This window comes from Mytilus edulis, chromosome 9 (genome assembly GCF_963676685.1).
Source record: "Mytilus edulis chromosome 9, xbMytEdul2.2, whole genome shotgun sequence".
Classification (NCBI taxonomy): Eukaryota; Metazoa; Mollusca; class Bivalvia; order Mytilida; family Mytilidae; genus Mytilus; species Mytilus edulis.
The window spans coordinates 54030472-54102560 of NC_092352.1; the positions used below are offsets into that span (position 1 = coordinate 54030472).

A 72089-nucleotide genomic window follows, 5' to 3' on the forward strand; every position below is an offset into this window, starting at 1 on the left:
ATTTAGACGAATTATATATATCGTACATAGTGTAATTCTTGTCAATCTAGATAGAAATAAAAGTATTTTACAAGAGACTGTTGATGATGATCAACTTATGGAAATTAAAACCGCAAATCTACGGAGAACAGAAACCGATACTATAGTAGAGAATGGTGCACTCAATTTACATAAAAATAATGCACCGTTTTCAAACATACATTCCGAAATAGATGAATTGGAAGATAAAAACAATTTTACAATACAACCAGAAATGAGTGAGCATCGCTTATTTGAAACTATGAAAACAGATGATAACGATACCACAATATCAACTGCAAACGAAAATCCAGAGCAGTCAGAAGAATCTGAAAAAAAATGATGATGATGATGATGACGACGACGATAATGATGATAATGATGATGATGATGATGACGACGACGATAATGATGATAATGATGATGATGATGATGCTGTTGATGATAATGATAATGAAGACAATGCAGTTAAAATCGACAATATCATTTCAAAAGCGGTGATAAAGCAAAGAGAACTGTATCCTGATAAATTTATTGCGAAATTCAAAGGGACCGGGGACATTATAAAATACGATCGAGGATCTGATGAACTAGAACAAGTTATTATAATAGTCCAAATTATGTTGATTATCAAATATATATAAAAAAAAAAACGTAGAACATGACTTTGTGGATGTAAGAACTTATGGATTTTGTCCGAGTGATACTAACGATAAACTTTTGTTGATGGCTAAATTTGCCTTTGACAAAGAACTTTTCGTTTGTAAGAAATGACTAAATTATAATCCTGGTACCTTTGATAACTATTTATATCAGATGAATTTTAAATTCTGAATATTCCATGATTTTGAAAAACTTTTTTTCTGATATATTTCAACTAACAAGTCTTTTGAGTAAACAACTAACAATAATTTAATTTTCGATGTAACGCGTCTTCTGATTGGCTGACGTTATTTTGTTATGAGCCCATAGACATAATTTAGTCATGTGACCGTGACGTGTTCAATGTTTTTTTATTGTTTTCTACGGTTTAAAATGGAATTTAGAATTAAATTATAAAAAATAACTGTATTATTTTTTTTTGTCTATTCGAAATAACATAAAAAATGTGGTGCACACTGTTAAACAACCCGCTACGCGCGTTATTCAGTGTGCACCAACTTTTTAATGTTATTTCTTCATAGACAGAAAAAATATTACAGTCATTCCTTAAATGGCTAAAATGTCAAAATACAGTTGATTATATGACAGAATTGGAAACCCATCTGCATACACTCAATATTTGTTTTCATGTTATAATACTTGTTTTGACTAAGAGAAATGTTGTGAAATATAAATATGAGTGATTGTTTTTTTTTTTGTTGTTGTTGGTTTTTTTTTTAATTTTGAATGATGTTTTTTTTATAATTTTTTTTTTTAATTTAAAAATTAGAAAATAATTAAAAAAAAGAAACTAAGTGATAATGATGTAATGTGTTAGAGTATGCATGTCTTAAGTGTTGCATGGACTATCTACAAAATATTATATATATGATATGTATAACGATTGTATAGTATGCATAGATATGTAGTATGAATACTTATAATAAAAAAAAAAAAAAAAAAAAAGTAATTTTTGTTGTTGGTGAAATATAACCCTTACACGTTCGTTCTGTGTTTATCTTACTTGTTTTTCATCATTGTATCGATCTGACGAGTGAAGCACTTTCCAATTGATTTTGACAATTTGTTTATGTGTTGTTGGCCTAGTTTGGGAGAAGACAAGCTAAGGCGCTTTTAAACATTTTTAACCCCGCCACACTATATGTGTGGCTGTAATAAGCCAGGAACCTATAATTAAGTGGTTGTCGTTTGTTACTATATTTCATATATTTTTCTCTTTTTTTTCGTTTGATCGTAATTAATACGGAAATGTTCATGACTAATTTTTCTCAAGAGGGTTACATTTTTTAAAAAGGGTCTCTTATGAGCCATGGGTTAGAATAAAAGATCTTCCTCGTATTGACCGATCAAAATCTGGCATTTGGAAAAATATAAAATCTAAACTGTTGTTTATATCCGGTTTATATAAACACAAAAAAAATGTACATAAAAGGTTTAGTATATTACACAAAAATTGCTCATGTTTCTATAAACGTGTCTATTATATAAAAAAAATACAGCAAAGGATAACAGTGACATTCAAACTCAAAAATCAATAACAAACTGACAAACTTACTATTAGCTGTAAAGTCGACACAACCACATGACGTTAACATGTGTCTGGCAAAACAATCCTTTAAACAGTGTGTAGAGTAATAATCTGTCCCATCACTATTGCGTTTTTCTCTGCAGTAGTTGTTAGCCATTGCCTTGTATGGTTTGGACAAATATTCAAACTATAATTAATAAATGAACAAATGATCAAACTTCAGTAAATTAATTAATTGGGCCATGTGTATTAGGTCAAATCGAAGTAGTTTTTTGTAAAGTACATTATCGCTACACGTATTTGATGTATTTTTCCTTTGATATTTTTTGTGATATTTTTTTTCATTTTATAATACTCGTTTAATTGTTAATGAGATACAACCTCTCATTTGATAAACTATCGATAATCTGAAAATATCCCATACTATTACTCAACAGTTTTGCAATTGTTATGAAATCAAATATTTTATATAACATTAATGAATAATGCTGAAAATGCTGTGATAAATACACTCAACTGAAATATTTAGCCAAAGTGTGTGGAAACATGGTTAACATTAGCTATTTTAAAATGCTAGACTTAATCAGTGTCCAGCTACATATTCTTAGAATAAAATCATTAATGTATTACGACACAATGCTACATAAAGACATATCATAAAGATGTTGTATTGGTCAGATGCTGTTGCATGCACCATAAACGAGGCATTTAATTTAACGTCAACATTCCGACTGGTCATGTCTGCATATCCAAAACAGAGGCCCCAATTTACTAAGGTTTTACTGACGGATAAGCGAAGTCTAGGAAAGAACATATTTTTTTCACCCAGTCAAAATCCAAAGGTGAATGTTGTTATATTAACAACCAGTTGTTACATTTACCTTATTTTTGGTGATTGCAGCGAAAATCTCGCGCCCTGGTTCCACATAATAGTCGCTTATTCCATCGAAGTCAGGATACTCGTTTGGATCATGTATTTTAAACTGAAATTCAAAAATATCATGCCGAACAGAGTTCTATTAAACGTCCCATTGGTGTCACGGAAGCGTGATTTTTTAAATGTTCGAAGTATTGAAATTCTTCTACGTTAGAGCCTGGATTAATACCAGTCATGTTTGTCGTTTCGAGTTTAAGAAGTATTTTAAAGTATTACAATGCAGTGTTTGAGGTAACTTTTCAGTTCAATTCTTTTGAGTTACAAAAAATGTATATGCTTATTGTTTGAAACATGTTTTGAAGTGAATATCTATTTAATAGGAAATATTCCTGGTGTATTATAACCGTGCTCTATAAAACAAAATAAAAAATAAACATACAAAAAATAACCTTCAAATAAATGGAATTCGATAGCCATTTTATCAAACATTGTACAGTTAGTTAAACTGTTAAGGTAATAAAAGTTAGCGTTTCGGGGTAGGGTTGTTTTGGGGTTTGCATTTGAACTGTTTTTTTCTTGTATTTCTCATATCAAAACGATTTGTTCTATTTGTAAAACAGGTACAATTTAATTCCCATTTTATGACAATACTGTCAAATGCAATAAAAGTTAGAATGGAAATGGAAAATGAGTAAAAAAAACAAAACAACCCGAACAAAGGCCAGAAAACAAATAAAGGCTACCAATAGGTCTTCAACACAGATAAAAAATCCCACGACTGAATGCGGTCTTCAGCTCTGAACTAAAAGTATATTTCATTTGCGTCTGAAATGAAAAGGTATTCACGGAAACTTTGAGCGGAAAATATGAGTAGTCCTTGCGCACGCAAACATCATGATACGCATACCTTGTGTCTCAGCATGTTGTTTACTTTCAGCTGTACATTATATTTGTTTTGTTTTTTTAAGTTGAGTTACTGTTTAAAGAGGCCTACAGTTAGGGTATATTTTAATGTAAAGGTAAATAAATCTTTGCTTGTTCTTTCTTTTGTTTTACCTTTTATGACGTGTTAAACAATGTTTGTGTGTAAGATATAAGCCTCTAACAGTCCATTCTTTAAAATATTGAACAGGTCTTCGGCCTGAGGCCTACGACGGGTCCAATATTTTATAGCATGATTGGTGAGTACATTCCAGTAACATATGTAGGAAGCGTTTATTGTGGAAAAAAAATTATGATTAATAAATAGGCTGTCCATGCTTTAAATATATTCATCCGTCATCTGATAGTTTAATTATATCATGGTTGTCATAATACATAAATGTTCACTGTGACATTTTATCTTTGCTTATTTGCACGATGTGGATTTCTGTTTGACATTATAAAAACGTGACAAGAAGTACATAATTTAACATAACTTAACGTTTACCTTTATTCCTGTACCATACGATTCTCCAAAGTAATTGTTTTCTGCATCTATATTAATCCATGCATTCAAGTTGAACTTTGAACCTGTGATGTCTGTTGTTATTTGGCCATTTGGATCGAATGTAAGACATGGACCACTCCTTAGTATAAAAAATGACACGTACTCTTTTGCATCCAAATCACGTCCATGAAACTCCCATGCCTGAGAACGGATTTTGTGGTCTTTGAGGACTGTGGTTAATGTTCTATTTTCAAAGAAATTTTGTTCTTTGAAAAACGGATCAGACCAATTACTGGGTGTTGCATAAAACTCAAGTAAACTTAGTTTAAGGTAATGATTTTCCATCCTCGTATCGTTCAAAATTGAGTTACGTTTCAAAGAATTTAAGTTACAAATTGTGACTGCTGGGAATTGCATCTCTGAATGTGTTTCTGTGTACATATTTGTATTTACTGGATAATTGTAGTAGTCAATTATTTGTGTTGTTACGAAAATGGCTAAAAACGTTGTACAAGCTAACAAGACAATAGACCAAATTATCCTGAAATGATAAACGTACTAGATAAAGTAATATAAAAAAAATACTGAACTCCGAAAAATATCAAAACGGAAAGTCTCTAATCAAATGGCAAAATCAAAAGCTCAAACACATCAAACGAATGGACAACAGCTGACTTTGTACAGGCTAATGTAAAAATTTAAAGTGGATTAAACCTGGTATTAAAGCTAGCTAAACCATATCACATATATTGACAACGCCGTATGATTTTTTGGTAAATCAAAATTCTATACGTAATATCTTGTTTTAGTCTATTTCATCTGAACGATGTTTTTATTTATTCAAATTACATCATTGTCATTCTATACAACGATAATAGAACTATAAGATTATGATGATTATCAATATTCTAAATAGTGATTAGATCATGACTGTTTACCCAGAGTGTTCTAAGTTATATTAATATCAATGTACAAAAGAAAATCCTTAGTATTTCGAAAATTTATGCTTTTGATAACAGGTAATTTATAACAATGACCACATAATTGATATCCATGTCAACATCGAAGGTTGGTGATACCCTCGATTACTAAATGTCCACCGGCAGTGCCATCGACCCAGTTATGTAAATATTTACCATAGATACCAGGCTTATAACTTAATCATTGTGTTATTGTTTTTCAATTTTTTCAACGTTCAAACTGTATATTATCTTGCATTGATGCTGGTTTTGTTTTATTATTTTTCCCTTTAAAATATGCAAACGGCAAGTCACAACACAATCAGCAACTGTCACAACGTTATGCGAGTATTTTCTTTCTTTATACCATAACATATATTTTTTTTTTCATTTTTAAAGAAAAAAAAGTTTACTAAAAAGCAGATCTGAGATCACTTCAGTTTTTAGTGGGGTAAATTTTGCTCGTTCTTAAGTTTTTAATGTTGTCTTTTGTATACTGTTGTTTATGTTTTGATCCTTGCGTAGTTATAGCTTTGTCCGTTTAATTTCGACTAATTGGTGAGAATATCCCTTCGTTATCTTTTGCCTCTTTTTGTTCATCTGTGTTAAATGATTTCGGTCTGGTTGATTTAGAGCTTTGCAGATAGGATAATCAGTTGTTTACATCCTACAGAACAACAGTATGTGAAAATTTTGACTTTTGTATGTGTCGATTGCTTGAAGTCTTTTCTAACAAAAAAACACAAGCGAACATACCGATATCATTTGTTGTAAACCAGTTATGGTATAATAATGCCGTAACATATACATTTAAGCAAAATGCTAAACTGTTAAAAGATATTAAATTATTATACTTTTTTTTAAATCCTAGTACTTACAATCTAAGCTTATTTGTTGAATGTGACAATTTATTTATCCCATGAAAGCCTGTGCTCTGACTAAAATCCTTCCATAAAGACAAGACATTATCATTGTGTTCAACTGTTACTGACATAGTCAAATACAGTACTTGCGAAAAGCATCAGAAATGATAAAATGAAAGAAGTTAAACAAATTTTGATTATTTGAAATCACATTTATAGTATAATGTTTATTTATCCTATATTTTGCTCTATAACATGCGCAATATTTCAACTTTTCGTTTCAAACGGACAAAACAAACTAAACTGAGGAATTAATATATAATGAACTTTTATTCATTGTCAGGAAATACTATTTACGATTCCATTACCTTCTCAAATAGACTACATCAACCGGTTATAGTTTTGACGTACTCACATAAGAAAATCTATAGTTTTTAAAAAATAAACGGAAGCACTTGCTATTTCAATTGTTTCTCTATTGTCACATATTTGATGAATCATAATTTGAATAAATAGTATAGTTATTAAACAATTAAGATCTTTATACCTTATTCAGCTACATGTAACCACTTTTATTTTAGTATTATCGTATTACATGTGTGACCAGGTGGAATAAGGCTAAGATTAATTAAATGCAGAATGTTTATATACTTTATTAAATATAACATAGAATGCAACGACTACTCTTATACTGCTGGCTACGGCTCTTAGTGTTGTTTCTGTTGTCACTTATTCTGCATTGACAATCTAGTTCAAATATACAGTATATATAGTAAAACGGTGAACCGTTAAACTAGATAGAACCAGATAAAACAACTATTAAGATAAGTAGTTTGTCCAATAGCCAGTTGTGAGTAAATATGAAAGAACCCACATATAGTATTTGGATTCGTTGAATCATATCATAAAAAATATGTTCAATATATATAGTAAAATCATTATGTTATTGGGTGAAATAGATATAAACTAAGTATAAAGTTGGGAATAATATCAAATAGATAATATGTTTATAAATGAACTTGTCCACACATGTGTGTTTCATTAGAATCCGTTAACTAATAACAAGAACAAGTCACTGCAATATCATCATAGTTTAGTTAACATCTTTTACTCCACGTGATATTCGTGACAATGTTAAAATATTGTATAAAAGCTGTTTGACTTAACTCTTAATTGCGTTAAAATATAGTTTTAAAAATTGACCTGTTTTTGTTTATTTTTATCTATCATAGTTCTAAGAGTGGTGATCGTAGTGATCTTACGCACATTTTAAATAGCGATTTCGCATTGCATACACCATGTCCTTTGACCAACATTTTTACACCCTAATATTGTTAAAAGAATCGTTTAATTCCTTAACTGCACTTTCTGACATTACAGAATCATTCGAAACTGCGGAGGTAAAAACATGCCGGCGATACAATCTGAAATACAAAATTTATTAAGCAGATGTTCACCACTATAACAGATGAACGCACGAAGCATTACCTGTAGTCTTTTTAAATTTTTAATTTTACTCATTAGAAATAAAAATGTCATACAATACCCTTACAATATTATATGGCATGGCAATATGTTTGTAGTTTTCCGGCACTTTACAAAAAAATAACACCATATCCTCCCCTAGAGATTATTCGGTTATTTGTAACCTGTTGAACCTTTCATGGGTCAGAAAGAGGGCGCAGTAATTTTTTGAGTTAATTAATTTTTTTTTCATGTTTACTGTGCTGTACTTTAAAGAAGAAAGTATGATAGTATACTTTGGAAATTAAACTGATGTTTTAATATATGAAATACCTTGATTCAATGTAAAGCAGTATTATTTATGGTTCCATTAAACATGATAAAAGTGTCATTAAATAATTATCAAATAGTTCCGATAAGTCATTTTTTTTAAGCTAACGGCTTGTATATTCGGATGAATTTTGCTAGATTGTTTGTCTCATATAAAAGATATTTTTTGCATCAGCTAAGGCAAAATCATGCCGATTAAATTAAATATCCTTCAGTATGAATATACATTTTAATATCAGATACTGGCCACACAAATTAACCTGTACTCTTCTCAATTTGATTATTAAACGTATCGAGATATTAGAAAGTATAATTTCATGCAAAACTGTAGAAATATTTATCAGGGCATTGATGAACAGAAGTTATACATCTTCTAATTACATCCTTCAGCTTATCATCGGACATTCGTTTCTTGGAAATTAATGTTTATAAATTTGAATTTTGTATTGCATATTTACATTGCAGTTTTAACCATCTTACATTTAGTTAAAACAAAATATCCTAATTTCGAAATAGTGTTGTTGTATACGTGGAGATGTAATGGTATAGTAGCTTGGAAAGGGTGGGAAGAACTTTTTTCCTAAGTAAGTAAGAGAATCCTGTTGGTACCATCCATGTATTGGCGCTGCGAGCAACTAATGGTAATGGTCGTCATTATTTAGGATAAACCAGAAATAATATTTGTTCCGTTAGTACTTGAAATCACTTTTCCCTAATGACAGCAGTGCTGATTATCAATTATAAGAGTTTAATTTGCCGAATAAGTCGTCCAATGTTGCATTTTCAATTCAACCAATCGCTCATCATAGGAATTTAATTATGATGACTTGCTAAGTACTACAAATACCATGAATAAAAGCCAGCCAAACTTAGGTCTAATTCCAGTCGTGTTTGTTATGATATAAATCATCAAATATTGTTATAACGATAAGTTCGTAATTAGACCTATCCGAGTATCAACTACATATTAACCGTTCACACCAATTTTGAATATCGCATTCCGTAAAAACACCAATAAAATCACAAAAAAGCATTTGAGAAACCTCCCATCATTTAATTAAGAAAAACAAAATATTATCAAAGAAATTCATAAAAGTAGTATTTACAAACTATTTAATAACAATAAAATTAGTGCAGTTTAGCATTCATTTATCAGTCAAAACTTGTCATATATTGTACCTAAGGAATGACTAGGAAATTTCTATTCGTTCTTCTTTCGACTTGCCGTGAAACGTTTGTCAAGTTGGTGCCTGTTTTGCTGTGAGGGATGTATAAAAACGCAGTCATACCCGGTCTTAATAGGAACAATAAAACCGATGCCTCCATTTGAACGTTAATGAACCTTGCAAGATTTTCTAGTACCTTAATTTAATTCGAAATTTATCAACAGGATTTTTTAGAACTGTATTCTGCTCTAATCTAACGAACTTAGTTGATTACATTTGAAACAGATGAAGAAACTTGGTTCTACAAGCCAATGGTTTTCTTGTGATTATTTTTCACATTCTACAATATAGATTTCAGAGTGCAGCATAAAATTTGGAAATTTGAAGATATTCTGTTCACGTGGTTTGATTAATGTGTTCCAAAATGAATCAAATATTACAAATAACGGCCATTTCTTTGTATGACAACAAGCAATCAAGAGCTTGTTTTCATGTTGTTGTAGGGAGTAACTGTGATTTTTATAGCGGAGGACCGTCAGGGCCTCAGGTGTATTGCCATCGCCTAATTTTCCGCCTAATTTGCATATATTCAAATTAGTTTTGGAATGATAACCGAGCTATACAAATTATAGATCCGCGGACATTATAAAGTGGAAAATAAAATTCCTTATCGCTTCTTTTAAATTCGTGTTTTCAATGGATACTCAGAAAATTTATTTTATTAAATACAAATTAATAATATGGAAATGTTTTGTCGTTAGAAATATTAGTATATAACTCAAACAATCTTTAATATCAATGACGTACTGAAAAATTGTTGTTGCGGATGAATACCACGAACGCGCATTCATCAAGAGCGAGGTTGAAGAAACACGAGAGGTGATCAATACATGAATTTATACACAGAAAGGTAATTATATTTCAATTATTTGATTTTAAGTAACTTGTTTAGGGTAGCATAATACAAAGATTTTTCATCCCCAATCAGACATCTTTAAACTGATGTAATTCCACTCATCCTTCTTTAAATTTTATAAATGAGGTACCAAAAGAAAAAAGAATGATTTTAGAGGTCAAGCTGTGTTGTGCAAGAATCATAAAATATTTTGGGATGCTATGAAGAACAAAGACGCTAAATTCATTCAAGTGTGGACATCACAATATAGCAACTAATTAGATAACAATTGATTATGTAATAATTATGTCATAATGAAATTATCACAATTTGAAAGATAAATCTTTCGTCTATCTTTTTGTACCTCATTTATAAAATATAAAGAAGGATGAAATGAATTACATTAGTGTAAAATTATCTGATTGAGAGAGAAAAATCTTTGTATTGTGCTACCTTAAAACCGTTAGTAGCATATGTGTCTATTATATTATCGTAGCAAAACCAGGAATATTTAATCTGGCACAATATCAAAATAATTTCTCTGTTAGCGTCCCCTGTCGCCATTTTGAAAATACCAGCTGATTGAGTTGGAGAAACGAGAACATGATGCAAGGCCTTTAAAGATAAGTTTACTTTTTGTGTATTCTTTATTGCAACAATTTGGTTTTTTTAATTAGATCTCAGCAATTGTGGGAGTTAAATTTCTTTTCTTCGTAAATAACAAGTAGATCACTTTATAGACACACACGTGGAAGTATTTTCTTTTTTTTAAGATACTGTTTCGAATTTTCACTCCTTCTCCGAATAAGTTTGTTGCATTAGTATATGTAAATTATGTCCCTTGTAAAACATTTGTAAAAACTGGAATGAAAAACACGGATTTTGTAATAACTTTGAATATGTAAGTTATATGTAATGATTGGTTGATTTTACTGTTTATATTATGTCATATTCACACATACTTCGTTACTTTAGTCTTTACACTGAATTGTCAGAGTCTGGGTAAATTACATTTTATAATACTGAATGACCATAAGTGGCGTAGTCGGTACACAGGCACTTGTTTCTGTCAATGTTGGGTTTACTATCCACACCCGTGCGAACAATCAAGTGATTTTGTGATTTTTCGTACTGTTGTGGATAGTTAACCCCTCATTGACAGAAACAAGTGCATGTAAGTCCGTACCTAACTTACTAGCCTATAGATATATTGGGAGAATCCTTACAGTCTTGGATATATAAACATGATAAATATAGAGTTACTGTCCTGATTTTCTATAAGTCTTCCTAAAAGTATTTTTTAATTTTGACCATACATGACATGTATTGTCAAAATTATATGATAATTTGATGACATGTGCTAATTATACACTTCTCACCGGTGGATCTAGAAATTTTCATAAGTGGGGCCCATTGACTGCCTAAGAGGGGGCCCGCTCCAGTCACGCTTCAGTGATTCTCTATATAAGCAACCAATTTTTTCCCAAAAAAGGGGGAGGCGTTTTACAAGCTTCTTACTAAGGACCACCACATTCATATGGTAGTTGTGTTCTTTATGTATGGTGCATAATGTTCTCATTGCTAAAAACAGTGGTATCCAAGGTATTAAATCCAGAACAAAGTAACAAAAAACTAACAGTTGATAACCAGGCTTCCAAACGGTCATATATTCCGGTCAATTGTATAATGTCCGGTAAAAGTCCGGCTGGGTAAACCATGTGGTCGTCGATAATTTACAAAGTTATGTTGCCTAGTTGAAGTCAGTATCTCAGATATGAGGCGGGCATTACCTGTGAATGTTTCTGCGCAGATCCGGAAATTCAAAAACGAGACAAAAATGTTTTTTGAACGATTTTGAGTTCATTAGTACAATGAAAAATTCGGGAAATTTTCCCGATTTTATTTTTTACTGAATTTTCTTCTGTAATAGGGGACTTCGTCCTCATATCATTTGTACTATATTGTAAGGTGAACATATCTGTCTGGCATGTATTGTATAAACACCTGTCATCAATAATTCAACATAACGTGAGGTCCTCTGATGTTCAGTGCTTTAGTATATTGATTATATTAATGTTGTAGAAAAACTAATCAATCTGGTGATGAATGGCCGTTATCAAAAAAAAATATATCCATCATTGAACAGTGAACGAACAATATGTTTTTCTGTATTTGTTACATAAAAACAGTTTGTTTACACAATATGAAAATCTATAATACTAAAATTACGAGGTCCAATTTGTCAGCCGTCATCGGGTAAAAACGACAAATCAAAGAATTCAACTCTATATATAACTAATATAGGACAATGGTGTAGATTAAAAATTACACCACTCCAGACCCTTTTGTTTTCCAAATAATTAATATAACCAATAATTGATAAGTTCCAGGTCGACGGGTTCAAACAGAAAGATTTGAAAGCAGAGAAAACTTTGTATCTTATAATCGACATGACTTTATCAGATGACAATACTAATTACTAAAATAAGGCTTAGGCATAGTTATATACTTTAATTCAGTCACGGACCCGCGATATCACGGGTGTGTACTTGTAGATTAAAAACTTACAACTCATATCCAAAAGTAATACTACGAAATACGTTTTATGAAAAGTCACAAGGACGTTTGTTCATTCATATTTAACGCTCGAATTTTATAAAACCATGTTTTCAAAAATATTCGAAAAAAAAGATAATCTAAAAAAAAGTAGTATGAATCCATACAGCACCAAGCCCAAAGGAAAATGTAGAACATCAGTCAACAAAATAGAAAAATCAAGAAAAAATCAAAACGAATCCCAACAAAAGTCAATGGGGGACTTTAGTTTACTCTACTACCTATAACTATTAATATCAGGAGATAAGAAATAGAAATTCAGAAGTTCTACAACTTACTATCTACAGGTAATAAAACAGATAACAAGACTATCCTATCATTAAAGTACTAATGTTATTGAATACCAAAGCCCAATTTAGTTTTAATTGATAAATGTCTAATTAATGTGATGATTTTATGTCATGGTTTCATGTACGATGATCGAATGATTTTTGAATTCGCACTTACTGACTGTGAGAACGTTGGAATTCTATCTATTACTGTAAGTGTTTCATCGCAATAATAAACCAGAAACCAATAATTTTCTTTTTCGACGTACTGGAAGATTGATATACATGTTATTCTATACTTATATGGATTGATGTTTTACTATTGTCCGTTTTCATCAGATTGTGCTAGTTATCCGCCTTTCCGCAATGAATGTATTTGATTAACTGGAGACCATTTTTCTATCGACTATCTTTAAATCAACACAGATTTGTACAGATACACAAAAACAGTATATAAAAATACAATATATATACAATATATGTACATTGTCGGAAAACATAAAATTTATTTGTATTAGCTTTAGAAAGAGGACGAAAAGCGAGACTCCGTCGAGCTTTTTCTCTTATTTCGTAGCGAGTACAAATAAATTTTATATTTTCCGACAATGTACATATATTGTTTTTATCCTAAAATTTACACCCAACACTTAAAACTTTCGTTGTCAAATGTAAATCAGTGTCTTTAATTTTTCAATGAAATCGTCGACAATTTAACGCGGACCGCGGAGAGGACTCCAAAAATTAAATGGTTTGCAAAAAAGAAAAATCCATATTACCCCGTACGCAACATGGAAGCAGGATAACAGGAGCCTTAATTCGTACATGTACAAATAAAGTAAAAACTTATTTGTATACCTGTTATTTGTACAATAGATGGCTGATTGCAGGATAAAAGGTCAATATCAGAAAGATAATATGAGGCAGCCATTTCCAGTGAATGGGTACGAAATCTGTATGAATTATTTTTTTTGAAACTTAAATATTTGTTCAAAAAAAACAAACGGAAATACCGTAACGTTTCTTATTTTGGTTCTGTTGTTAGAGATTTTACTTGTGACGTTATTTAAGTTATGACGTCATGTTCAATGTTAACAAAGAAACGCAATGCATCAGGTAACGTTAATTCATATCAAAGACAAAGAATTATTAAAAATGAAATATTGGTATTGCATTCCTTGAGTTTATATATTTTACTAGACTACTCAAAGTTTCGCCACAACGAGACAGGAAGAAGGAAGTAAATTTCTGCGTTCTGTGCAAATGCAGGCATTAAAAAAAGGGACAAAAACATTTTGAACTTCGTCCCCATATAAACCTTTTTGTATGAGGCTGAGAAACTGGGAAAGAGCGAGGTTTTACCGAACCCTTCCCCAGTTTTGTGACGAATATACAACAGGTTTTTTTTTAATGACATTGACCTACTATTTTTTTTATACTGTAACTTAATCAAATCATTGATAGCTTTTTAAATCGTAACATAAATGTAATTTCATCCCTTATTGAACACCTGAATGTGGATAAAGTGTTCCATGATGAAATTGACATTGCACACCATAAAGCTGTGTTACTATATTTAGGAAATAAACATTTAACTAGTTGCAGTATAAACATGATGTATATCTGTATCAAAATCGGACATCCTTTTCAAAATTGTTCCCTACCGAATCACTGAAAATGATAAATTTAGACTGTTGATCAGGCACTTGAATGTGTTGCATTAATTTGTGCATTAGTATTTGACACATTTGAGTAAGTTCCATCGTTGTACATTACCATCACAACCTACAAATAACAAGATGATAAGTGAGTGTTTGACATTGTGTTGTTTCTTTAAATTCGCGCATTTTTAAGACGTGACCAAATTAAACGTTTATACAATAGATAGGTTCTATGTGTTTCTTTGTCTAATACGTTCTCCTATTTATTTGTATAGTAGTCCTGTATTTTTATGTTGTCATTTTAATGTTATATTTAACAATGCCATCAAAGTGCGAGGTTTGGCATGCTACAAAACCAGGTTCAACCCACCATTTTTTTCTTTAAAAATGTCCTGTACCAAGTCAGGAAAATGGCCATTGTTATATCATAGTTCGTTTCTGTGTGTGTAACATGTTTACGTTGTGTTTCCGTTGTGTCGTTTGTTTTCTCCTATATTTGAGTGTGAATTCACATTACTATAAGACGTGTCACGGTACTTTTCTATCCCAAATTCATGTATTTGGTTTTGATGTTATATTGGTTATTCTCATCGGATTTTGTCTAATGCTTAGTCCGTTGCTGTGTGTGTTACATTTTAATGTTGTGTCGTTGTTCTCCTCTAATATCTAATGCGTTTCCCTCAGTTTTAGTTTGTTACCCCGATTTTGTTTTTTGTCCATAGACTTATGAGTTTTTAACAGTGGTATACTACTGTTGCCTTTATTTATCATGGTCGGTGGAACAGAACAATGTAATCAGAGGGAAAATGTTTGTATAGGCAGTCACTAAAAAATGTGTGTTAGTTTGAAGAAGCAGAACTTTAGCAAGGTAACACGCCATCATGACAAAACCCGGTAGCAATGTCATATTTGACACATTATTTTTACTTTGTATATGAAATATAACCGTTTGCATCGATCTATGCATTAACACATTATAATATAAATTTCATAGCACAATCAGAATGATTTAGAAAATGCTGTAGAAGTCAGATTGCTGTTTTCGATAATAGAACATGATTGTACAACGAGTTAAGATATATGTTTGTCAAAACATGGAATCAGATTAGTTCCATGACATTTGTTTTTGCTAAGTGACGTAGAGATCCAATTAGTTCCATGGCTATTGGGTAGATTTTTGTTTCTTCATTTGTTTATGTGAAGTTAATGGCAGATTAATGACTTAAGTACTAAACTAAGTACAATTGCAAAATATCCTACATTTAGCAAATATTATGTAGTTGTATGTATCGGAACATATTTGAAAACATGCAAACAAAATTTTTAGACATTTACATTTTACTTAATTATGGAATCATTGATAATTTTACCCACCCGTTTCTTCAAATTGAAAACTAAGGATTTACTAAGCGATGATGTGTAGCAAGGCACTTGACATAATCTTGAAACAGCAAAGCACTTGGCAGTATAATTACTGACTTTCTGTAGTAGCTCTGTAAGCTTAGTTTCGGTTCCTTCTAATCTTAGAAGCTCACATAGTACCTCTATGTAAATGGAGCCCATTTTCTTATCCCTCCATGAAACATAATCTTCAATATCAAATGAAATGCAGGCTATTTATAAATAAACAAGTAAGGATGTACACCTCTGAAGAGCCAAAAATTTCTAGAATTAAACTTGTATTCTTAACCTGATTTTTGGGTTTATAAGACTATAATCAAATAATTGGCGAAAAAAAAAATCATATGGTGGTGCACTTCTTTTTATAGCTACGGACAATGAAAGTACTCAATTTTGAAGATTTTCCCATTTGTCATCAATTTTTACTTATTATCGTGATAAAAATCATAGTTTCACAGTTAAACTTTATCATACTTTCAATAAATATGAAGAGGACCAATCTGAATAAATTTAACTTGAAAAAAAGATAGAAAGATTGGTTTATAAAAGAAAGTTTTATCATATTTTGATGCTGTTTGTCCAAAATTTACCATGATGTCAATTTTCTAAATTTGTGATTTTCTCTCTTTTAAGAAACAATATGCACAATATTTCACATTCTTTGTTATAAATGTTTGAAAAAATACATACCTAAGAAATTGAAAAAGAAAAACGTTATATGGGATGTTCATGTTTCTAGTCAGTTATTGTACCCCTCACCCATTTCCCGAAATTGGGGTTAAAAGACTGATTTGATACACATTTTTTACAGAGCTAAGTTTGATAATAACATTTTTTATATTCATTAATATTTTCTGCTTGTTTCACATAATTTGGAAATAATTCCAGAACGAGATTTCAACGAGACTGAAACGTCAGAAGAATATGGTCTTGGTCTAACAAACATAGAAATGAAACAAGATATTGCTGCTTCTTAATTTATTATATTATAGTGTAAGAGTGTTGATCGTGATCGATTGAGGGTTACAGTATACTGCTGCAGCATTTCACTGTCACGCCACGGTCGGGTGAAAGGGAACCAAGAAATAAGTGAAACTGAATCCATGGAGCAGCACCGACCCAGAGATATATAGATACAAATACAGTTATTCAAAACGAATGATACAAAATTCTGTTTTATGTGAAGTGGTTCTTGAATACCTTTAAACCTAAGTACGTTTGATATGTTAGGTCATCACGAAACAATGTGTTTTTTTTTATTTGCTGGCAGTATTTTAATTTCCCCATAAAACTACATATTTACCCGGTGTCGTGGCATAAGCAATGAGAACATCTGATTCTGATGATAACATTTGCAGAGTTTCGCTTCCTCTTAGAGAGCCATCTTGGACTAAATTACCAAAGTCTATCGTGTTACCACGGCATGCCTTATAAAATATTAAAATAAAATAAAACTGATGTTCAAAAAAATTTCTCTCTGCTTGATTTATATTATTGGTGATCATAGTTCCCATTAATCTACATCTTTGTAAGATATAATTAATTAGAAAGAGACGTGATCTAGATCGCATGAAAATTGTAATATAATTGTGTAAATTGTTGCGAAGTTGTAATTATAATAATAATGATAGCATTTCATTTATATACCATCAAAATAAGTATAATTGATTGGTTGCAAAATGCATTACCATGTGTGCCACATTCTTTATAAGTGTGTATGTAGTTATAGAGAACCTGTATTGTTTGTTATATAATACTTTGTGGTTTTGTTCTTAAAAATCATGAAAATAACGCATTATTATTTCAAGTGTTTGAAACGCTTTTCTCGGTATGCTTCATAAGAAAAACTGAAATGGAGATGACTCTTTTATGTGTGACCGAAGACGTTTCAAGATTTTATTTCTCAAGGCACACGCATACTAAAACAAAAACGCTAAAGATTGTCGATGACGCGAGGAGTTGTTTTACCAAAAGGGGAATATGCAATTGCAAGAAGAAGTTAAAATCATAGTTCCTAGCTGTATGGAGGAAGAATGTAAATAGACAGAAGAATATGTGGTATGAGTCCCAATGAGACAACTCTCCACCCATGCCACAATTTGTAAAAGTAAACTATTATAGGTCAAAGTACGGAAAATCATAGCAATGCTGAATTAAAAAACCACTAACTGTTGAGATTTTTCGGAGACCCAGTGCTAGAAAATGAAAAGACATGAACATGACCTATATGTCAAGTAACTTCGAATTCTAAGCTACCAAAGAATAACACGTGCTAGAAAATGAAAAAAAAATCATCATAAATGGCTAGTAAAAAGTAAAATCAAATCGGAAAGTCCTTGATAACATGGCAAAATCAAATGACAAAACACATAAAAAATGAATGGACAACAACTGTCATATTCCTGATTTGGTACAGGCATTTTCAAAGGAAGAAAATGTCAGACTAAACCTAGTTTTATAGCGCTAAGTCTCACACTTTGTTCTGTACGACAGTCTCATCAAATTCCGTTATATTTACAATGATGCTTGAACAAAACAGACATAATAAATAAAATAGTAACGCCTTACTTACTTATGTTACTTAAACTGTAATAAAATAAACGGTATAAATGTAATTTTACTGCACCAGATGTGCATTTCGACAATTAACAGCTCTTTAGGGATGCCCGAATCAAACATATTCAACAGTTTAAAACCCAATACAAATGTTGAAGAGCTAAATCTGTAATAAAAATAATTACAAAAAGTAAAGCAAAATTTCGGACAAAGAATCACAAAAACAAGAGAGATACATTTCTTTATTTAAAATGATTTTGAAATTTTATAACAACAAATTTAATAAGAACAATACACACTGTGGATTTATAATTATTCGTTGGAAACCAATTTTCGTGGATTTCGTGTGTACAGGTGAAATATTCAACGAATGAAAAAATTTCTATAGTCTTGTATGCAGACTTAAGGCAAATAAAGGCAACAGTAGTAAACCGTTGTTCGAAAAACACGGACTTAAATATCCACGAACATGCAAGTTTTTCCTAATTCACGAAAATTGGTATCCACGAAAATCAATGAATCCTCAGTATATTCAAATGTACCTGAATGAAGCAAAGTTTTGGTTTCCCCAGCAGTGATTTGCAGTTCTTTATAGGATCAAATAATGTTGAAAGAGACACTTCTCCGTCAGTTGTATGGACATATCCTTCTCTACCATGACTTAGAATCACACAGACAAAGCAGTCATTGTCATAATGGTTTTTATCGGCAACTAATTTGTGATAAACAGATACAAAGCAGATATAATGAAAAGATAAAAACAAATGTTTAATAATAAATTACACTATAAAACAACATATGTAGTCAAACTTGATATAAACGGTAATAACTGTTTATTCCTAGAGTAAGATATTTAAGTTTGACAAGAAACCCTACCCGAAAATTTACGACAAAAGGGATGGTTTTTTGTTCTCTAATGTTATTTTTCTTTTCTTAACATGTTGTTCCTTTTAGCAATGTCTGTATAGCACAAATTGCTTAATATTGACGTGTCTGTTGTAACGTTTAGAATTACAATGGATGTAATGTATGTTTTAAGCCCTAGTCCCACAAGACCATGATCGCACTACGCTCACCGCGATCTAAAATAAATTCAGATCGTGGTGAGGTAGCGGTATGAACGGCATGAAAATGTAAATTTTGGTTGCTTTCTATTTCTGATTAATACGTAGATTTATCAGAAACAACGCAGTCATGCAACCAAAATTTACCTGAACTCTTGGGCGTAGTGGTAAATGTAGTGGTAGAGGCAGAGGGAGATTTAATAGTGACAAATTATGATCCAGTAGAGATATGTCGGAGCGACCAATCCAACTTGAATCACAACTTATTGTTGGTCTATCAAGATCAAGTGACGATGCTTTAGTGAACGATAGTATGGATGACAGAGATGTATCAAGCATGGTTGGGTCATTGCAGATAGAGGATAATTAAGAGACCCAAATTACATACAGACAAACAAATGCTGGAGAGCATTTATATATTACATATGACAATGATCATGATGATCGTAGTATGAACGTAGTCAGGTCATAAGAACAGCATGACGAGGACGGCATGGGCGAGCTAAAATCGCACTATGGTCTTTGTTGTAAATGTGCACTTGTGGTTCCCAAATAATGATTTAATATCAGTTTTATGTTTTGAGAGTGTTAAATGTGTTGATATTTATATATAGTTTCTGTGACTTTTTAATGCACAGAAAGCGTACGTTACATTTTTAGTTATTAACTATATTATCAGTGCCGAAATGGCGCAATTTCGTCATGCACGGTTCAAACGCAGCCATTTGATAAATATTCTAAGTACGGATCCAAAATTACACAAGAAGCATAAGCTTAAGTTAATCTATGCTTTAACTTAATAGTTTTACCTATTTTCTTACAAAGAAAGAATCATTTTGAGTCGAGGACTACCATGTTTTTGTCAGCGTTTGACGTTTCATTTCTGTTCCGGATTAGAATATTTACTTCCGGTAATTTAAAATAAATACTAGTGCAAAGGTCAAATTCCTCAGTCTTTGCTGTTTACATTTTGGCATATTGCAAAGATCCCGGGTGGTTCCTTTAGAGGTAAGAAGCAGCGCATTAGCTGTATGCCTCGCATGGTCTAAATTATTTAGTTTACATATATCGTTTGGCAATTCCTTGTCCTAGTTTCAAAAAACACATGCGAAATAATATTATTATTGAGATCAGCTCCGCCTATTTATGCAAATTTACATGACAAACTATTTATAAGACAAGTATCTTGAGAAAACGTACGGAATTACATGTTATATATTTTACAATAGTTTATTCTGTACATTGTTGAATTGTGCCGTAATAAATATACTATTTTACTACGAATTATTCATTCACGCTACCAAGAGAGAACAGACAACATATTTGACGTCCGTATTTATTTACCCTGTGTATTTACTAGTTTTATGAGATATTCGTATTTGCTGGCTTTATAACTATATCAAAACATAGCGAGAAGCAGAAATTACAACATTGGTGGCAGCGGTTTAGTACTCACGTCTTCAGAACTTTGGCACGTCTATTTATAGAAATATTAATTTGTATGGAACACACTAAGTGACACATATTGTGTATGGAGTGCATTTAGCTCTATATATTATACTGTGATAAGTGGCTTATTTTGGAAAATACAGAAGTGCATTTAGCTTCTGATTTTTTTTTAAAGCATATTAAGGAAGTGCATTTAGCTTCCTATAAAGAAAAAAGAAGAAATATTTTAAGGAGGTGCATTTAGCTTCCTATAAAAAAAAAAAAAAAAAAAAAAAAGAAATATTTTAAGGAGGTGCATGTAGCTTCCTATAAAGGAAAAAGAAGAAATATTTTAAGGAGGTGCATTTAGCTTCCTATAAAGAAAAAAGAAAAAATATTTTAAGGAGGTGCATTTAGCTTCCTAGCAATTATTTAAGAGAGAAATAGAGGTGCATTTAGCTTCTACTATCTTTAAATAAGGGAATAAGTATTTCCATTGCCATATTTTGGGAAATAACTAGGAGGGTACCATGGATCTTAGAAATAGAAAAATTCCAGCTCCTAATTTTGAAAAGGGGGGAAGGAATACAATTATTACACAGAAGGAAAATATAGAATCAGGTAATTTGATAGACCTAGGTACGGAAGACATTGGCAATATGTCAATCTCAAGTCCATCCAGTCCAATGGTAAGTCCTATACACACACCCCTACACCATAACAATACCAGTGTGTATCAGGAACATATTGAACCAAGTACTAGCTTGTCAGGCATTGATGTTGCGGCGATTCTAATGGACATTCAAAGACAATTGAAAAATCAAAATGATAATTTTTCTAAGATGAGCACGCACGTTTCCGAATTGAACACGCAAGTTAAGCTTAATCAGGAAAATATAGCGCAGTTGGTAAGAGGTAACCATGTGGCTGAAAATAACGCCAATATGCATGATTTCAGTCAAAATAGCTGTTTAGACTTTAACAGGACATCCATTGAACAACATAACCAGGTATTAACCGCCCCTCAGCTAACAGCTAATACAAGTACTAATAACCCTCAATATACACCAGTTAGCACAAATCCTATAAGAGTAAGTAGTCAGGTTCAGCAACTGCAAAGGGAAGAACCAAAACCTAGAAGCCCGTTCTTTAATGGTAAGGGAGATTTCAAGGCCTTCTGGACACAATTTAGGCTATTGAGTAGTAGATTCAAATGGTCCAGCGACAGACAAGTGGAGGAGCTTATTTTAAATAGTCTTAGAGATGACGCCTTGGTATTCGTAAATGAGCTTCCTGTCTCCTTTCACAGAGACATACAAAAAATACATGATGCCATGTCTCAGAGATTTGGGGATCACATTTTACCAGAGACGTATAGGACAAATTTGCAGTTTATCAAACAGGGTCAGAAAGAAAGCATACAAGAATATGCAACACGTGTGGAGAGACTAGTTGGTAAGGCATACCCTGAAGTGAATGATTTAAGTTTGCTCGATCGTTTCAAAACGGAACACTTCATTAAAGGTCTACCAGATCAATCAGTAGCATATGAGGTACTCATACAAAAGCCAGTATCATTGCAAGAGACAATTAATCAAGTTTCATGGCTTGAATGTTGCAGGAGGAATGTTGGGAAAAAATACGAAGTAAGACAGGTAAACGCAGGTGATGACGTGGCAGGTCAGGAAGTAACTGAAACCTTACAGGTGTGCAGGACACAAGATCAGTATGTTACTCATTCTGAGCTAACATCTAGATTAGATGAGTTGCGAAAAGAGCACAAGGTTGCAATAGAAGAGGTAAAACAAGGTCAACAGGAAATATTAAATGTCCTAAAATCTGAGAAAAAAGGAAACGATAATTTTAACAGAGATTCTGGGGGATATCATAATAAAAAATTTGGCAAAAATTCACCGAAGGAAAACTCTAATACTTGCTTTACCTGTAATCAAGAGGGGCACTGGAGAAGAGACTGTCCATTTAGAGCGAATAAGGATAGAAAGTGGAACAATAGAGATCAGCCACAATTGGCTATGCAAAATCAGACGAATTCATTAAACTACAGTGGGCTGGGTCTGTTGGCCAAGTCTCAGCCCAAGTAAGTGAGTGTGACAGGAGTTTAGATATTAAAGGAGATGACAGTGAAGAATATAAAGAAATTAAAAATTTAGAGACCCCAAGTACCCACACCTTGCCTAGTAATTATGGTAATATTAAGAAATCAGACACAATTGACATAGAGCATTTTGATGGCTCAGAAGAGAACACAGAGTTTGAGGTAATTATTGATAGAGTTAGTGCAGTTACGATAAAGGCTCCACTGTCTATAGGAGGACAGCCAGTTAAAGCTGTTATAGATACAGGGGCAGAGGTAACTGTAATCAATGAGACCTTACTGGATAGGTTTTCTGCAGAGACAAGACCTACACTCCAAAAGGCGAAAAGGAGTTTAGTCGTTGCCGAAGCAGGGAAGAAAATGAAAACTCAAGGAGTAGCTGTAGTTGATATAGTAATTGAAGACTTGTCATTTCCTTGGGAGGTTTATGTTGCTCCAATAAGAGATGATGTTTTATTAGGGTGTGATATAATAGACGAATTTGATATCACCATCAATACAAGACGAGGTATAGAGGTGGGGGGTACATGGGTTGATTGTGAAGTTATGCGCAGGTCTGATAATATCTCAAGAGTTTTTGTAAGTGAGTCCATTACAATTCCAGCGAACAGTGAGGTTATACTGGAGATTAAAAGTCATCAATCTGAATTGATTGACACTAGATATGCAAGTGTGGAGCCATGTTCTGAAAAGACCAGTAACATTTTAATTGCCCGGTGTCTGGTGGATCCATTTAAGGATAAAATTCCAGTAAGGGTAGCAAATTTAGAGAATTTTCCAGTAAAATTGATGAAGAATGTTCTTTTGGGGGAAATGCATCCTGTTATTGACTATGAGCAAGTGGTTGAGCTTGATAAGGATGCTGAGTTATGTAAAGATAGAAATTCCCGGTTGGTAAATAGAGTTTGTTCGTCTGACATATGCAATCTGAGAGATGAAAAAGGGGACTTTTCTTGCCCTAGAATACCTTTTCAATGGAGGAGTCCGGTTTCAAAAATTCAACAAGTCTATACAGGTGATGATATTAAGGGGGCTGATAGCCTGGAGAATAAGGCCAAAATTCCCAAGCTACCAGACCACCTTACTGAGCTTTATGAGAAGAGTTGTGTGAATGTTAAAGATGAGGTTTTTAAACAAAAATTAGCTGAAGTTCTTATAAAAAATCAACAAGCTTTTGCTAAAAACAAGCTTGAACTGGGGACATGCTCAATCGTGAAACACCGTATTAATACAGGAAATGCAATCCCAGTTCGACAACCGCTTAGGAGGACTCCAAAGGCTTTTGAGGGGGAGGAAGAGAAATACCTTAAGGACCAACTTGAAGCAGGCGTAATAACTCCTTCTAAGTCCAGTTGGGCGAGTCCAGTGGTGTTAGTCCGGAAGAAAGACAAAACAGTACGCTGGTGTATAGATTTTAGACGAGTCAATGATGTAAGTGTCAAAGATGCATACCCACTGCCCCGCATTGATATGTGTCTGGACTGTTTGGCGTCAGCGTCAATATTTTCTGTCATGGACCTTCAAAGTGGGTATTGGCAAGTTGAAATTGAGGAAGCTGACAGAGATAAAACTGCATTTACAACTAAATATGGATTATTTGAATATGTTAAAATGCCATTTGGGTTATGTAACGCCCCTAGTACTTTTCAGCGATGTGTAGAGTTAATATTTAGAGGTCTCCAATGGAAAAGTCTTCTTATTTATATTGACGATATTATCATCTACTCATCAGATATGGTAGATCATATAGAAAAGCTTGATGAAGTTTTGGGTAGACTGGCAAAAGCAGGGTTAAAATTAAAACCATCAAAGTGTGATCTCTTTAAAAAAGTAGTTTTATACCTGGGACATATAGTTTGCGACCAAGGAATAAAACCAAACCCAGCCGTGATAGAATCTGTAAAAAAATGGAAAGTTCCAAGGTCAGTTAAACAAGTCCAACAATTCTTAGGGCTCTGTAACTACTACAGACAATTTGTGTACAAATTTAGTGAGATAGCAGCCCCACTCAGCAAGCTCACCAGAAAAGAGGTAAAGTTTAAATGGGATTCAGAATGTCAGTCTTCTTTTGATACACTTAGGTCAGCATTGTGTACTGCGCCAATACTGGCTTACCCCCACGATACCAGTACTTATATACTGGATACTGATGCTTCTAATGTAGGTGTGGGAGCTGTCCTTTCCCAAATTCAGAATGGTGTAGAAAAGGTAATTGCCTACGGATCAAAGAAGCTAGATCCACACCAACAAAGATATTCCGTCACACGTAGGGAGCTTTTAGCTGTTATAACCTTTATAAACCAGTACAGACATTATCTTTTGGGGGCTAGATTTGTCCTAAGAACAGACCATGGCTCTTTGCAATGGTTGTTCAATTTCAAGGATCCACAAGGTCAAGTAGCTCGTTGGCTAGAAGTTTTATCCCAGTATAACTTTGAAATCCAACATAGGGCAGGTAAAAAACACCAGAACGCAGATGCTCTTTCTCGGAAAAACGTAGAAGATGACAGATGTAGCCATTTAAGGGAAGGTAAAACTGACGCAACTTGTCAAGAATGCATAGAAACAGAGCATGACTGGGATAACTTTAGGACAGAGGTAGACGATATAGGTAACCTTAGTAAAGGTGAGGTAATTACTCATGGGCTTTTGGACTCAATACGTACAGTAACAAGGAGTCAGACCAAAAATACTCCCTCCTCGAAGGTAAATGTGTCAAACTGGTTCACTGGGTACACCTCTAAAGAGATAGAAGCAATACAAAGAGAGGATACAGAGTTAGGTAGGCTCCATAAGTGGAAAGACACCGGTTCCTGCCCTACTCGGGATCAAGTTGTACAATATAGCCCAGCTATACGTAAATACTGGTTAAACTTCAATAACATAGAACTTGTAGAAGGGGTACTTTATCAAAAAAGAGTTCATTCTACAGGAACATCTAGTCTCCAAATTTTGGTACCTAAAGTCCTAAGACAAGAAGTTATAACCATGTGTCATGATCATATTTTTGGAGCTCACATGGGGGTGAGTAAAACTATTGAAAAGCTGAAATCCCAATTTCACTGGTACTGTATGGGAATTGATGTAAAGAGCCATATAAAACATTGCCCGGTATGCAATAGGTTTAAGAAAAGTAAAAAACCTAGGGCCTCCCTACAAAATTATATAGTGGGTCATCCAATGGACAGAATAGCTTTAGATGTGATCGGCCCATTACCAAAAACAAAAAGAAGTAATCAATATATTTTAGTAATCGGTGACCATTTCACACGCTGGATGGAGGCCTATCAACTTCCCAATCAACAAGCAGAACAGGTAGCAGAGAAACTAGTACATGAATTCATTGGTAGATTTGGTATTCCTTTAGAAATACACACGGATCAAGGTAGAAACTTTGAGTCTGACCTTTTCAAAGAAATATGCACTTTACTAGAGATTAAGAAAACTCGCTCCACACCTTATCGACCATCATCAAATGGACTTATAGAAAAGTTTAATCAGACCCTGGAAAAAATGTTGAGAAGTTTTATAAATAACAACCAGACGAATTGGGATCAATTTGTAGGATTATTATTAGCTGCTTATCGCAGCACTCCACATCCAGCAACAGGTTTCACTCCAAACTTTTTAATGTTCGGAAGGGAGGTAAATTTGCCAAATCATATCCTATTCCCCTTACCAAAACATGAATCTTTAAGTGTTGGTGAGTATGCTTACAAACTACATAGCAAGATGGAAGAAGTATTTAAAACAGCTAGAGAAAGTTTACAGCTGTCAGCAGAACGTCAGAAAAAAGACTACGATACTCGCCTGGTCGAAAACAAATTTACAGTGGGGTCTTTGGTATACAAAAGCAATACATTTTATAGAAAGTTAGATGCCCCATGGTCAGGTCCATATGTGGTGATGGAAATACTAAGCCCTGTTGTATACAAAATTAGGAACCAGAAGAAAACAGAAATTATTCATCATGATCGATTAAAACCATACTCTACACAACAACCTCCAAGTTGGGTACACAAAATTCAGAGCTCCATTAAGCCGAAAGTAATATAAGCTTATTCCTCTCAATAAATAAATATATAGATATATATATATATATATATATACAAAAGATATGTTCTATTACAGATAAAATCATGTTTGCCTGTAATGGGAATCTGTGTACTTTTAAAACTACATCAAAGAATATAATGAAATGGCATGTTATTAGACATCATATGCCACTAGAATCTGTTCCTTTCCACTGTACCCTCTGTTAGTATAGAGCCAAAAACTTCATGCAACTCAACAAGCATTTTGATCAACAAAAACATAAATTAATGAATTTACAGCAGAACCTAAGTCCAGAACAATGTATTGGAACCAGTAAACCCTATGAGTTGACTTTCACTCATGATAAAAGAGGAGATGTCCAAATATTGCAGGCAGAGTCGATACCAGAAGAAATCGTTGTACAAACTGAAGAATCAGTTTCTTTGTCAGATGTAGTTACCATTGAAGAGACAACCCACATTACAGAAGATATTTTACAAAAAGCGGTAAAATATGCAGAAATTCAGGAAGAGGAAGACTTTATTCCAGATTACGATGACTACTCAATAGATGATACTACAGTAATAAATAAACCAAAAGACAACTCCTGTCAGACAGATGAGGATCTTGTGCAGCGTGTAAGCCTATTGGAGGAACAGTTAAAAATGGAAAGGGAGAGTCATAAAATTGAAACTAACAAATTGGCAGATTTCATTGAAAGATTACAGACGAGACTTGAGAAAAAGGAAGAGGAAGTTAAAAACCTCAATTCAATGATTGTTACCATTGACGAATACGAAAATTTACCAAAATACGGTACACGAAGTTCCCATATCTAGATGGTTTTGAAGAGCTTTGGAACAATCCAGATGATGAAACAGTTCGTTTACAACAGCAGTTCAAAGATAATAACAATAATTCAACAAAAAGACCAGTAAACCAAAGTCCTAACCAAACTAAGAAGAGGCTAAAAAGTGTGGTTATACGGCCAAAGTCTAGTGTGGAAGTGTGGAAAGAATTTGCACACAAAGTTAATAAATCATATAAGAAGGACTTGTTACCCAGAAAGGGATATCGTTTTTAAATGACTTTAATATGTATAATTACTCATGACTACACATGTTACAAATATGTTCTAATCTTTCTTTGTATTTTTATGAGTACAAATTTTTATATATGATGAAAGGGAGAAGTGCACATAAACTGAAAATTTAAATGTTGTTTTTTTGTATATATTCAATGTAAGGAATTTTACACTCGTAAACAGGCGCATTAGTTTGTTTATTCATGCAATTCTTTAAACGGGCGCATTAGTTCGTTGTTATAAAATGAAATGAACTTTAATATTTCGGGGACGAAATGAATTCTAAGGGAGGGGCAGTGTTGTAAATGTGCACTTGTGGTTCCCAAATAATGATTTAATATCAGTTTTATGTTTTGAGAGTGTTAAATGTGTTGATATTTATATATAGTTTCTGTGACTTTTTAATGCACAGAAAGCGTACGTTACATTTTTAGTTATTAACTATATTATCAGTGCCGAAATGGCGCAATTTCGTCATGCACGGTTCAAACGCAGCCATTTGATAAATATTCTAAGTACGGATCCAAAATTACACAAGAAGCATAAGCTTAAGTTAATCTATGCTTTAACTTAATAGTTTTACCTATTTTCTTACAAAGAAAGAATCATTTTGAGTCGAGGACTACCATGTTTTTGTCAGCGTTTGACGTTTCATTTCTGTTCCGGATTAGAATATTTACTTCCGGTAATTTAAAATAAATACTAGTGCAAAGGTCAAATTCCTCAGTCTTTGCTGTTTACATTTTGGCATATTGCAAAGATCCCGGGTGGTTCCTTTAGAGGTAAGAAGCAGCGCATTAGCTGTATGCCTCGCGTGGTCTAAATTATTTAGTTTACATATATCGTTTGGCAATTCCTTGTCCTAGTTTCAAAAAACACATGCGAAATAATATTATTATTGAGATCAGCTCCGCCTATTTATGCAAATTTACATGACAAACTATTTATAAGACAAGTATCTTGAGAAAACGTACGGAATTACATGTTATATATTTTACAATAGTTTATTCTGTACATTGTTGAATTGTGCCGTAATAAATATACTATTTTACTACGAATTATTCATTCACGCTACCAAGAGAGAACAGACAACATATTTGACGTCCGTATTTATTTACCCTGTGTATTTACTAGTTTTATGAGATATTCGTATTTGCTGGCTTTATAACTATATCAAAACATAGCGAGAAGCAGAAATTACAACAGTCTTGAACAGCGTGGTATAAACGTTGTATAGTCGTAGTGGTAGCATGGTGCGGTCGCAGGGAGAACGTGATGGTTGTAATGAGTTCGTAGTACAGTCGCTGTGAGATCGTAGCGCAGTCTCCCCGGCTCTAGTCGTGCTTTCGCTACGATCTCGCTACGATGGTGCAGCAACCTTTGCGATCTTACCACGACCAAACTGCGCTCTCATTACGCTTCTACTGCGACCTGATTTTGCAACGACGGCACGACGATTGTTTTGAACATGGTTTTCGTTACAAAAATTATCCAAAGCCTTTACTTAATTCTTCCATAAATACGTATTGCTATTTCACACATATTTTACTGAATTTATGATATTTTATTTCAAATGATGTCTAATTCTTATTAATATCGAAGACTTTTCCAATGAAAAATGATATGAAAGCTTAGTTTGAAAATTTTTATAGAAATTCAAAATGACAACATTTTACCTTTAGCATGGTAATGACTATAATATGTCTATACAAACTGTTACTCTGATTTTGTCTCAAGAACATTAAAGTGGGCTAAAATCATATAGGATTGTAAGTATGTTTTATTTAATCACCTTGCACTTTCACATTTTGACTCAACAGTTTGTTCGAAATTCTGACCAGTTGAACAGTTTTGTTTTCTAAAGCAAATTGCATTTGGTCAGAATTTTGAATGTGTTGCAATAGGTCGATAGCAACACTAACAGTCAAGTCACTGTAAAAAAAAACTTTTCAGTTAGTACATAACATTTTTTAACTGTCAATGTAAAAACAATGCCTTCCTGGTTTCATTTTGTAATAGTTTATATCGTACTTTAAACTCTCTAATTAAACAATCAACGTACTTGAATGTATTTCTCTTATAATTTCCTTCTTGGTTAAATCTACCTTCTCGATAACTTCAAAACCGAGGAAAGAAAAACTTTCGGTCAATCTTTGAACATCTTGTTCGCTGCCAGCTCTAACCTCTTCAGTTCCAACATGTTTGATATTGAATATAACGCAATCCCCACGTCTTGCATGATTCATGTTGTAGAATTCTTCTTTCATTTGGTAAATATCTGGTATTGCTAGCCTTTAATCATAGTACATTTGTGGATTATACTTGAGTCAAAAGGTTAGTATGGCATAGACATAATTTTTCTTATTCATTCCATAAAGTTAGAACGTTTTGTATATCACTTCATCTAATATTTAAAAGAATTAGCGTGAATTTCATATTGTGGCATACATAGTTTAAAGAACTTCAATTAATTCAGTTATTCGTATCACGGATAATTGATTGTGTGGTACGCAATAACATTTATGTATACTTGACTAGTATGATATCGGATATGTTCACAGAGGATATCGGATATGTTCACAGAGGATATCGGATATGATCACAGAGGATATCGTATATGTTCTTTATGTCGAAACTACACCCCCTTCCCTTTTCACGAATGCCACCTTCAGAATTAGACTTGTTACCAAGTTTGTAATAACATGACGATTGCCAGACGTTGAGCAAAATCTACTTGCCCTTTCAGAGAACCTGGGATTATCCCCAGGTTTTGATGGGGGTCGTGTAGCTTAGTATTAAGTTATCTATGTTGTGTGTTATATACTATATTTTGTCTGCTTGTTTTTCTTTTTAACCATGGAGTTGTCAGGGTTTTTTTCGATCTATGAGTTTGACTGTCCCTGTGGTATTTTTCGCTCCTCTTTTTGAATAGGTTTTTATATCTTTCTGTTTCACTGTTCATATTTGAATGATGTATGTCTTTTTGTAAGGAGGTGATAAACTATATAGTTCTTATATTTGCATGTATTGCACCAATGTTCAAAATAAAGAATCTTTAGTCTAAAAAAAGTGTTTACTGTATGTTCCACTATTATGTTGTTGATTTTATTAACGTAATTGCAAATACATACTTTTGTGCATGTTATCCTTGTTTGCGTATTATTAACTTTTTCTTGTTAAACATGCTTTTTTCAGGTTGCAGATGGTTGATGCATTAAAAAAAAACGTGTGCCAACTTGACAAATATTTTCCCGTTTGAACTAAAAGGTCCTAAACAGAACAGGTTAAACCACTGAAGATCACTTTTGCTTGGATCAGCTACAACCATAGTGTTAGTTCTACATGCATTTCACAATATAAGGCCTTTGATTAATGCATTTTTGAACTCCTATGCAGTTATTTACTTTCTTAAGTTTCAGTTGACAGTATATACATGTAGATTTAAACTGTTACATGTAGTTCATTTTTGGTCAAACAGGTCTTCCACTGTTTCGGCTGATTCTTTATTTGACTTAAAGATTTCTTGATGACGGTCAATCAAGAAAAACGCATTGTACACATTTAATTGATAAAGTGCAGTTTTATTTTTTGCCACGAGTAACGCCACTGGGGTCACGGGTGTTTAGCAAGAATTTCTGAAACGTCTGTAATTTCTTATTTACTTGAGTTTGTGACATTTTGATTTATTTCGTTTGGATTGTCACGGCGGATGATGAATCTGTACACAGGAAAGAATGTATTAATCTGACGCTCTCGCTGCTTATACATTTCGTTATAAGAAATGCCGTCCAAAGTCAGGAATATGACAGTTTTTTTTATCCATTTGTGTGATATGTTTAAGTGTTCGACTTTGCTCTTTACTGAGGGAAACATTGTTTTGAATTTTCCTTGGAGTCCGACTTAAATGTTATTTTACTTATTATTTAAACTTATTAAGCTAATATTGCTTAATTTACCCGCTATTTGTTGTTGAGGCATGTGTAGTGTTTAATGGACTGTTTTCATGGTGAAGTGTTCCCGTTTGCCATAGTGTTTCTGTTTTCCCTTGGTGTACGGTATTTTTAAAGTTGTGTTGGTAACTTCCCTATTTGTCGAAAAATTTCATAAAATATCATCAATTCAAAATTGATTATTGGTATAACATTCAAAGTACATACCATGACTGTGTTCTTCCTGTACAAATGTAAGAAATTTCGTTTAAAGAATAAATATTGGGATTTATAACTTTTCTTTGTATTATTAAGATTGATTAAAGGTAAATTAAATCATTATAAAACCGGAAAAAAAACTTCCTAAATTAAAATAATGCACACTCATTTGAATATTGGGGAGTTTTCAAAAGACCCTTTTGTCGTACCGAAAAAACTTGCACTTGCTTGAAAAAAAATTATAGGGAAAAGCTTTAAGAAATAAAAAAAAAAATTTCTTATTATTATAAAAATGCACGCTTGCAAAACGATCATTTGAATATGAGCGAGTTTTCAAATTACCTTTCGTTGTACCGAGAAAAAACTTCAACTTTCTAATAATAATAAAATAACCTATCGGGAAAAAAACATTAGGATGGGTAACAAAACTATCGTTTTTCATGTGAAAATTGACCTATTCATCTATGATAACTGTGTCTATAAACTAGTGTTGTCAAACCGTACAATTTTGCCTAACCGGTTACTCGGATAATCGTTCGACCGATTAACCGGTTAAACGGTAGTTTAAGTTGGTGTTTGAAAGCCTTATCTATATTATCCTACACATACATTGTAGACATAAGATGTGGTATGAGCTTCAATGTGAAATGCTTCCATTTAAGTCATGAATTTACGCTTTTTGAATTGTAGTTTGTACGTTTGCATTATAAGGCTTGTCTGTGAGGATTCCTGGCGAAGTTTGACTTTTAATGATAAAATACACCGTATCACCCACCCATGGCGTTTGTGCCGAATTCAGATTGAAAATAAACTTCTTGATCTCGTTTAATTGAATATGTCTGAAACCGATTATTCTTTGCTTTTCTCTTGTTGTCTCAGATAATAATGTGGAGTGTTTCAATTTGAAATGATTAAGCATATCACTCGTACTTTCATGTATACATTGAGTACATTCACATTAGTTTGCATTTCACAATTTTTTATTTAACATTTCGTATGACCAAGTTTTGCACGACGGTGGTTGCACATTGAGATGTTGGTCTACACAATATAAGGCCAAAAACGAAATATAATGATGTAAATTGTAAAATTTGGTCGTATTTCTGATTTACAGTTACTGTTAAAAACATGTATACTAATTATGTTTCCTTAAGATTTTGTCCCGAGCTGAGATACAACTTCTAATTAACTTTTTTTTATTAACAAAAGCAATCAATATACTGTTCAATTGATCTGTCAAATTAATTACCATGACGACAATTTGTAAATAAAACATAACTATTTAATTATTATAATACAAATATATCAAAAATATTAAAATTGAAAAAAAGTCCGGTTAACCGGTTAGCGTTTTTGGTAGTTCAACCGGTTAACCGTTGACACCACTACTATAAACAATCGTTATATTTGCTTTAATACACCATTTTCTACAGAAGGAAATGTATGTAGCATATGACAATTGTTGTCCGTTCGTTTGATGTGTTTGAGCTTTTGATTTTGCCATTTGATAAAGGAAATTGCCTTGGAGATTGATATTTGTGATATTTTACTTATTACAGAATACTGGTACAATTTTCTATGCTACTACATTACAAATTTCAAACTGCTTAGTGAGATATAGTCACTCAGTCAGTCTTTAAAGAACATTTTGAAAAAATTTATTCATTTCTAAAAACTTACGCATGGTTGGTCGAGCGTCAGTTTCAAAGTGGTTCAATTTGATGTTTGTTTCTGCCTGTGTTGATCTATCGCTGTCAAAGCTGTAATGTCTATTGTATAAAGGACACTATATGTAAGGTTTATTAAACACCACAACTAGAATCATATAATAAGCATGACTGTCGAATTAGTTTTCGATATAAAGAACAAACTTTATAGTTCGTTCTTATGTTGTACTGTTATACCACTGTCCCAGGTTAGGGGGAGGGTTTGGATCCCGCTAACATGTTAAACCCCGCCACATTATTTATGTATGTGCCTGTCCCAAGTCAGGATTCTGTAATTCAGTGGTTGTCGTTTGTTTATGTGTTACATATTTGTTTTTCGATCATTTTTTTTACATAAATAAGGCCGTTAGTTTTCTCGTTTGAATTGTTTTACATTTTCTTATCGGAGCCTTTTATAGCTGACTATGCGGTATGGGATTTGCTCATTGTTGAAGGCAGTATGGTGACCTATAGTTGTTAATGTCTGTGTTATTTTGGTCTTTTGTTGATAGTTGTCTCATTGGCAATCATACCACATCTTCTTCTTTATATTTAAATGCCGATATGTGTATATCAACTAGATGAATTCAAAGCTGTGTTACCTTGACAACTATTGACAATAGTGCTGTCTATGCCGATCGGAACAAATTTGAGTTGACATGTTGATATGGTCTTCGACAAACAAAATTGAACATGAGTTTTACAAAAAATAAACAAAACATTTTTTTTTCAAATAAATATATACATATTTATAGAACGCTTATCTGTTTGGGGCACTTGAGGTCTTTCCAGTCTTTTGTCGAAAAATTGTTGCTCAAACTTAAGTTTTTAAAATTGAGTTTGTGAACTTTAATATTTTTATTTAGAAGGCCAAGCTAGTCTGACTTTCAAGCGATGTCGAACCTATATTTTATGTACTCACTTACTCATTACTAGCCTGCGACGACCGGTTCATTCCCCTTTGTGATACTAAAACAAAGTATGGATTATCCATCAGACATACAGTTCAAATTAAAATAAGCAAAATTATATGAGAAAAGATGTTTACGCCGGGTTTCAAACCCTTCAACATTTGTAGAATATTAAAGATCTTTGAATATTTTGACCTCGAGCATCAATGAAGAGACATTATTTGTCATGCGCATCTCATAATTTGGCTATACTTTTTGGACCTTTTGGATTATAGCTCTTCATGTTTTATATAAGCTTTGGATTTCAAATATTTTGGCCACGAGCATCACTGAAGAGACATGTCTTGTCGAAATGCGCATCTGGTGCAACAAAATTGGTACCGTTGATTTTATTATAAATTGAAATTTGTATCGTGTATGTTTTTTAAGAAACTATAAGTCTTGATTTCAACAATCACCAACATGAATGTTTGACTTTGTGAAACACCTCTAATAAAATATTGTATATAAAAGCAAAGCGGAAATTTCAGTTACTTCCGTTTTAAATTAAAATAGTTTTTAATTACTTTCTTTGCTCCAATAATTGACACCTCAAGTTAAGCAAAGAACTGATGCATGTACTTTCCAACATAAAGCAAATTAATGTAACAAATAGTGAATGCGTTTCAATTTCCTACACAGATCCACCTCTTAATATGTATTGAACATTAATAATACCTTGTCTTATAAATTACATTTTTGTATTTGACTAAAACAATTTGCAAAAGTGTCATCGGACTTGAATCATTTTTTTCTATTTGTATTCGATGTTTTGAATTTTTGAGTAAATTTGTTTTAATATTCTAAATTATTAATTCACTATGACGTCGTGTACATAACTACCATCAATATTTGATGAAGCGCGCAATTGATTAAGCGTTTCTTTGAAAAAAGCTATAGTATTTTCCATTGCATATGATGTGATTCTTATTTGTATGATTCATATTAAGCTTTAACTTCAACCAAAACGTCGGCAATTCGATTTGATTTCTAGACTTTTATCGGTCATAATGTTTTAATAAAATTACCATAATCTGATGTTGTTGGCGCTGTTGATATATTACTAAAATAGAAATATAAATATAATACTGAAGTAGAAAAAAATAATATGTGCAAACAAATATCAAAGTACATGTATGTATTACGCACTTAACCCAAAGGAAGCATTTAAGGAAAAAGCAAATAATGAATTTATGGACAACAAAAACAATGTTGAAGTCAATCTTGCGAAACGTTTTATGTCCGTTATCACAAGTATCACCGATATTGAAAAGCTGAATTCTCTTTTCCTCGATTTTGACAGGACAAGACAAGACAAGACAAATACTTTATTAGAGTCTCACCTCAAAATTGACATACATTTATACATTTATAAAATTACAGTAATATTTAAAACAACATGAGCCACTCTAAAAAGAGTTATGAGAGACTATAAAATTTCTACAAAACACATTATAATTATCTACAATTATATAAAATACCTTTTCTTTTTAATAATACATCATAGCAGATTTTGGCTAAAAAGTAACACACATTTTCATCAGTGAATAAAAATTTGAATTTATCATCATCAGACAAATTAACAAAATCACAATTAAAAGAGCTAGCATGTCTAAATAAAATAGCTCGTAAATCTGCATATACTGGGCAGTTAATTAAGACATGTTTCTCATCTTCAATAATGTTATTTTTCTTACATTGCTCATTAAAACATAATCTATTGTCAACCATAATGCCTTCATATCGGCCAGTTTCTATTCTCAGAGGTGCAACACCACATCTAAATTTAGCATATGCACTCTTATATTTTCCAGGCATATTAATACATAAATATTTTTCTTTATTAAAACATTGCTTAAACATTCTATACGTTCGCAATTTACTTCTTTCATTGTACATTAAGTCAGAGTACCACTTCTCTTTATATCTACAAAAATTTTCCTTTTCAATTTGTTTAATTGTATTTTTATCAATAGAAAAATCAGTATTACATAAAAACTCCATATCCATTTCTTTAAATTTCACATTGACTCTATAATTCCAATTTCTAAATTTACTATTACAGCATTTATTGCCCCATAAGAAAACCTTTTTATTAACTCTACAATGAGACATTTTAGTAAGTCTCGACCATAATCTAAAAATACATGTCCACTGAGATATAATACTGGGCATCCAACCCATATCTCCATATAAGGCTAAGTTAGGGGTGTATTTACCCACACCCATAAAAAATCTCATTGCTCTATTTTTTACAGCATTAATACAAGAAAAATCCTGGTGACCCCAAATTGAGGCACCGTATTCAATGACAGACATGACAAGTGTATCAAAAAGTTTTGTAAATGTATCAAATTGAAAACCGCCATTAGCTTTACATTTAGCTATTAATAAACCTAAAGACCTACTTGCAGATTTAGCTACTGCCTTAGCCATACAATTGTAGTCTAAAAATTCTGACAACAGTAAACCTAGATAAGTATAACTAGGAACAATTTCCATATCATTATTATTAAGTACAAAAGTAAAATTTGTCTTTGGTGTAGACTTAGTTCTGAAATGTACAATTTTTGATTTCTCTAGATTTACAACTAAATCATTTTTACAACACCATATATTTAAAGTATCCAACATTTTTTGTAGATCTTTCATGACATCACATAGCGAGAAATGATATCAAAATTGTACTAACCAAAAGCAACATCACAGGTGTCAAATGAGAATCAAATTTCCGATGAGTCTAAAAGCACCCTTAGATTCTTGTGAAATTCATTTTGATCAGTCTTTACTTATAATGTATATATCAAGTGTTTGTGGAACTGTTTGTGTTGTTGTTGTTTTTCCTATGTTGCCTCGCTTCGACTTTTATGAGTTTTGAATGCCCTAAAGCTAACGTCGGTATACAACTTATTGCTTAGAGTTTAGATAATTTGCGATTAATACTAATGTTCGTATAAACAATGAACTTGGAGTTAGAAAATTACACTCATAACAAAACGGGTTTACCTAGTAGAAGCATATCTTCTAAGAGTCGTCTGGTTCAAATTACACCTTTTGTCTTCGCGAACTGGGAAATAACTAAACCCAGCATAACCAGGTTGAAAACTGTTTTGATTTTGCGATACAAATCCATAGTGGTCATTTTCTGCAAATTAAAACATCGATAATACTATCAAATATCGCACACCTTGGTTATATTCTTACTATAAGCTTCGTAATATGTGTAAAAAATCAATAGATACATGCATCTAAAGAGGTAATTAATCAATACATTAAGGGAAAATTGGTCATCATAGAAATAAAAAGATGAAGAATGATTGCCAATGAGACAACTCTATACCAGAGACGAAATGACTTTAGAGCCATTGAATTTCTTTGTCGCTTTCTTTAGTACTCTACTTTATCACAATTCAGAAGGAAAAGTAGAAGCCGTGTATAATGCGGCTTAATTCAGTGTATAATATAGTGAAATAATTACATAAGATGCAACGTTTAAGCTTTTTGGCAGTTTTCTTACCTTTTTACCTTTTGTCAAAGTTTGGTTTATACCACTCGTCATATAAAAACATCTTAAAATACGTGCAATTAACTTAAAGAACTATACTTTTCGTCATATCTTAAATGCTTTTTGGAGAAAATATGTACCTTTTAAATTATGTGTGTACCTGTTACAATGTTTTAAATTGTGTGATTTTTTTTGATTTTTTAAAGTTGATGTTTAACACAGATTTCTGTTAAACTTGATCTTTTTTTCTTTACAATCGGGAATTTTAAATCTACTTTGGAACTCGACATTATGTCACGTGTTAATTTTGATATAACACATTCAAGTTATTGAAAATTGGTACCTGACAGTAAAAGGTATTAAATACAATATCTTTTATTTCTTCAGAATTTCTTTAAAAATGAAAATTGTTTTTGATCAAGCATTTCCTAATTAATTATTGCTTCTTCTCTTTTGTCATGTTTGTGATTTGAATTAAATATCAAATGAAAGATATGACAAATTACTGAATATGCATATTACAGTTCAGGAGAGACAATGAGTTTAACAATTATATGTTGATACGTGAATTTTTTGTTATAAGTCCTCATTTAGGAAGGATATTCAAGATGAATGTGTTAAACAAAAAATAAACAAATAAATAAATGAATGAATGAATAAATAAATAATAAAACAAAATGATTAACAAAATATCCTGTCAGAGATTATTACATTTGATATATGTATTTACCATGAATAGAACTGAGCTGCTGTTCCGTTCTTCCCTTCTTGTTCCGTTTTGTATTTGGTTTTGAAAAGTTCTATAGACAAAAGACACATAAACAATATATGTAACACATAAGCATGCAAATGACAGGCAACCAATTATGCATATATGTTTCTGATATTTAAGGTGGTACCTAACACTACAGGGAGATAACTCTGTAAAGTCAGCTAAACGTTTTAATTACGTTGTGTTGTAAAAGGAATATTAAGCTTCTCAATGATTAAAATTGGTGTTTGTCAAATTGCTATATAACCAGTGTAATTTTTCTGACAAAACGGTTGGTTAAATTTTTTTAAAATTTTTATATTTTTGTTAAAGTGTCAAAGTAAATACTTTGACAAAATTTTATGAAAATTAAACGAGCCAAATTAATTTTAGTGAAGTGTTGGGTACCACCTTAACCTATGTACATGTACAACAAAATGTTTGTTGTATTGTTTTGTGATGTCACGCTAACTTTACGACGTTTACCCGACATTTTGTTTATAATGCGATAATTTCCGGTAATCAAACGTGAATGATAAATCTTTAATTAGTTTACTTAGTATTTAAAATGAATATTGATTTGAAAGAAATAGTATATATATTTTATATATTTTTTAAGTTATTTTAGTTGATTATGGAACAAGCTATTTTTTAGTGCATGTCCTAATTAATCTAAAGGTTTAATTAAGAAACACAATTATGCATTTTAACATGGTAAAGGTAGATCGGGTGTCGTCCTCCATCTTGGATTTTGTAAAGCAGATAACAATCTGTCCTGATCTTTAATGTTGATGTAGGAAATTGTGACTTTTATCATATTAATGGCTGTATTTTACAAAAATCAAATTATTTTATTTCATATATTTGTTTTAAATTTTCCCAAATAAGGGTAGACAATTCAGATATAATGGGAACTAACTCGATTAAGTATTTTTTATGATATAATGTGATGTGAATTTACCTATTTCATTATGTAGCAAGAAAACGAGTTCCGTGACCCCATTATTTCTTTTTCTTTTCTGAAAGCATATTATTAGAGCTATATTCTTATATTTTATCGAAAAAAATCTATAGTGTAGTTTTCTTTTTTTTTATCACTCAAATTTGGGTTTTAAATACTGTAAAAACAAATCTGACAATTTTGCTCAAACCGTATCGTGTAAATAAGCAGGGTGGCCAATACTTGTTATTACATTTTCGGCAAACAACTGATAAAACTACATTTTGACAAATTATCAAAATATTCTCTGGATTTAAATAAAGACACCCTATCTACCTTAAGGCGACAATAGTTTGTCAGTTTTCAAATCACTTAAATCGATACAGATGAAATCCCATTTATGAAAGAAAACATTCTGAAAATATTTGTAAAAAAATAAGTAGCTTTTTTTTATTGTTTGTTTGGGTTTTGTTGTGGATCAAATGATTAAACGTACTAAAATTACAATATCAAATTGTGTACCTACCTTCCCCATGTTTCTCAAATCTTCATTGTAACTTCACTAAATGTTGGTTTCTTTTTACTTATTATACAATTTTAATTACTTTTGAAACTCTTTTTTCTAAACGCCAAGTTAATCTATGCCTTTTGAAATTATATATTTGTTGTCAAATGAACAATAGGGCATTATCTTAAGTGTAACAATGCATAATTGGCTACTTATTTCAATATTCCCTTAATTCTAAAGTCGACATTGTATATCCTTTTAAAGATGACGAAATTCCGAAATTTTTTACATTTTTTTGTTTAAACAATTACATGATTTATTGAAAATTGACATTCGCTTGTAAAAAAATATTATGGATCAGTAAGTAGGGCATTTGTAGGAAGAGTCCAATACAACAATATGATAAATGATGAAGGATGTTCGCTACTCTGTTTAAAAATAACAAGCTTGTTAAAAGACTGTTATGAAATGATAGGATATGAATAAAAAAAACAAAAAAAGCAGAAAAAAATGTGTGCCCGTTTCCGAAATATAAGCCATTGAAAATTTGGCGGGAAATAATTCTCTCTAGATTTTTCTTACATTTAACATTGGCACAATTTTTGTTTAAAGAAAATATGAAAAAATAACCAGGATTTTATAAGACTTTGAAATATACAGTAGCTTATTAATATTTATGTAATAGAATTATGGAAAGAAAAGTATGGGTTAGTGGGCAATTTTTTTAAATGGCATGGATAAAACCATAGGATTCCGAAAATCTGGCAAAAATTCAAAAATTAGAGGAGCAAACATCCTTAAATTATTATCAAAATCATACCAATTTATTATTTAGCACCTTCATTTCTGTAAAACAAATTACAAGATTCAAATACTTTGTTTTTAGTTCGTACTACTAGGTCCTATTTCGATGCATTACATTTGCGCACTTAATCATTACTTTTGCGCACATTATCATAACATTTGCGCACAAAAATTGTTAGGTTTGCACTTAGCTTTTGATTACATTTGCGCATTCATTTTATAAGTTAACTAAAGTAGTTACAAGTAGATATATTTATTAATTTATTTAAGTATATTTGAGCAGGGTAAATCGTAAATTTCAAAAACATAGCATGTTTTATGATGCAAGTACTGATGTCAACGTGCTTAGTATTTGTAGCCAACTGCTGTCGGCAAATACAAACAAAACACGTAATAACATAAATTTGCTAAAAATCAAACAAGCATGAAATAGGTTCATTGTCTGGGTTGTGTTACGTTGGGATACACACAAACTTGGTGGAAATAGGGAATTTGATGAAATTCATTTGCAATTATTTACGGTGCATTGTCATGTAATGTCTTTAGTATATCCGTCGTACACTAATGACCCCTTACCCATTCCAATTTGTTTCTCACAAACGAACTGATTGGTTGTGCCTTGACGCATCTTTACATTTTTACTTAAGCTATTTACTTATTTATAAGTGTTCACTAATTATTATAATTATTATTCACTTTACAATATTAGCATTTAAGTTACATATTACGTGTGATTTAAGCTATTACTGGATTTCTCATGTTTTTCGGAATTCAATATGAAAAAAAATATATAATTGAAATTTCCAAGTATGTTAAAAAGAAATTAATAACTATTGTCATAATCAAAAGTTTACCACAAACCTAAACTATTTTAATACTCAAATGCGTGCACGAAAAATTGCATCGTGATATCAATATCATTGGAATAAACACAATTACTACAAAAGTTTACAATTTCTTTGAAATATGTTGTCTACAAAGCAGAGATGAGAGAATAAATAATAAAAAAAACGATATTTAGCAAAAGAGAATTGGATAAATAATATTTGATATTGCAAACGAAATGATTCTTTTGTATTAATTATATTGATTTTTAGTTGGTTACATAACTTACTATTTGTATTTATTATTTAGTAATCGGTTACAAATACCTAGACAAAAGACCTATATTTTTTAACTGCTCCATTTTAATCAGATTACAATTAACCCATTGATTGTAAACGTTACCTGCAAAGTGAACGTTAGTCATCGGCAGTCGACTGAATACAGATTCTGTATGATGTTAACCGTGAGAATGTCTGAAAAAATGTATGTAGCACCATAATTCACACCGGTTTTTAGTTGAGCCTCTTGTTGCTCAATCTATAGTTGCCTGACAGAGCGTGTAATATTTTGCTTTAGTCTTTCTGTCTCTGTTTTGTTTGTTCTTTCTGTTGTTTGTAATTAAGGTCTTTCCTTTTTCTATAAGGAAAGACCTTATTGTATTTCTTCTGATTATTATTATTAGTATTATTAAGATCTTTCCTTTTTCTATAAGGAAAGACCTTACTGTATTTCTTCTGATTATTAGGTCTTTCCACCTTTCCGTGGAAAGACCTATTGGATTTCTTCTGATTAATATTATTATTGTTATTTTTTTTTCTTCCGCCAACTTTTTTTCCTTCGCTTTTGTTTTGTTTCACAAGATGTCGCTTAGACATATAGTATATGATATCGAACAGTTAATACGCTTTTGAAACTGACACCGTGTAACTAAATACTTTCCCATATAAGAGTTATCTCCCCGACCACTGTTTTTCTTCTTATTGCTTGATCTTCGCAACCGTATAAGAAACCGACAAATTGATTTTACCAAATTGCTCGTTATATCCTGAGGATGATCTGATTATTTTGACCGAAGCTATCCGGTGACTCCATGTGAGAGTTATTTCCCCTTTTATATTTGATCTAAGTGATATGCATTTTTAACTGGAAAACCATAAGTGATAGAGGCCTAGGCTCTTTTGATTTGAGGTCCTTGGTCCAAAAAAATGAAAATGAGGTCAAGGTCAAAGGTCAAAGTCATGATTAAAATTTTGATTTTGGCTTGTTATCTCTTATTTCTAGATAATCATATAAGATATCGACAAAATATTTTCACAAAATTGTTAGTTACGACATGTCATAACACATAAATTTTAGTCGAAAGGTTAAGTAGACATTTGGCGTGAGTTTTCCCCCTTTTTATATCTAATATCATACGTATGGTAATATGACTCATTAACAATATAAAGCAGAGGACTAGAGTCTTTTGATTTGAGGTCCTTGGTTTATGACCTTGAAATTGAGCTGAAGGTCATATGCTAATTTAACAGTCTAGATTTTGACCTTTGCCATTACCTAATATATACACATGATAAAGCCATGGGATTTTTTGTATACGGTTGTAACCAATGTGACCTTAAAAAAAACCGGAAGTGACCTTTTGTAAGCCGAAAGTAGCTATTTTTTGTACTAAATCAATGTAAAAGTATTTAGAACCATATATTTTTTGAATCAATGTCAAGTAAACTATCAAACAAAACCGGAAGTAAACTTTTTCAACCGGAAGTAAAAGATTATCTCCCTTTTTTATATAGAAACCATATATTTTTGGAATCAGTGTACAATAAGCTGTCATTTGACGCTGAAACTGACATTTAAAATCAAATTTATATTTAATATTTTCATTTTAAAATAGATTCTTACTGGTGGAAAGGCAATTTTTCACTGAACAATCGGTTTTTAATAATTATTATTTTCTTTCCGCCAAACTTAAACGTCATTTCCCAAAAAAGGTACGTGACATGTTAAAATGATATTAAGTATCTAGTATCGGTTGACCAAAAGCTAATTTGTGGTGAGGGCACGACCACGTTACATTTCTGTTATAGGGGTTATCTCCCCTAACACCGAAAACATTGTTATCTTTCTAAATCCGTAACCATAATAGGTAGAAAAAAACAAAGGGTGGAATTTGTTCAGGAACAGACCTTGGTTCTTCGTTACATATAGAACGAAAAGATTCCACGACTCATTGGTAGGGTTATGCCCCTTCGAAAATTAACCGATGTCGGTTGGCCACTAAAACTCAAAAACCGTAAGTTGTAGCCACCTACGATTTTCATCAATGATCATCAATTTACGTGACTAAAAAAACTGACCTAAGGTCAAAGGTCAAGGTCATGACCTAGATTTTGACCTTAGCTTGTTATCAAATTAACTCAATAACTGTAAAAGATGGCTGATAAAATATAACGGAGTAAATGTGTGTCTTGTCCAGATCACATTTGTTATGTTGAGTTGAAAATTATTGGACCATCTATTATGGACCTAGGGCACGAAAAGTGTTTTTCGGGTCCGAAATATTGATTTTTCGCTTATAACTCAAAAAGGTTAGAAGATAGAAAAAACTTTGAAATGCAAAAATGTTCAGCATAATAAGATCTATAAAATCAGGTCAAGGTCAGATGTCAAGGTCCTTAGCAACGACATAAAACACCTTAGCAACCATACATTTTTTAACTAAGAAGGCTATGAATAATTCAAATATGAAATTTTTAATACTGGAAATGACATTTTTATCCTTAACAACGACATTTAAGTCCTTAGCAATGACTTTTTTTTTTTTAACTTTAAATGCTATGAATAGTACATATGACATTTTTAATACTGGTAGTAATATTTTTATCCTTAGGAATGATTTTTGTCCTTAACAACCACTTGTTATGAGCATAAAAGTCCATATATTTTTTATCTAAGAAGGAAAGACCTTTCAATTGTTAATGAACAATTGACCTTTTAATTGAATTTATGTTTCTTATCTACGATGTTACAAGGAAAGAAAATTTCCAAGCCCGCAATCCAATTAAAAGTAAATTCCACGCCTTATATAACATAATTGTAAATATTATACCGAATAAGTATTTGACAAACTGATCAATTTACGCTTCTAACTGTAGAATTCTACAAATAAGATTCGTTTCATTCATTGATGATTAATATATTCGATTAATTGTTATGAAATTATTTGATTTTTTTGTCAAAATAATCTTTAACTGTTATTTATCTATTAATACGCAGCCATTTCCTGTCAGAATTTGGCGTTCAATCCAATGTCTAATGTTAAAAGAATACATATGCTACCTGCAAGTTAAAAACCATTCAAAGACTCTTTGAGGGGTCTATATATGGTGTCTTATAAATGGTAAAATTATTGTCTTTATCTAATATCTATAGCCAGTGACAATTGATATGTGACGACTTTAATCGCGGTTGCAGGATCTTTTATGAATTCATTAGGTTCGGTGAAAAGACCAATTGTATTTGTTCTGATTATAATTATTTTTTTCTTCTTTTGCCACTTCTATTTCTTGTGTATAAATTTTGTTCCGCAACATTTCGCTAAGATGTTAAGTATAATGATATGAAACAGTTTATATGCCTTTGAAATTTACCCTGCGTAACCAAATATTTTTCTTTGAAGGAGTTATTCCCCCGAGCACTGTTTTCCTTGTGACTACATCTTTTCCGTAACCGTAAAACAAAGCGACAAATTTATTTTATAAAATATTATATTCTTCCCATCATTTGTCCTATTTTGACCGTAGCCATATTAACACTCCTAATGAGAGTTATTTCCCCTTATGTATGTGATATAGGTGATATGCATTTTTATCTTTTAAACCATAACTGATAGAGACTTAGGATATTTTGGTTTTGAGGTTCTTGGTCCAAAAATAAGAAAATTAGGTCAAGGTCATATTTTGTATGTTGAATTTGGCTTATTTTCAATTCTTTTCAAAAACCAAAAGTGATATCGACAACATATTTTTACTAAATTGTAAGTTGCGACATGTTGTAACATATGAATTTCGGTTTAGAGGGTACGCCAACATTAAATTGGAGTTTTCTCCTCTCTTATATTAAAAATTAGGCATATAGTGATATCACTCATAAAACATATATAATTAAGACCTATGGTCTTTGATTTGATGCCCTTGGTTTAGTACCGCAAATTTTATCTCAAGGTCATAGGTTAAATTGACGTTCTAGATTTTGACCTTTGCTTTTATCTCATCTGTATACATGATAAAGCCATGAGACTTTTTGCATTACGTTTCAAGACACTTGACCATGGAAAGGACTACCGGAGTGACCTTGTGTAAACCGGAAGAAGCTATAAGTTGTACTTATTTAATGTAAAAGTATATTGAAGAATACATTTTTGGAATCAGTATCAATCAAGTAAACTATCAAATAAAACCGAAAATGATATATTTCAAACCGGAAGTCACCCTTATTTAGAATAAAATGTATAGAAACTATACATTTTTTTAATCAGTGTACAACAAGCTATCTGAATTTTCATAGTTGTATATCAATATTGATCTTTATGGGTGGAAAGACCTTTAATTCCTAACAATCGATCAGAGATTATTTTATATTTTTTTATATTTTGACAGATAGATCATTTGATCAGAAATACAATTCAATGTCAAATTTGATGATATTGAACAATTACTACTACATTAAATATTGCAAAGTTTCGTCCATGACTATACATCATAAATAAAGGCAACAGTAGTATACCGCTGTTCAAAACTCATAAATCTATGGACAAAAAACAAAATCGGGGCAACAAACTAATACTGAGAGAAACGCATAAATATTAGAGGAGAACAACGACACAACATTAAAATGTAACACACACAGCAACGGACTAAGCATTAGACAAAATCCGATGAGAATAACCAATATAACATGTATAACATCAAAACCAAAAACATGAATTCGGGAAAGAAAAGTACCATGACACGTCTTTTGGTAATGTGAATTTACACTCAAAAATAGGAGAAAACAAACGACACAACGGAAACACAACGTAAAAATGTTACACACACACAAAAACAAACTATGATATAACAATGGCCATTTTCCTGACTTGGTACAGGACATTTTTGGTGGGTTGAACCTGGTTTTGTGGCATGACAAACCTCGCACTTTGATGGCTTTGTTAAATATAACATTAAAATGGCAACATAATAATACAGGAATGCAATACAAATAAATAGGAGAACGTATTTGACAAAGAAACACATGCATAATAGATAACAAAAGGCATCAGATTTAAAATTAAATACGTCATAAACACGCCTCGTCCAAACAAGACTTACCAGTTACGCCCAGTTATAAAAGTTCGAAAGTCAAAAAAAGGGGTTCAAAGTAGTACAGCTCTGAGGATCAAAAGTTGAAAAAGGTTGTGCCAAATACGGCTAGGGTTTTTTGCTTGTGATAAGAACATCCTTATTATATAGAACAATTTATGCTATTGCAAACAGTAAATTTTATCAAATGAATTTAAAAGATTTACATGATAAAACTGACGTCTTAACTAATTACAGAAAACACAACCCGAATACATGATACATTGAAGACCAACACAGAAAATAAACACACCCGACTCAGTGATAAAATGTACATAAACTAGATCCTCTTGAACTTGTTTTTATTAACTTTTGTTGACTTCTTTAAAACGATTTTCACTTTGTAATATTTCGGTTTTTTATAACCTATTTTTGTACGGGGTTTGGTTATTGTTGGAGCCAGTACAGCGACATGTAAATTTTCAAAACCTTCCAATTTTTGTATTGATCAATATTTGTCTCATTGAAAAAATCCTAACGCCATCATACATTTAAACAGACAATGTGATAACAACTACGTTATTTCTTACTTGGCAAAGGATATTTTAAGAAAACATGTTGGGTTGAATTTGTTGAAATGGCCAGCCAAAACTCCCGCTTATACGTTTATGTTTAAAAACAATAACGCTAAAGTCTCAGCATTATATGACAGGCTTCGATCAAACCAAACACAAATTTTCAGGACAGAGACATACATAAATAACTAATACAATAGTGCATTTGAATATGTAAATCACAGAATAACAAATAAAACACTCAAATTAATGCATGACAGAACACAAAACAGCACAATAGAATTTTAAAAGAACTATGCGTCCCATGAATGTGTCAACTCCACAAAAAGAGATGTCACAGGTAAATTTAAAAAACTAAATATAAAATTGAAATCAAGTTTGTAATGGCATTATTTCATAATTATATTTGATGTATTTTCTAACCATTACAAGAACATTAGTATAAAATTGTATTAGTAATTGTGCAATATATTGTACCATGTCGGGTTTTCGTCTAAATCAAGTCGTATGAAAGCAAATGATTCCTGTGCATAATGTTTCTTTGAAATTAAGAATCATTTAAATGAACTAAATGAACATCAAATTCAAATTCAAATTCAAACGAAAAAAAATGAAATAATATCCATCAAAAATTACAAATGAAACGTATAACTAAATACATGTACAAATACCGAGACATGTCTAATAGCAATGCGAAATTAAAATTAGCAAAAAAGTCATAATCGGGAATATGTCACATTAGGTCAAACAATTTACGTGGTAAATCACAATCTTAGACCTGGTAGGATGTAACTGTTTTGTAAATAAGACTTTCATCTCAACCATCGCTAATATAATTATATTGAGTATTTGAATGTGTCTGAGTTCAGGAATCTATTCGCTCATTTTTATAATTCTCCATGTTTGAATAATGCATTAGTTCATCAAGGGGAAAACTCTTCAACCGTAAATGACTCAACCTAAATTGGAAATCTGTCTGCTATTTTTGGTTCTTATCTTTTGTGATTTTAATGAATTTGAAGGTTTAAAACTGAGGTTTAAGTGTGCGGAAACAATACATGAGACAGACGGAAGGACATAAAGACGTACAGAAAGACAGACGGAATGCTGGACCGAAGGATAACCTGCTTTTTCGCAACCTTTTGGCTCAGAACAAACGTTTAGAGACAAGTCCAAAAGCAATAACAGAATCACAATACTGAATTTTAACAAAAAAATTTGCATTGCAGCACTTCTTAGAACACATTAAATTCAATTATAATATCAAATTTTGCATTGATCTTAATAAATCAGTCACTTATAGTGCAGTTGCAGATGAGCTGTTGTATACATATAATTAATTTTCTTCAAAATATTAAATAACTAGAGGCTCTCAAGAGCCTGTATCGCTCACCTGACTCTCCTTGGGTTTTTGAAATCGTATAAAAAAGATAAAATTTGGATACAAAGTTACAAAACTTGTCCAGCACCTCATAAGGAACAATCATGCTATGTTGGGTTTCATTTCATTCAGTGGTTCTCTATAAGAAGACTTTTGTATGCATTTCCCATAGGGTTCTATGACAAACTAAACTTCCGCTGGCGGCCATCTTGGATTATGGATCGGCTACAAAGTAACACGACTTGCTCAGTATCTCATAAGAAACATGTATGCTATGTTTGATTTCATTCCATGTAGTGGTTCTCTAAAAGAAGAAATTTGAATGTATTTCCCATAGGGTCCTATGTTAAAATAAGTCCCCTGCTGGCGGCCATCTTGGATGATGGATCGGCTACAAAGTAACAACACTTGGTCAGCACCTCAAAAGGAATATTCATGCCATGTATGGTTTCATTCGATTTGGTGGTTCTCTAAAAGAAGTCATGTGTATGCATTTCCTCTAGGTCCTATGTTAAAGTAAGTCCACCACTGGCGGTCATCTTATATGACGGATCGGCTACAAAGTAACAACACTTGGTCAGCACTTCATAAGGAACATTCATGCCTCGTTTGGTTTCATTCCATTCAGAGGTTCTCGAGAATAAGTTCAAAATGTAAAATGTTAACGACGACGACGACGGACGACAGACGACGGACGCCAAGTATGAGACAAGGTCACTTGGCCTTTCAGGCCAGGTGAGCTAAAAATGAACTTCGGTATATATAACTTCAAATATATTACGTTTTGATTAAATGAATGAACTACAACTGTGTGACAGGTGAATATTCTATTAATTTTTTTTAAACACTGTCATAAATTGATAATATATAGATAATTGGCCTTTGATAAGGTAAAACAAGGTCTGTGTGCTTGTTTTTGTGGAATAATCAATCTATTACAATAGTCACGTATTTATTTTTTTTAAGCGGCGAAAAAATAACAAAAAGTTTTAAAACAATCGTGAAAATGACTTTTAAAAGCAATTCGTCATAAAATTATTTAAAAAATGAGATTATCAAGCAAAAACCTCCCTCGGCTCTATAAAACATACGGATTCTGAATACATACATTACAAACAAACAAAAAGAGTAGCGAATACCTTACCAAGCTTTTTGTTAATAATATGCATGTCAGGCGTATGAATAGTTATTCGATCGCTTCTTTTATTTAATTCCAAAAAACAACATTTCCTTGAAGATCATCCGGGTACTCAATGTATGACTGGTGTTGCACTAGCTCTAGCATAATCAACGGAAGTTCTCGCGGAAAAATCTGCTCATAAAACACAAGGAAAAGAATATTATGTCCTTCTCGTGAATAAATACTCTCCATTCTTGCCATATTGAATTCAAACATGCAGTAATAGGAATCAAGAAATGCTCGAGTGATTATGCAAATGGTTTTATTACTGTTGTGTATTCCGTTAGTTATATTTTGACTTATCTCTTCTCCAGGAATAAAATCTCGCTGATGTATGCAAAGTCGTAAATGTTCGTGTTCGTCTAAGTTTGGAATACACTCATTTATGACAAAATCTTTCTCCTCTTCAGAATATGAAATGAAAGCATTATATGCATAAGTCATTTCAGTATTAACCAGTTTGTCACTTTTATATTTGCTTCTTGTCATATAATAAGCGTATCGCAATCTCCAACGATAGCGATATAATAGCCCTCCTACTAAAATTAGAATAACAGCGACTACCAATACGGAAATACCAACTGTCAGAGCAGTGTAAGATGCACACGACTTTTGCAGAACGGATACAGTATTTTGCAACCTACTCAGTACAATAATGGTTCCGTTATCTGATTTGCATTTATATGAATCTTTATTATAAAAGAGTTCCTGATTTTCAAACATCCATCGAAGAAATACCAATGACGGGCAGCTACACTCTAAAATATTATGTGATAAATCTATTTTCAAGTGTGTTTGCTTAGCAATTCTTGAAATATTTTGCATGGTACTGAGTTGTGAAAAATATTTTATTTTATTATTTGAAAGATCCAGAACTTTTAATCGAACCATGAATGAAACATCCGGAGAGAAATCAGATAATGCATTATCACTAAGGTTTAGTGTTTCTAGGTAGGAATGACCTTCAAACACTATAAACAATAATTAATGGATGCCGTTTTTTGACAGATCCACGTTTTGCAATTTTATTGTATCGTATCTTTTGTAACCTGCCTTTTCTAGATCCTTCCCAAGATCATTGTTTCTTAAATTCAGTGTACGTAAAGTAAGCATACTGTAGGCAACCTGAACCAACATATTATCGGATAAATCTAAAACTTGAAGAGTATTCGGAATCGTATCAGTGTTAGATTGGGTTGCCATAACAAAACTATTTTTATTTAAATACAGTTCTGTTATCCCGCTATTTGCTAGATCACCAAATAAATGAAACGGAGGAAGTGCTAACGTAAAAAACGTTCTTGTCATTTTTATTTTCCGTATTTTTGTTCTCTTGAAGTCATGAGCAAAAGATCTAAAATTATTGTTCTCACACATGGTTCCAGATAAGTCAAGATATCTAAAATTCTTTAAATGACAAAAGATACATCCATTTGTGAATTGAACAATTCTGCAATTAGTTAATTCAACAAATTCTAAATAAGGCAAATTGGAAAAGGTATTATTGTTGACTAATTGCATTTGACATTTTCCCGCCTTTAATTGTCTTAGTTGTTTTAAGGACGAATATCCTTGTCCAAATGCTTTGCCATCTATGTCAGATATAATATCTGTCTTCAAATTCTGTAAAACATGCCGTTTCAGAATCATTTTGTCAGGAAGAATGTCCGATATAGTTTGATACGTGAAATTTAAGATTGTCAATGATTTTAGTGGATCTAAAGCGTTTGTATGAAATGAATTGAGGGTAAAATTCAGTTCATTTCCTCCTAGTGACAGTTCCTTTAAGCTAGAAAGTCCGATGAATGCTTCTGAGTCTATTTTCAATAGTTTATTATTCGACAAATCTAACTCTAAAAGATTAGATAAATTCTCGAACGATCTGTCCAACAAATGCCTGATATTGTTTGATTGTAAAATCAGAACGTTTGTATTCGATGGGAAAATTGATGTATTTGTAATGTTTCCATTTGTACAATCCACATAAAACAAAAACTGTTCCAACACACACATGCACTGATTGTTGAAGTCACATTGGGTACCGTTACGAAGCCATGACTGACAGTTTTTCAATGTTAATATTAATATGATGAAGACTATCAAATATTCCATGATGAAATCAATAACTACTGTAAAGAGAAAGTAATTTTAAAGTAGGCAAACCACCACGTAGTTTTTGTTAAAAAAAACAGAACTATAGTAAAATGATGTACTCGGAATCAAAGTACAATAATTTTATTATTTATAGTATAACTAATCGCCGTATTTGAATATCAAAAATAAGACAACGCGTGACCGAACGACGCATGGATTAAACGAGTGCGGAGCACGAGTTTAATCCATAGCGGCGTTCGGTCACAAGTTGTGTTATTTTTGATATTCAAATACGGCGATTAGTTATTCTTTTTATTACATTGGCAAATGGCCTTTTTTTATGAAATTAATGTAGAAAATGTAAGGAACTATATCTTTTTCCTACGCATTGACAATTTGTTTTGATTTGACGTTATCGACGTCTTGACAACGCCTATTGTTGTATGACGTCAGAGAGTGAAATAACCACGTTTATTTCACATGTGAAATTATCGGTTTTTATCTAACTGGGAAATCAATGTAATTCATTGCAACCAATGTAATAAGAAAAGTTATCACTTGATCGATAGAAATCGTTTATAAATTATAAATAAATATTAAACTTATGTATTGGAAACGTGTTTTTGCTCAATTATATAGCGCATACACATTGAGAATAACAACTTAAACTAAATGGGGTTTTTTAAGTTCATAATTTGTATCCTTTATGCAATTAATACATAGTTTGTAAGCACTTTAAATTTGAATCTCAAAATCGAACTGCTACCAGCAAAACTTTACAGTTTGTAATCAATATTTTACAATAATTTTACACAAATAATTGAAATCAATTTATTTTCACTCAAATTATGGACAAAAAGCAATAATATAAAGTCCACAATAGAAACCCTTACCCTTATCGTTGAGGAATTGCAACATTCCAGCAGCACCTGCATACGGGGTATATATCTACCAATTGATACGATATTCCCGTGCTTGCATTTCCTATCGTGATTTTCTTGATAGAGGGTTACTGCTCACAAGGAAGCTATTAAACCAAGAGTTCCAAATGGTGAAGTTGAAATCATCCCTTCGTAAATTTTACGGACGCCATCACGAGTTGATTGACCGTTATGGAATAACCGTTTCACAAATGATATCGGATATGTTCCATACGTCGTAACTACAATCCCCTTCCCTTTCATGAATGTGACCTACCGAATTAGACTATTTACCGGATTTATAATCACATAAGCAACACGACGGGTGTTACATGTGGAGCAGGATCTGCTTACCCTTCCGGAGCACCTGAGATCACCCCTAGTTTTTGATGGGGTTCGTGTTGTTTATTCTTTAGTTTTCTAAGTTTGTTTTAGATTTATGAGTTTGACTGTCCCTTTGGTATCTTTCGTCCCTCTTTTATATCAAATAATCAACAAATACATTAATACCATTACCCTTTATACACAAAATGATAAAACTCTAATTATTTTAAATACATGCAGTCTGTTAATTGACAATAAGTTATCAATAATCAATCAATCCAACTGTCAAAGTCAAATGTTTTTTCAACAGAAAAGAAGATTTTTCAGAAAAACGTTTTGAAGAATCTTTTTCATCTAATAACTCAGTTACATTGTAAATAATCATTGAGGCTCCAACTCGCATCGAATCTAGCAGTAGTGAGAACATTTAACTGAGACCATGCAAGTTGTGCATTTATATCAAATCCCTTATAGAACAAACAGATAGCATATAACATGTCTACTGATTTGTCAGAGGAGCAAGTCTTTTGTCATTGTATATCTTGGCAATCTAAAGTGTTAAAATTATTTTGATCGTTTTAAAAAAAAATCAAATAACATACCTTTGGAACATAGCAAGACATATTTTGTTTAACGTCTGTGTAACGGTTGTTGAGGAAGGCATAGTGCCTAAAATAATGGAAGTTTTAAACTTGTATCAATTATTTTGGTAAAAACCCGTCTTATCATATTTACAAAGTACTCATATAATAAAAAGTGTAATCATTTGGAATACATATAATTTCTTCCGCATTGTCGTTATCAACACAATTCTAATTTACCTAATTTATCTTTTGAACAATTTATGGCAATTTTTTGTGTTTAAATTCTTCTTTTCATATTAACACGACACTCGAATTCAAATATAAATTAGATAAATTTAATGATATTAGGAGAACATCAATTTTCTTCCGCATAGTGATCATGAATAAAAAAAAAATGTGCTTTTGAATGTTTATCTCATACCGTTTCCGTTGTGTCAATTGAAATTAAGTTGCAACGTAATGGAGTCCGTCTAGAATATTCTATGGGAAAACAATGCTTTTATCGTGATCTGTGTATACTTCGATGATGATATAAATATAAAAAAGGATGCTGGGTTACCATCCAAAAACCAACTTTCAATAAATATATTTTTCTAACAGTGACCGTGATTTTCGAACCATATACCAAAAATCGAAAGATAATTCTTCCTTCGCTATATCAAAAAACAAAATAAGGGTAACAAACTAATACTGAGGGAAACGCATTAAATATTAGAGGAGAACAACGACACAACATTAAAATATAACACACACAGCAACGGACTAAGCATTAGACAAAATCCGATGAGAATAACCAATATAACATCAAAACCAAATACATGAATTCGGGATAGAAAAGTACCGTGACACGTCTTATAGTAATGTGAATTCACACTCCAAAATAGGAGAAAACAAACGACACAACGGAAACACAAAGTAAAACTGTTACACACACAGAAACGAACTATGATATAACAATGGCCATTTTCCTGACTTGATACAGGACATTTTTAAAGAAAAAAATGGTGAGTTGAACCTGGTTTTGTGGCATGACAAACCTCGCACTTTGATGGCTTTGTTAAATATAACATTAAAATGGCAACATAATAATACAGGAATACAATACAAATAAATAGCAGAACGTATTTGACAAAGAAACACATGAATAATAGAAAACAATACTTCGATGGTGATATAAATATAAAATATAAAAAAGGATGCTGGGTTACCATCCAAAAACCAACTTTCAATAAATATATTTTTCTAACAGTGACCGTGATTTTCGAACCATATACCAAAAATCGAAAGATAATTCTTCCTTCGCTTTATCTTTAATCTGGATAAGTTCATGACTTGACTATGTGGACATTCCTATTCCCCTCTTAATAGGGAAGTGGTCGTGAAAGAAGGTAAATGAATCAAAATATTTAATTATAGCATAGATAATGCTTTATACCGCAACTTTTTTTTATTGGCGTACTTCCATGTTATTGTAGATAGAACATACAAACGTGTCTTCCGCTGCGGTTCACACATTTCATTTGCAGAACAAACCCTAAACCCAATTTATGAATGTTTCATATATAGAAAAGGTCACACCAAACCTTAAATATTCACTCATCCTCCTCAACAAATGCTATCATGTAATTCCTCAAAACAATACTTCCCATATTCCTTATCAATAAAGTCTTCATATATACGTAACTATATTTTATAAATTCGGATATATTTATATATATATAAATAAAAAGTTTGTCTTCATAAACGCACATAAATATATATTTGAATTTAAACAGCCAAAAAAAAGAAAATAAACACAACTGTTAAAAGTCTAGCGCTTTCATCAATAACAGGACTTATCAAGACGTTGTTAAAAGTAAAATAACAAAAACACCGAACTCCAAGGAAAATTCAAAACGGAAAGTCCATTATCAAATTGCAAAATCAAATGCTCAAACACATCAAACGAATGGAAAACAGCTTTCATATTTCTGACTTGGTACAGGCATTTACTTAAGTAGAAAATGTTGGATGAAACCAAGTTTTATAGCTAGCTAAACCTCTCACTTGTAAAGTTTATCTATGACGTTACATCATTGTATTTTAAGTGTTTATGTGACGTTACGTCGTCTTAATGTTACACTGTATTATCCATCTTATTGTTCGAGTGATTCTGATTTCTTGGTTCTCGTAATTGATGTCTATGAACCCTGGCCTTTCACAAAGGCTATTTCCCCGTTTGTCCAATATAGTTTTCCCTGTATCCTGGACAGGTAATGCAGTATGTTAGTTTTTGGAATCGCATGTCATATTGGCGTTAATTTTGAATGATGTTTAATCTTTTTACATGTATATCTTTAAGGTTCCGGTCTCTAGATAATTATGATTACCCATACCTTTGCAAACATGAAAAGTTTACTCGGTCATTTCGAATATATTGGACGATAATGTATTAGCAGTTAGGATGTAATACCTAAATGTCTCAGAAATATCAGCTTTATGCATACTTTTTATTTTAAATATATGAAGTTATGGGAAAAACTTTGGTCATCTTCATGTACATCTGATTTGCCAAACTGAGATTTATTATATGTCTTTTTTATTCAGACCCAAGTGATTTCAAAGATATATTTCTAAAGTTTCAAAAGTATTATTATTCAATCTTTGCATTTAACACCATTTTACTACATGGTTATAATATTTTAGACTTTTCATTGTGGATAAGAATTTTCCAAATCGTTCTCTCCTTATGTCTTCATATATTAAATATGAGACACATCAGGATTCCTCTAAGTAAGATGATAAAATATCATGATTCATTAATTTATTAAAACTGGATGGATTGAGAGATGTTCTAAAACATTCGATATGAACAGAACCCTTCAACTATTCAGATGAGGGAAAGATGCTTTGGTTATACGAAATATTGGACAATTGTCGAAATTCAGCTCTTTAAGACTGATTGAACAGCGTTTTAATTCTGTCAACTTATTGTCAGACAATTTGAGTTAAGATGTATTTGACAGTCAAACTGAAGAAATTTTTCAAAGCAAGTGACGAACATTTGCATGTCACATATCATTTATAAGATGAAAGTTTACACAATGATGCAATCGCACTCGCCATGTGTAATGAAAAATGCGTTTTACTCTTTATTTTTAAGTTCAATAATGTGATGTAAAATTTTATATTAGACAAATAATTTATTGATTTCCTTTTTTAAGGAGATAGTCAGATGTTTTAATACAAAAATGTTGAAATACGGTGAAACAATACAAGAAGATTGTTGGTTACTTGGTGACGGAAAAATTCGTGAAAGAGTCAAAATAATTTTGTATATTGACAAATTCAGATTAATCTTTAGATTTAAAAAAGTTTTAAACAGGAAGTTTTTAAGAACGACAAATTATTACGGAAGTTTCCGTCAAAAATCTAAGTACGAAATTATTTTTTTATAATATGATTCTAAGGAAAGATGTTTGATGTGAAAGCTGAATACGGAGGTTATTGGCGTAGTCTGGTTGTAATTTTCAAGGCGATTTTAGTCTTTTCGCTCAACTAATATACACTATTGTTAAGGGGCCAGCTGAAGCCCGCCTCCCGATGCGAGATTTTTGCGCAGTGTTGAAGACCAATTGGTGATATTGTGATGTTTTCTGTTCTTTGATCGGATTGTTGTCACTTTAACACATTTCTCTTTTTCATTCTCAATTTTATTAATCACATGCTTAAGATTTTGTGGGGTTTTTCTATGATCGTGTGGTTTCTAGATGTATGACAGTTTATCTTACCTCCCATAGATTTCTATTAATGTATCATTGCTTAGAATTGAAGACGTAGCAACCGTGTATATCTCATACATCTACACATAAACCTCAATTACAGATGCAGATTACAACCGTTTATTTCTTTACACAAGGAATTTGTCATTTAGCTAATATTAAAATAAGGAGATATGATATGATTGCCCGCGCTATTTCATTATGCCAAAATATGATATTGTTTTCCGATTTTTATGATTTTGAAGCCCAGCATGGTTATTATAAAAAAAAGAAGATGTGGTATGATTGCCAATGAGACAACTCTCCACAAGAGACCAAATGACACAGAAATTAACAATTATAGGTCACAGCACGGCATGTTTAGCCAACGGCACTCTCATGAATAAATATCTTACTGTAACTAAAAATGAAATGTTCATGGCTTGCAAGTATTTTTTTTGTGTTGTAAAAACAGTCGTAGGGTTTTTGTTTCTTTCTTTTTATTTGTTTTAACGCAGCAAAGCTCGTCAAAACTTACATATTTATCATTTAGTGACATGGTCGTTAAATGTCATTTCTTTGACAGTTAAGCACACATCCGGTTATTACGGTAAGTTCCGTAATTATGATCAATCACGAGGTTCAAACATTTGATTGAACCTATGCATCCATATGACATGTAGAGTTAATTAACAGATACTTAACGATTTTGCGGCATCGCACTATAAACGTTTGAATTCCGTTTGCTGAAGTTCCTGTCAATACAATACTTCCATGGTTGTAATAAAATGAAAATTATAAACCTTTCCAAACAATACATTGAACCAATAATCCCTTATAAAACTTATCAAAGCTGTTGTAAATTCGCCATTCAATCCTGTTTTACTAATTTTAAAGCCTTACATGTTGGAATTGTGGAACAAAGAATTGTCATTACTGCATCAATATATAGTTATAAAGAACTGAAATGATGAAATAACTAGTATGGATGTGACAGGCATTTTCTAAATTTAGGCACTTTGTAAAATGGCTGATTCTTTAGGCATTTTCTAAAATGCATGCAAGATTCAGGCATTATATATAATGACTAATTTTTCTAGGCATTTTACAAAATGCCTGAAATTAATTTATAGAATGATATGTAAACAAAAACAATTGAAAGCCTTGGACATCAGAGCAGTTTTATTTATGATAATTACTGAATTAAAAAAAGAAGAGTTTAAATAATCAAGAATAAATTTTACTGAAATATTTCAAATAAACACAAACACAGAACTTGACAATTATCTATAATTTCTAAAAATGTTTGGATGACAGAACTGATCACAATATTTGTCCTGATTTTCTGCAAATACATTGATTGACGCTAAAATCTGGTTTTAGCACTTCGACCACATTTGGAGAAACCTGGATCATCACTAATTAAGTACTTCCATTACCATTTCTGATAAAACACTTAACATTCAACAACATTGGGTTTCGCAATAAGCACACACCTCACACATGCATATCTTCTTTTTCATATGTTCTCAGAAGATTCAAAGTACATTATCATGACTAGTTTGACTTGTATCTTTTGGCTAATAGCTTTTAACAGACTGAACTCAGTGAATCAAATCTGCCCATAACGGTTGATGCATCTATAACTGGAGTTCACTTGAGGCAGTGAATATGAAGATACTCATATATTGGCATCACAACCATAAACCGCTTTGTATCGCGAAACCCATGCTATAGATCGGCAAGCGGCAGTCGTAATTCCTGTCCTTTATCCTGAATAATCTACTTCAGAAAATACCAATATGAATTATAACCAAATCATCCTCATCTTAAAAATGCATGAAATATTTGCTACTGAAGGCAAACAATCAGTCAATTATAAACAAACCTCTTTTTCTCTGTTTCATATGTTTCACTTCACTGTTTTGAATCTGAACTTTCGAAAAAAAAATAGTTTGGAAAGTTTGTTCTATTGAAAGAACAATTTGTCCTCCTGTCATTTTGACAAAATAATCATATATTTACTATCTGAAATACAGAGTGAGTACATACTTAACGTAGTTTCACTTAAAAGAACACATCATATGACATACAAACCTTCCCAGATGGTTTTTGGAGCATAAATTAATTCTACCGAACCATTAGTTATTTTATTTGCAAGATATTGTGTTTTTTTCCACTTTTGTCATATACATCTCAATGATATTATTCTCCTACAAATTGCCTGAAACTGAACAGGCAATTTGTGGAATTTTTTTTCAAAATTTCAGTCATTTTACAAAATGACTAGGTATTTTTAGTCATTTTGTATAATGCCTGTCAAGGTTAGGCATTTTATAAATTGACTGAAAATTCAGTCATTCTACAAAATGCCTAAATTTAGAAAATGCCTGTAACATGAATAACAATGGAAAAAAGATGGATAAAAACGTTCGAATTATGTTACAAATAAAGTTTGTTTCAAGGTTGAGCTTCAAGACTGTTGTGATTCAATTTTCTTTATGTGCATTGTAAAAATAATTATTTGCACTTTTTATCAATAAACTCCCATATCTATTTATGCACGAACAAAAACAGTTAGATATATCTTAAAATATCATCAGGCGTATATTCTCTCTATCATTACTGTGACCTGTTTGTAAGTGTTACTCTCCACCTTTTGCTGTTTATTTAAAATTCTGACCAAATTACAATTTGTTTTATCAAACCAAACTGTTCTGCTGGTCAGAAAATTTAACTAACTGCTGTAAAAAAACACTTTCAAGTGGTGAAAGTGCAAGGTGATATAATAAATCAAACTAAAAATCCTATAAGACTTTAATTGCACTTCAATGATATTATAAACAATCAGTCTACAAATTCCATATTAATTTTATTGTCATTGTGATACTATAGGTGATGAGGTAGTGATTTTTGAATTGATCAAAAAAATAAATCGAATTATTTCTAAAAAAAAATGTTTTTTTTATACAAACTACACATTTTTAGTTTAATTGATCTCTAACATACTTGGCGATATACATTTGCAGCTTAAATATATTCTCTTGAAATTTCAAAAGAAGATAAGATCAATATTTCAAAAAGTAAAATGACAATAATAACTGCAAGGAAAATTCAAAACGGAAAGTTTCTTATCAAAAGGCAAAATCAAAAGCTCAAACACATCAAACGAATGGAAAACAATTGTCATATTTCTGACTTGGTATAGGCATTTCCTTATGTAGAAATTTATGGATTAAACCTGGTTTTAAAGCTAGCTAAAACTCTCCCTTTTGTGACAGTCGCATATAATTCCATTATATTAACAACAATGTGTGAACAAAACAAACAAACAAAATAGGTAAAAATGTCAAAAAAAGGGGGCCTTTAATTTTATCATTTTTAAAATGGAAGGGTGGCATTCATTTTTTTTACAATTATAGATATGCCGCCGTATAATGTAATGGTGATGTATTCGTACGAACAAAAGTGATGTAAAATGTGTGTATGTGTGTTTGTGTGTGATTGTTCGGTGGTGGCTTTTTTGGGGAGGTGAAATATTTCTGTCTTTGGAGAAGGGGGTCTTGATTGTTTTTCCTTCTTTGGTGTGTAGACTTAAAAAAAATAAAAGAAATTCCAATTTTTCCTCCAAAATTCCCACCCCCAATGAAAGAAAATGACCATAATTATAATTTATGTATTTTTAAATCTGTTCTCGTCTATACCATTTTGCAAGAAAAGGTTTATCTATAGATAAGATATCAAGATAATAGCAATAAAACAACACAAGTCTTAAGACCCAAAATTGCCCAAATGGGACCTTTACTATAGAGTATATTCAGACACATTGCACTGTTTTTTTAATCTACTGTACTTTCCAGGATAAACTCAAAATTTTAAAAGCCGCTCAGAAATTTATTAAACACATCTCTCTATCTGTAAGAGGCCAACAGGTCACAGTAAACAATAAAAAAAATGCAGTGTTTTATGTTCATTTAGACACCAATCTGATTAAATTACAGATATTGTGTGTTCAAGCTTTGCCGATCTGATAACACTCCATTCTATTTTCTGTCTTTATGACCATTGGGATTCTCTGGTTTTGTCGGATTGATCCACACCTTCAAAAATATGCAGGCTGAAATTTCATTGGCTGATGTAATATTTACCAGAACAGAAAGTAAAATGAAGTGTTGTCAGAACCTTGTAACCAATGCTTAGACAGATTATCTGCACATTGTATATTAATCAAATTGGTTAGACACCGACTCTTCATCTAGTGGACAGGAGCACGTGTATTTCTTTGTGCTCAGGACACACAAAAATCGACTTTAATAAAAAAAAAAAACAATATAAACTCGCCGCCAGGAAATAGCATGATAGTGTTGAAGTGTTGAAGTTGACGTTAAACAAAAATCAATCAACAAATTAATCAATCAATCACCCATACCGGTATAATTATGGCCTCTATATCTATATCTGTATTGTCATTAAGCCAATGCATGACATCAGTACAGAGATAACAACAATAACTAATTACAATATATACAAAACAATGGAGAGAGGTTACAAAATCAATAGCCAGGAGGACAAACGCACGTGTTTATATTTTTTTAGCTCTTCAGGACTGGTTTTCGAGTCCTCGTCATAAGTTCAGAGAATTCAACTGTATATTGTTGTATATTGTTGTAAAAAATAGGAGGATAAATACTCTTTACGTTTTTTATCGAAAAAAAGTACATTCAAATGTATAGTGATATTCGTCTCCAAATTGTCGATTGTAACTTTGATGGCAAAAACGGTTTTCTCTTAATACGTTTTGACACTTTTCTGTTCCAATCGGCAATTTGGTATTACTCGTTCAAAATCGACAGATAAACAACGGCATTTTTAATGTTCAAAATATTAAAATACTTTTCAAATTCCAGGTTTTTCTTTAAAATTGTGTAGTTAATACTTTTGACGACGTTTGGATTAGCGAATTCCAATTCTGAAGAAATTGGTCTAAAATCTTTGCTTTATAACAGTTTTTAACCAATCTTTATTAATGAAATTTTGTGTTTCCCATATATACGAGAAACTACAATTTTGCATGAAATATTTTTTTGGCAAACAGAATCCATGAAGTATAATATTGAGAATGGAAATGGGGAATATGTCAAAGAGACAACAACCCGACCAAAGAGTCTGAATGTTTTGATGAGCGTTCATATGGCGAGAAAGATAATATAATATAAACAAAAACTTTGCTTATTTCCGGATATCAAATTTGTCCCAAAATAATACTGCTCGAACTTTTATATCTATGTCGACCGGATGGCGACCTAGTTCCCCGTAAACCATATAATTTGGTTTTAAGGATTTTTAAAAGTAATTTACATAATTTTAATTGTATCTTTTCTAATATATAATGATAACTACATCCCCATACTTCGCACACATACAACAGAATGGGCTTGATCATTTTGTCAACAAGATCAAGGTGACATTTTTCAGAAAGCTGATACATCCTTCCCATTCTCAAGTCTTCGTACATTGTTTCTAAGCCTTATCGGATAAATGTTTTTTTGTCATATTAAAATTTCCCGTTTTAGTCAAAACAATTCCTAAATAGTTATACTACTTTACTATCTCAATGTTAGTGTCATTGTCAGAAAATCGGAGATTTTTTGGCAAATGTCCAAAACAAAACACTAAGGCTTTGGTTTTGTCAACATTTACTTTCAAGTTCTAAGCCGTACAATAATCATGGAAGGCATTGAGTTGAGTCTGCAGGACCTGTGTTGTTTCGGCCAACACTACCTTGTTTTCTGCGTATAATATAATAAAAAAAAAACATTAAGATATATTTCTAATTCTCTTTCCAGATCTTCTGCTATTGTTTTATGTCCTGTAATATTTTTACTCACTGAGAAATTTTCTCAGTCATTCAAAAGTAAAGAAAATAGGAAAAGTGATAAGTTTTCTCCTAGACACCATTGTTACAAGCAAGCCGCAAAGTATTCCGAATTACAATTATTATATGATATACAAGAGTTAATATTACTGTACATATTCAATATTACATTATACATCTTACCATTTATATTATTCAATAACATTTTATAAAATAAACCATCTCGCCATATTATGCACGAGAAGTTAATTTTATAGGCCAAAGTACGACCTTATCACGGAGCCTTTTTCAAACCGAATAGCAAGCTATAAAGAATTCCAAAATTTGTTTTATCATAGTTTCGCCGCACCTGGGAATTTCTTCAACTAGCTCCCGTATTAATTAATCTCCCTCCAAAAAGTTTGAATCGTTGATTTTTGTTAAATTGAATTGTATCATTTTTCCTATAAATTGCACTTTCGCTAGCGATAGCTACAGATTTGAGCCGGGTTTAAAGTTACTCCGCAGAAGTAGATCGGAATCAATCCTGACGTAGACAGTAATCATTCTAATCGTATTCATTTTCATCGACCATAACGACGAAGTAAACCGAACCACATCATATAAGATTACAAGCACATAATATAATGACACAACCAGAAATGGGGAATGTGTGGAAGAGACAACAACCCGACCAAACGGCAGAAAAAAGCCAACGGACACCAATGGGTCTTCAACACAGCGAGAAAATCCCGGACCCGGATGCGGGCTTCAGCTTGCCCCTAATCAAAAATGTGTACTAAGTGACAATGGATGTCATACTAAACTCCGAAACATATAAATGAACTAAAATTAAAAATCACACAAGCCTTACAAAGGCCAGAGGCTCCTGACTTGGGACAGGCGCAAAAATGCGGCGGGGTTATACATGTTTTGTGATATCTCAACCCTCCCCCTATACATCTAGCCAATGTAGAATAAACAAACACACAGTAATATGCACAGTAAAACTAAGTTAAGAAGAAGTCCGAGTCCAATGTCAGAAAAGGTAACTAAATAAACAAAGCAAAATGACAATGATACACATAAATTAACAAGGGACTACTAGCAGTTACTGGCATGCCAGCTCCAGAGCTCGAATAAACTGATTGAAATATTATGTCTTCATCATATGAAAATCAAGCACAATCCCTCCCGTTAGGGGTTTAGAATCATACCATCATAAAATATATGAGAAGAACATAACCCGTAAGGGAAACTGCACATCAGATAAGATAATGTGCACATCATATTAGTATATTTGCACACCATATAAGTATATTAGCACATCATATAAGGATATTTGCACATAATATTAGTACATTTGCACATCATATAAGTATATTTGCACATCATATAAGGATATTTGCACATCATATAACAATATTTGCAAATCATATAAGAATGTTTGCACATCATATAAGTACATTTGTACATCAAATAAGTATATTTGCACATCATATAAGTAATAAATAATGCATATCATATAAGTATAAATGCACATCATATAATGATGTTTGCACAGATTAACAAAATATGGGTTTAATCTCCAAAACGTGACTTTTACGGGGCGCCGAATGGGACTGGCACTTTTTGTAATCAAAATCAATTTTGTGTATACAAAATTCAATTCTGTCATAACAAAATAATTTTTGTCTTACAAAACTATGTGATACAGACTTATTTTATGAGAACTTCAATTTTGTAATGACAAAATTCTTTTTTGGAGACAAAATTCATTTTTGTCATGACAAACTTCAATTTTGTCAAAAAGGTATGCATAATATAAACTTAATTGCATACAAAATTGAATTTTGTTACCTGATATGGAAATTAAAACACAAAAGTCAATTGTGTGAGACAAGATTCAATTTTGTAAACCAAATTTAATTTTGGGAAGACAAAATTCAATTTTGTGAGACAAAACTCAATTTTGTGAAGACAAAATTCAATTTTGTGAGACAAAATTCAATTTTGTGAGACAAAATTCAATTTTGTGAGACAAAATTCAATTTTGTGACGACAAAATTCAATTTTGTGACGACAAAATTCAATTTTGTGAGACAAAATTCAATTTTGCGAGACAAAATGCAATTTTGTGACGATAAAATTCAATTTTGTGTTTATTTTTGTGTAGACAAAATTTAGAAGTGAAAATTTAACAAAAGTCAATTTTGTGTCACGAAAGTCAATTTTGTGTCACAAAAATCAATTTTGTCACTGAAAGATAATTTTGTATGACAAAATTTAAATTTGTAGTATACTACTAATTTTGTTTATTTGTAGTATACTACAAATTTTGTTAAACTGAACTCATTTTTGTTGAACAAAACACACTTTTGTCCGTACAAAATTGAATTTCGAGTACAAAACCACAAGAGTCCCGTTCAGAGATCCGTAACTTTCAACACGACTTGTTAGTAATACTAGAAAATACAGGTAAAACAGTTTCCGTAGTAAACTTTTTATTGATAGAATATTTCACTCCCAAATGTACATCTTCAAATGAAATATTTTGTTTCACCAGAATGTATTTATAGAATGATATGTAAACAAAAACAATTGAAAGCCTTGGACATCGGAGCAGTTTTATTTATGATAATTACTGAATTAAAAAAAGAAGAGTTTAAATAATCAAGAATAAATTTTACTGAAATATTCCAAATTAACACAAACACAGAACTTGACAATTATCTATATCTTCTAAAAATGTTTGAATGACAGAACTGATCACACTATTTGTCCTGATTTTCTGCAAATACATTGATTGACGCTAAAATCTGGTTTTAGCACTTCGACCACATTTGGAGAAACCGTGATCATCACTAATTAAGCACTTCCATTACCATTTCTGATAAAACACTTAAAACATTCAACAACATTGGGTTTCGCAATAAGCACACACCTCACACATGCATATCTTCTTTACCTCACACATGCATATCTTCTTTTTCATATGTTCTCAGAAGATTCAAAGTACATTATCATGACTAGTTTGACTTGTATCTTTTGGCTAATAGCTTTTAACAGACTTAACTCAGTGAATCAAATCTGCCCATAACGGTTGATGCATCTATAACTGGAGTTTACTTGAGGCAGTGAATATGAAGATCCTCATATATTGGCATCACAACCATAAACCGCTTTGTATCGCGAAACCCATGCTATAGATGGGCAAGCGGCAGTCGTAATTCCTGTCCTTTATCCTGAATAATCTACTTCAGAAAATACCCATATGAATTATACCAAATCATCCTCATCTTAAAAATGCATGAAATATTTGCTACTGAAGGCAAACAATCAGTCAATTATAAACAAACCTCTTTTTCTCTGTTTCATATGTTTCACTTCACTGTTTTGAATCTGAACTTTCGAAAAAAAAATAGTTTGGAAAGTTTGTTCTATTGAAAGAACAATTTGTCCTCCTGTCATTTTGACAAAATAATCATATATTTACTATCTGAAATACAAAGTGAGTACATACTTAACGTAGTTTCACTTAAAAGAACACATCATATGACATACAAACCTTCCCAGATGGTTTTTGGAGCATAAATTAATTCTACCGAACCATTAGTTATTTTATTTGCAAGATATTGTGTTTTTTTCCACTTTTGTCATATACATCTCAAGGATATTATTCTTCTACAAATTGCCTGAAACTGAAAAGGCAATTTGTGGAATTTTTTTTCAAAATTTGTGTCATTTTACAAAATGACTAGGTATTTTTAGTCATTTTATATAATGCCTGTCAAGGCTAGGCATTTTATAAATTGACTGAAAATTCAGTCATTCTACAAAATGCCTAAATTTAGAAAATGTCTGTAACATGGATAAAAATGGAAAAAAGATGGATAAAAACGTTCGAATTATGTTACAAATAAAGTTTGTTTCAAGGTTGAACTTCAAGACTGTTGTGATTCAATTTTCTTTATGTGCATTGTAAAAATAATTATTTGCACTTTTTATCAATAAAATCCCATATCTATTTATGCACGAACAAAAACAGTTAGATATATCTTAAAATATCATCAGGCGTATATTCTCTCTATCATTACTGTGACCTGTTTGTAAGTGTTACTCTCCACCTTTTGCTGTTTATTTAAAATTCTGACCAAATTACAATTTGTTTTATCAAACCAAACTGTTCTGCTGGTCAGAAAATTTAACTAACTGCTGTAAAAAAACACTTTCAAGTGGTGAAAGTGCAAGGTGATATAATAAATCAAACTAAAAATCCTATAAGACTTTAATTGCACTTCAATGATATTATAAACAATCAGTCTACAAATTCCATATTAATTTTATTGTCATTGTGATACTATAGGTGATGAGGTAGTGATTTTTGAATTGATCAAAAAAATAAATCGAATTATTTCTAAAAAAAAATGTTTTTTTTATACAAACTACACATTTTTAGTTTAATTGATCTCTAACATACTTGGCGATATACATTTGCAGCTTAAATATATTCTCTTGAAATTTCAAAAGAAGATAAGATCAATATTTCAAAAAGTAAAATGACAATAATAACTGCAAGGAAAATTCAAAACGGAAAGTTTCTTATCAAAAGGCAAAATCAAAAGCTCAAACACATCAAACGAATGGAAAACAATTGTCATATTTCTGACTTGGTATAGGCATTTCCTTATGTAGAAATTTATGGATTAAACCTGGTTTTAAAGCTAGCTAAAACTCTCCCTTTTGTGACAGTCGCATATAATTCCATTATATTAACAACAATGTGTGAACAAAACAAACAAACAAAATAGGTAAAAATGTCAAAAAAAGGGGGCCTTTAATTTTATCATTTTTAAAATGGAAGGGTGGCATTCATTTTTTTTACAATTATAGATATGCCGCCGTATAATGTAATGGTGATGTATTCGTACGAACAAAAGTGATGTAAAATGTGTGTATGTGTGTTTGTGTGTGATTGTTCGGTGGTGGCTTTTTTGGGGAGGTGAAATATTTCTGTCTTTGGAGAAGGGGGTCTTGATTGTTTTTCCTTCTTTGGTGTGTAGACTTAAAAAAAATAAAAGAAATTCCAATTTTTCCTCCAAAATTCCCACCCCCAATGAAAGAAAATGACCATAATTATAATTTATGTATTTTTAAATCTGTTCTCGTCTATACCATTTTGCAAGAAAAGGTTTATCTATAGATAAGATATCAAGATAATAGCAATAAAACAACACAAGTCTTAAGAGCCAAAATTGCCCAAATGGGACCTTTACTATAGAGTATATTCAGACACATTGCACTGTTTTTTTAATCTACTGTACTTTCCAGGATAAACTCAAAATTTTAAAAGCCGCTCAGAAATTTATTAAACACATCTCTCTATCTGTAAGAGGCCAACAGGTCACAGTAAACAATAAAAAAATGCAGTGTTTTATGTTCATTTAGACACCAATCTGATTAAATTACAGATATTGTGTGTTCAAGCTTTGCCGATCTGATAACACTCCATTCTATTTTCTGTCTTTATGACCATTGGGATTCTCTGGTTTTGTCGGATTGATCCACACCTTCAAAAATATGCAGGCTGAAATTTCATTGGCTGATGTAATATTTACCAGAACAGAAAGTAAAATGAAGTGTTGTCAGAACCTTGTAACCAATGCTTAGACAGATTATCTGCACATTGTATATTAATCAAATTGGTTAGACACCGACTCTTCATCTAGTGGACAGGAGCACGTGTATTTCTTTGTGCTCAGGACACACAAAAATCGACTTTAATAAAAAAAAAAACAATATAAACTCGCCGCCAGGAAATAGCATGATAGTGTTGAAGTGTTGAAGTTGACGTTAAACAAAAATCAATCAACAAATTAATCAATCAATCACCCATACCGGTATAATTATGGCCTCTATATCTATATCTGTATTGTCATTAAGCCAATGCATGACATCAGTACAGAGATAACAACAATAACTAATTACAATATATACAAAACAATGGAGAGAGGTTATAAAATCAATAGCCAGGAGGACAAACGCACGTGTTTATATTTTTTTAGCTCTTCAGGACTGGTTTTCGAGTCCTCGTCATAAGTTCAGAGAATTCAACTGTATATTGTTGTATATTGTTGTAAAAAATAGGAGGATAAATACTCTTTACGTTTTTTATCGAAAAAAAGTACATTCAAATGTATAGTGATATTCGTCTCCAAATTGTCGATTGTAACTTTGATGGCAAAAACGGTTTTCTCTTAATACGTTTTGACACTTTTCTGTTCCAATCGGCAATTTGGTATTACTCGTTCAAAATCGACAGATAAACAACGGCATTTTTAATGTTCAAAATATTAAAATACTTTTCAAATTCCAGGTTTTTCTTTAAAATTGTGTAGTTAATACTTTTGACGACGTTTGGATTAGCGAATTCCAATTCTGAAGAAATTGGTCTAAAATCTTTGCTTTATAACAGTTTTTAACCAATCTTTATTAATGAAATTTTGTGTTTCCCATATATACGAGAAACTACAATTTTGCATGAAATATTTTTTTGGCAAACAGAATCCATGAAGTCTAATATTGAGAATGGAAATGGGGAATATGTCAAAGAGACAACAACCCGACCAAAGAGTCTGAATGTTTTGATGAGCGTTCATATGGCGAGAAAGATAATATAATATAAACAAAAACTTTGCTTATTTCCGGATATCAAATTTGTCCCAAAATAATACTGCTCGAACTTTTATATCTATGTCGACCGGATGGCGACCTAGTTCCCCGTAAACCATATAATTTGGTTTTAAGGATTTTTAAAAGTAATTTACATAATTTTAATTGTATCTTTTCTAATATATAATGATAACTACATCCCCATACTTCGCACACATACAACAGAATGGGCTTGATCATTTTGTCAACAAGATCAAGGTGACATTTTTCAGAAAGCTGATACATCCTTCCCATTCTCAAGTCTTCGTACATTGTTTCTAAGCCTTATCGGATAAATGTTTTTTTGTCATATTAAAATTTCCCGTTTTAGTCAAAACAATTCCTAAATAGTTATACTACTTTACTATCTCAATGTTAGTGTCATTGTCAGAAAATCGGAGATTTTTTGGCAAATGTCCAAAACAAAACACTAAGGCTTTGGTTTTGTCAACATTTACTTTCAAGTTCTAAGCCGTACAATAATCATGGAAGGCATTGAGTTGAGTCTGCAGGACCTGTGTTGTTTCGGCCAACACTACCTTGTTTTCTGCGTATAATATAATAAAAAAAAAACATTAAGATATATTTCTAATTCTCTTTCCAGATCTTCTGCTATTGTTTTATGTCCTGTAATATTTTTACTCACTGAGAAATTTTCTCAGTCATTCAAAAGTAAAGAAAATAGGAAAAGTGATAAGTTTTCTCCTAGACACCATTGTTACAAGCAAGCCGCAAAGTATTCCGAATTACAATTATTATATGATATACAAGAGTTAATATTACTGTACATATTCAATATTACATTATACATCTTACCATTTATATTATTCA

The 72089-nt window shown here is 31.8% G+C and overlaps 3 protein-coding genes and 1 long non-coding RNA gene across 4 annotated transcripts; all 4 read right to left on the bottom strand.

Annotated features, from left to right (window-relative positions):
* Nucleotides 1–1510: 1510 nt before the first annotated feature.
* Nucleotides 1511–4860, bottom strand: LOC139490055 (epithelial sodium channel subunit gamma-like). The gene is made up of 4 exons (XM_071276905.1): nucleotides 4516–4860; nucleotides 3091–3192; nucleotides 2237–2396; nucleotides 1511–1530 (listed from the first exon to the last, which is right to left on the bottom strand). The coding sequence occupies exons 1-4, from the start codon at nucleotides 4858–4860 to the stop codon at nucleotides 1511–1513; spliced, it is 627 nt and encodes a 208-aa protein (XP_071133006.1).
* Nucleotides 4861–14379: 9519 nt separating this feature from the next.
* LOC139490363 (caspase-3-like) lies at nucleotides 14380–32586 on the bottom strand. The gene is made up of 6 exons (XM_071277174.1): nucleotides 32577–32586; nucleotides 30482–30711; nucleotides 19235–19404; nucleotides 17440–17563; nucleotides 16110–16324; nucleotides 14380–14859 (listed from the first exon to the last, which is right to left on the bottom strand). Exons 2-6 carry the CDS (start codon nucleotides 30684–30686, stop codon nucleotides 14773–14775), a joined length of 801 nt encoding a protein of 266 aa, XP_071133275.1. The 5' UTR covers nucleotides 30687–30711; nucleotides 32577–32586; the 3' UTR covers nucleotides 14380–14772.
* A 1660-nt stretch (nucleotides 32587–34246) lies between these two features.
* Nucleotides 34247–39535, bottom strand: LOC139490364 (uncharacterized). Its single transcript, XR_011656302.1, has 5 exons — nucleotides 39459–39535; nucleotides 38230–38368; nucleotides 36252–36286; nucleotides 35200–35242; nucleotides 34247–34336 (listed from the first exon to the last, which is right to left on the bottom strand). It is a non-coding gene; the product is annotated as an uncharacterized lncRNA (long non-coding RNA).
* Nucleotides 39536–50823: 11288 nt separating this feature from the next.
* LOC139490365 (toll-like receptor 4) lies at nucleotides 50824–53149 on the bottom strand. The gene has a single exon (XM_071277175.1). The coding sequence runs from the start codon at nucleotides 53141–53143 to the stop codon at nucleotides 52016–52018; it is 1128 nt and encodes a 375-aa protein (XP_071133276.1). The 5' UTR covers nucleotides 53144–53149; the 3' UTR covers nucleotides 50824–52015.
* Nucleotides 53150–72089: the final 18940 nt, after the last annotated feature.

What these genes read in the sequence shown, in the direction of transcription:
- LOC139490363 (XM_071277174.1), bottom strand. Translation starts at nt 30,686, where the DNA reads ATGAAAGAAGAATTCTACAACATGAATCATGCAAGACGTGGGGATTGC. An exon ending in CAAAACTTTGCTTCATTCAG is followed by an intron (nt 17,564 to 19,234) that starts GTACATTTGAAT and finishes ATATTTTATAAG; the next exon opens with GCATGCCGTGGTAACACGAT. An exon ending in TTTTCAATTTGAAGAAACGG is followed by an intron (nt 14,860 to 16,109) that starts GTGGGTAAAATT and finishes TGTTATTTGTAG; the next exon opens with GTTGTGATGGTAATGTACAA.
- LOC139490365 (XM_071277175.1), bottom strand. Translation starts at nt 53,143, where the DNA reads ATGGAATATTTGATAGTCTTCATCATATTAATATTAACATTGAAAAAC.
- LOC139490055 (XM_071276905.1), bottom strand. Translation starts at nt 4,860, where the DNA reads ATGGAAAATCATTACCTTAAACTAAGTTTACTTGAGTTTTATGCAACA. An exon ending in CGTATGGTACAGGAATAAAG is followed by an intron (nt 3,193 to 4,515) that starts GTAAACGTTAAG and finishes TTTGAATTTCAG; the next exon opens with TTTAAAATACATGATCCAAA. An exon ending in CTGCAATCACCAAAAATAAG is followed by an intron (nt 2,397 to 3,090) that starts GTAAATGTAACA and finishes TATTAATTATAG; the next exon opens with TTTGAATATTTGTCCAAACC.